The following is a 72,089-nucleotide window of genomic DNA, read 5'->3' as shown; positions in this document are numbered from 1 at the left end:
CATTAGTTCTGGTTTTAACTTCATGTTCCCTGTAAGGCTTTTATGGAAATGATTAGACTTCTGGGGACAAACTGTCAAAGGTCTTGATGAACAACACCCCCCTACTTGGGTCCATTTTGGAAAGAACTTATGTTTGTACCCCTTGATTTGTTTTGTCAATTCTTTCCATCTCATCAAAGGATTAGAGCAAAACCTGAGTGTTCAGTTGTATAAATAGGGATGGTCCTACAAATTGGGAAGTAAATTTTTACTTTCTTGTTGACCAACACAAGTCAGCTATCTTTCATCTGATACATCCAAATATGCACTATAAAATTTCCTAAACATTGAAGCAGTATGGGAATTTAAGGTGCATTTAAGTAACAGTGTATTATTACTGAATGTCAATGGAAGCTTCTCTAGTGTCTATACTAATGCAACTTAAGTTCATAATTAGTGATATGACAATCAATACCTCATGTTGACCTGATATACATTATTTTTTTCCTCTTAAGAGTTTAATAATAAAAAACAGCTTTCTACTTATCTTAGGCACACTTTCTGCTTTTAATTCCTGTATCCTGTCAATGTAAATGGAAAAGGGTGTTTGAGCTCTTCTCCACCTTTCTTCTGGAATTAAAGCTGACTTTATTCTGCATCCTGCTCCAAACTGCACAGGGTGTGACAGCTACTACAGCTGTGCCCATCTCCATTGAGGAACATGTGAACAGACTTGTCCTAACCCCTCAGTTGGAGCTGAGTGTTCCCAATGCCCAGCTATGCTTTTGTTAAATCTAAACTCATAAGCAAGGGTGCTGGAGTACCACAAGCATTAAAAAAATAAAACCTGTCATGTCTGGCTGAACATGCTGTTCTTCTGCAGAAGATAATTTACAGTTTGTTTTCTTTTTCTTGTCGAACTGCCATGCTCTACCTTTTGACCTCCTTTTTTTTTTTTTTTTTTAAATGGGAATGTAGGCAGTTCATACCATTCTCTATTTTCCTAACGATGCTCACTGATAATGAGAAAATGTGATCCAAATATAAAACAATTAAAGATTTTCATTCAATTTCAATTCTGGAACATTTTAATAGACCCTCTACCTCAATTGTTTTTGTTTTAATTTGTGAGACACAGGATTCTTGAATGACAAATCCTAATATTTTCCCAGCAATGAGGCTGCATTAAAATCTTAATTAGTCCCTTAAGCTTTACAGACATTATTTTATTTTTATGTCTGATGCCAGTTTAGCACAAAGTAGTTTTGCCATAATTTTCCTTTGGTATTCTATTTTTTATCTTTTGAGGTTATGCTTTGAGGTTTATGGAGAATGCGTACAGGGGAGAGTAACTGCTATATCAATCATGTTTAATCTGCCCCTTTATTCAGAGTTACTTGAAAATGAAAAGGGGAATCTAAACTAAAAACATAATTATTACTAAAATCTTTTAAAAAAATACAAACATTTAACTGTGGAATGCATGACAATGAACCAATTTATTACAAAATGCTGTTCACTTTGCTACTTTTGTTCAGTTTTTCAATCAGAAGTGGTATGTTATCATTAAGCAATATAGGCTAACATTTTATTTCTACTTTTCACTTTAAAACTGTTAAAATACAAAGTGGGAAGGAGCCCTTTGTCTTGTAAGTAAGTTGTTTTTGTCCTTTTCAAGACAATTCAGACTAGTGTTATCTTCCTGAGGCTGTCTCAGTGGGATATTTATATAAATCAGTTTGACTCTATTAATATACTGTATTGATCGACAATTCATCTAATTGTTGAGAGGATATTAATGGATTCCATTAGTCCACCTTCTAATTTCCACATGTTCTGAGGACAATAAATCTTTAGTTCCTCTATTTGTAAGGAAGAGCCAATTCCAATAGAACCAGCTGAAAAAATAGGACAAAGGATATACCTTGTAAAATTCATTAGTGCAAGTCAGATCCACTCAAATACTCCTGAAGTTTCTCTTTTAGAGATATCTATTCCTTTAAAAAAACTACTAATAATAGCATACTTATAAGTACACATTTATGAATGCAAATTTGCACAATATCTTTGCTGCGACTCTATGGATTACCATCTAAGGAAGAACAGGATGCTTCTTAACTCCTAATCCCAAATGACCTCCAGCACTCTTGCTCATGATTGTTACACTGATTTTTTTTTTTTCCCCACTGTACAGCAAGGGGGTCAGGTTATCCTTACATGTATACATTATAATTACATTTTTCCCCCAGCCTTTCTTCTGTTGCAACATGAGTATCTAGACAAAGTTCTCAGTGCTATTCAGCAGGATCTCCTTGTAAATCTATTCTAAATTGTGCCTGATAAGCCCAAGCTCCCGATCCCTCCCACTCCCTCCCCCTCCCATCAGGCAGCCACAAGTCTCTTCTCCAAGTCCATGATTTTCTTTTCTGAGGAGATGTTCATTTGTGCTGGATATTAGATTCCAGTTATAAGTGATATCATATGGTATTTGTCTTTGTCTTTCTGGCTCATTTCACTCAGTATGAGATTCTCTAGCTCCATCCATGTTGCTGCAAATTACACTGATTTTAAGCAGTGTTGACTAGGAGAGATACCTATGTAACCAAAACAATGAGGCCCACTTATCAGGATTATTATAGGCAAAAGAGAAAATGTTTCTTAAATGACTAGCACAGTGCTTAGAGCTCATAATAAGTACTGAATATACCATAGCTATAATTGTTACTGGGTTATTTTATCACCTCTAGTAATTTAGACAATTGTGGCATAAGTTACAAAGAGATCCTTCCCATCACTCTTCTTTCAGAATATTCTCTCAGCTGTTTATCTTGAAACAATAAACAATGGGAAACCAAATATAGTCTTATAGAACTCCAGAGCAAAACTGATGGAATTTGGGGCTAAATAATGCTTATTCTATCCACGCCAAATAAAACTACCTGGAAACTTGTAAGGTTATAGGGTTGGACTCAGAATATTCAAAGGACAGTAAGAGATGACCCAGTCAATGACCTCATGATCCAGAGAAGGAACCTGATTCCAGGAAAGAAAGAACTTGTTGAATGTTCTAAAGTTTAATGAGCCAAGGAGTAGAGCTGAGATTTTTTTCATGTTACCCATTCTGTACTCTTTCCAACATATCACAATGCTTCCAGGTTAGTAAACACAAATTTGAGAACCATACTTCTTTGTGTGGTTTTAGTGAATATTTACTGAGTACTTGCCACGTGCAAAATACTGTGCTTGGTGTTGTAGAAGATGTGAAGATAAATAAGAGCTTGTTGTTGAAAAAACTATACATATATATAAAGTCTTATTACATATAATCTTGCAATACATATAACACCTGAGGCTCCATATGGTCTAATCTTTATGTGGTATAACATAAAGAAACAGCAGTGTTTACTGGGTTGATGAAGAAAACTTAAATTTTAAAGATACCTTGAAGGGGTTTTAGATAGCACACATATACATTAGGAATTTTTCCACCTTTTCAGATTTCGCATTCATAAGAGGCACTAAACGTCTTTACCTCCCTCTCATCCCATGGTCCCTTACACCATTGTGCTCTCCCCTCCATTACTCTCTTCCCTACTGTAAATGATTTTACCTTAAAAAAGAAAGAGCGTAATCTTCATATTAACTGCTCTTTTATGGGGATAAAAACTAGTCCTCCTGTCTTCCTAAACCCTTGATAGAGTTCTGGTTAAAAACATTTTTTTAACCTTGTAGCAAACAAGCAATACTTTATAAAAAAAAAAAGATGTGGTACTTATATACAGGGGAATATTACTCAACCATTAAAAATAATGAAATAATGCTTATTTCAGAAACATGGATGAACTTAGAGATTATCATACTATGTGAAGTTAGAGAGTGAAAGACAAATTTCATATATCATTTACATGCAAAATCTAAAAAAAGATACAAATGTACTTATTTGCCAAATAGAAACAGAATCACAAACTTTGAAAACACACTTATAGTTATCAAAGGGGATAGGTGGGGTGGGGAGGGATGGACTGGGAGTCTTGGGTTGGTATATGCACACTTAAGTATATGGAATGACTGGCCAATGGCCATTTGGGACCTGCTATATAACACAGGGAATTCTACTCAATATTCTGTGATGATCTATATGGGAAAAGAATCTGAAAGAAAATGGATATGTACATAGGTATAACTGAATCACTTTTTTGTACAGCGGAATACCACAACATTGTAAATCAACAATAATTCAATAAAATTTTAAAAAAGGACGACTCTTTGACAAGAGAAGAGGATAGATCTTTGAAAAGGCTGGATAATTGACTATTCTGTGCATCATTATCAAGGATGCTATTACCAAAAAATATTCTGGTCATCGCCTTGATTCACAAGGTGATGAAGATGGTCACATGACTATAGCTGAGCTTCAGCTGCTCCTTATACCCTACTTTCTAAAGCTTTACGATTATGCAATCAGAGAAAGGAAGACCTGTAAATTACTAGCATTTCAAGTGTACCCTGGAGAGCTGAGATAACATGATATTCTCTTTCTTTTCTTTTTTTTTTTTTTGAAGTTTAGTTGGCATACAATATTATATTAGATTCAGGTGCACAAATAGTGATTTGACATTTATATACATTATGAATTGATCACCATAAGTCTAGTAACTACCTGTCACCATTTAAAGCTATTACAATATTAATGACTATATCCCCTGTGCTGTACATTACATCCCTGTGACTTATTTATTTTATAACTGGAAGTTTGTACCTCTTAATCCCCTTCACCTGTTTTGCCAACACCCAACTCTTACCTCCCTGGCAACCACCAGTTTACTCTCTATATCTATGAGTCTGTTTTGAACACAGTATGCTCTCAACAGTTTACACAGGAATTTCTCCTACTTGAAGGAAAAATATCCTTTTTTTGGGGAAAATTATTGATATACCTGTTTGGATTAGAAGCTACAATTTAAAGGAACAAAATGTGAAAGTTAACCTGTCCTGTAGGAGATAAAAGGAGGACTTGGTGATTTTATAGGGCAGGGAAGATGAAGAATGAAAGAGGGGTGCAGGGTCACTGAAAGAGTGCCATCAGAATCTCCTGATGACCCACAAATTCTTGAGTCACTTCATGTCTCCCTCAAGCCCATCCTACATTTCTTTATCCATAAAATAAATCATCCCATGCCTTAGGCACCTAAGACTTTAAGCAAGAAATAAAGGCTTCTCACCCCAAAGACCATTGACCCTATAATGTGAGCTAAGGTAAAATTAGTTATCTGATTAGCTGTCAGTTATAGCAAAGATAATGTGGATTTTAGCTTGTCTGACTGTTAACATACCAAACTAGCAAGTTGACAAAATTCCCATTCAATTCTATGTATCCCAGATATATTTGCTGCATCTTCTTTTCTTTAAGCTATCTTAAAAGTTATCTGGGAGTTCCTGTTGTGGCTCAGTGGTAATGAAACTGACTAGTATCCATGAGGACGTGGGTTCGATAACTGGCCTTGCTCAGGGGGTTAAGGATCCGGTGTTTCTGTGAGCTGTGGTGTAGGTTGTAGATGTAGCTCAGATCCCACATTTCCCTGGCTGTGGCACAGGCCAGCAGCTGCAGTTTCAATTATCCCCCTAGCCTGGGAACTTCCATATGCTGCAGGTGTGGCCCTAAAAAGCAAAAAAAAAAAAAAAAGTTATCTGAGTGTTAATATATCTTTTACAGTTTTTCCCCCATTTTTTATGGACACTATTTCTGTATTTTAGGTAGTATTTTCAAGTTCCTCTTTCTGGATGTTTCTCATCAGTGGTTTTATGATGCCTGCTATCATTTATCTTCCCCACCACAGTTTTGTCACGAGTCCCACAGTGCTTGCTAAAGCAGCAAAACAAAGGTACAGGGTTCTTCTTGTGTGAATGTCTACTGACATGTCAACATGCCCTATGTGCACTTCTATGGGAGACCCTTTATCATGTCCATCCTCTCTAGATCTTATATCACTCCATAAATACTTATTTAGTTGCATTACTGTATGCTCGTAAAACTTATGGAGAAATTGGAAGAAAACCATCAAGTAGATTCTAGCCACAGAGAACTAAAAAGTAAGCTAGTACTACTCTTCAGTTACTATGGTACTTATTTTAAGTAACCAATGATTGAACATACTTGATGTTCCAGAAGCTTTACATACATGAGCTCATTTAATCTTATCAAAAACTATAAAAGTAAACACTATTATCATTTATTTTATGAACATAATGCAGTTTGCTGGATGTTTGAAAGGGAGTAAGTACAAATGTGATTTTTGAATGTCATGTTTTTTCAAAATTAATGTTTTTGCTGCCTGCCACCAGACCCTGGTCATTCTCACAAGGTACTGATAGATTAATAGTGTCAATAGAAGTGAATCCTAAGAAAAAACGTTACATGATTTCCCCTAATTTCCAATACTGTTGGGACTTTCTTAATCATGTTACTTATTTTTATAATTTAAATATTATAAAAATAAGATACTCTGAAGAGTAATTTCAGGCAAAGGCAGAACTTTTAGATATATACATATTAATTGTTTTCAGAGTTGGAATACATTCATAGACTCAACTTCAGTGTGAAGCTGTGTTGTGATGTTTGCTAGAGCAGAACAGAGGCCTCAGAGCCTCCACTATTGTCATGTATATCCTAACCCCTCCCTTCACAAAGAAAATTGAGTTTATTCTACACAGGTATATAGACATGTAAAAAAGTCCTATCATATAATAGTTTGCAGATTTGTTGTACTCCAGGACTTAAATTCAAATGGCATTCCACTACCTGTATTCCATTTGAAAATTTAATAATGACATAGATGTTGGTTTAAATCTGAATAATATCTCTGCTGAAAAGTGCACTATACAAGGAGCTCCATATTGAGTACTCATTTTGACATTTTGTGCATCAGAAGTGGGATTCCCCAGTTGTATGTTGGTACTTTGGGATATTGCAGCCAGCAGTCTAATAGGCATCACATTTTACTAAGAGAACGAAGTCCATTTGTTCTATTTTTTGTTATCTGTTAATAAAAATGTGTAGCATAAATAGACAAATATCTTTTTAAATTCAGGGTAACATCAATTTCAAGAATTACATATCTTAATTGTAAAATTTCTTCCTTTTATTTATAATTTTCTTCTTTCCTTCCTTCCTCCTTTCCCCTCTTTTTTCTTGTTTCCTATGCCTCTAACCCTCACTCCTCTCTTTATTGTTATTGACAATAGGAACTCTATGTTCCATCCAAAAAGGTCCATAGTAGATGCAATTGAGATGATGTGAGTAGAGTAATTGTGAAAAGGACATTCCTTTACAGTTGTCTTCTGACAAAATGAAATATATTCGTGGTAAACATGCTTTGTTGGGTCAGTGCTTCTCTCCAAACTCTGCTTCACTGGCAAGTTATTACTTCAACTTCCATTACTTGGAGAGTAGTAAGAGTAATCTTTAATTATTCCACTGATTTATTATGGGATAAATATATTCCTTTAAAATTTTACACTGGTTTTTACTTCCATATAATGTTCAGTTTCTACCCCCTTGGAATATTTTCAAATATCTAAGTAGTAGGGATAAATTCATCTTCAGAGGGACAGTGTTAGCTGAAATGGGTATCAGCCTGTTACCAGTTTCTGCTCTTCTTAATGGCAATATTTTCATCATCTTAAAACTATTTTCATCCAGGTCTTTATATTCAAATTTCTAAAGGAAACTGCCCTACTATATTTCAAAAATATAATATGCCATCAATTATGAGGGACCATCATTTTACGACAATAAGAGAGAAAAATGCTACCAAATAAACTTAGGTAATAAAATTATTATTAAACACAATAATCATAAAATACATCTACATTTTAGAAACATTAAAATGTGAAAATCTTTTCGCCTTAGAATTGAGGAATGCCATATTTCATTTATCAGCCATTATTTCCCCTGAGTGAAAGCAAAATCTAAAGCATATCACTTTTACCTGACTTGGTGGGTCAAGCTCAATTTGAGGCACTTTAGGAAATGAGTGACTGAAGTGGTAGGGATTACAATGTAACAATTTATTTAATATGGATGAAGCTCTGCTGAGAATCAAGGAAGAAACAGGATGTAAGTTGTGTCAGAACTCTGAGGATATTTGGCACTTTATCCTAACTTTGGCTAAATGTATTTTGTGCTCTGGAAAAATGCAGTGATATGGATCTGGAATTCCTTATAGCTATGAAGCATTACTAGTAACAATAAAATGTAAGACAGGCTTGTTAGTAAAAAAAAAGAAACCCAAAGAAATAATTGTTTGTGAGATATCCATCTATTGTGTGGATAGGATAGATAACACATTTATAAAAGACTTCATTTATACCTCGGCATGACAATGTTAGCTTATGTATTCTATTCAGTTGTTGTAGCCTGTCTGGAAACATATTTGTAAGCATATCCAACCTCCTAGTGCATAAATTATTTTGTGGAAGAAAATTAAGAACTTTCAAAACAACATAAACTTTTTGAGGTCACCAAGGTACCATTAAGTAAATTATTGCCCCACAGCCCTAAATGGTGCCTAGTAGCCAGGAAGAGTTTAATGCACCTTTCAAAAATGCCTAATTTACTCTCAGGGAGTAACAAACTAGTGGACAGTTCCTGAATGATAAATTGCACATTGAAATGCATTTTCTCAAGTGAATTGGGCTCAGTGTTGTCGGACTAAAATTAATGTCTCACATTTATTTCAAACATGTGAAGGCAAAGGTCTACAAATAGTTGCAGAAGTCTAAAAAGAGACCATCCCATCTATTTAAATTCAGTAAAGGGCAAGACAAATTCAGTTACAAAAATCTGGGATTGTGGACAATAAAATTGGCTAAGGCAAATGAATGAAAAGTATCCTATGTGTAGTTAGGAAGGGTCACTGAACAAGAAAAACTCAGAATAAAATCTCATCTGAAAGACAGAAATACATTTCATAATCCTTGGGTGTTCCAAAAAAGGTCTTCCCAGTAAGAATTTAACCTGCCCAACCTTGCAGCATCTATGATACCTGCCAGGATTGCAACCCAAGGTGGTATGTCTCCAGGCCATGAATGATGCTGTATTTACTGAATAAAGCTACTGCAAAGAAACTATAAAGTATTTCTGCCTTTTGAAAACTTTCCTGAGTCAGCCTTTATGATCTCAGAGAGATTGCATAAATGTCTGGTATCCTACTTATTATTGCTTTTCCTTTGGGGAATGATGAACGAATCTGGAATCATTTCTGAATCCTAGGACCCTGAACTCATATGATCTTCAATTCCAAAGAGCCTCAAGCAATTAAAACTTAAAAACACACTCCCTTTGTATTATCGCATTTGTGCTTTCACTGATGTTTGAATATTTACTCCATTTAGTATCCTGTTTAATACTAATATGACTAAATGAAATCCTACTAGACTAAAACCAGTGAGGATAGATACCATGGTGGGTAGATTGTGTTGTCTTTGGCTGAAAATTCATGTCCACCACCCCTCCCCTAGTGTCCCACTCTTTAGAGGCTATGTATCCCATTCTGTTGAACTCAGAAGGTGGTGGGAGAAGCTGACATGTAGCACTTGAGCAAACAAGTGCTTGATTATTCAGCTGGTGCTTCACCCTTTCTCTTTTTTTATCAGAAGACCATCAGTATACTTCATGGAAGCTCCTCCAGTGGCTCCTCCATGGTCTCCTAAGTGAAGATGGTAGCAGAGCACAGCCATTGTGGACCACATGAGACCTAGAGCATAAATGATGAATGACCTTTGTTGTTGTAAATCAGTGAGACTTGGGCTCACTTTGTTATGATGATATAATCTATCTGGCCTCCACTGGCACATTGTAGCTTTTCCATAAATATCTGTTGAATGAGTTGATTCTGGATTTTTATAGGAAATCATCATTATTCTCACCAACTAAAACGTGGATTGGAAATAAGGGCCACAAAACATTATTTCTCTGTAGCACTGTCCCCAGCATCAGGCAGAGACCTTCTGAATTTCTACTTTGAGAATTTTGGGAAATTTCTCCTGAGCTTTATCTTACATTTTCGACTTCTCTCTGTCTTTGTTAGGGTCATGTCTCCTTTGCTACCAATGGTAAATAGACATGTGTCACCTGTTTTCACCTCAAGGCACTATTGTTGATTTGAGTCAATGACAGCACCAAAGGGGAACCTGTTGACTAATGTTGAGATCAGTGTCATCATCTACCAAGTAGGAACCCTTTTTCCTTGCAACTTTCTCCTAAATCTTATCACAAAATGATTCATTTGGCTTCCATTTTCATTTATTTTTGTAGATTCCGATCCTCAGAGTTTATTATGAGTTCCTAGGAGGTCAGCTAGAAGACCATCAGAATGACAAGTAGCATGCCTTGCTCAGAATCTTACTTCCCTCCAGTCCTGGCTCACTGTTTTTGGACTACATTTCAGTAATAATAGCTGCAATCTACTGAGTGATTCTACATCAGCCGCTATTCAAAGAGTAGTTGAGGAGTTCCTGCTGTGGCTCAGCAGGTTATGAACCCACTAGTATCCATGAGGATGAGGGTTCAATTCATAGCTTCACTTATTGGATTGGGGATCTGGCTTTGCTCTGAGCTATGGTATGGGTTGCAAATGTGGCTTGAATCTGGTGTTGCCGTGCCTGTGGCTGGCAGTTGTAGCTCAGATTCAATCCCTAGCATGGGAATTTCCATGTGCCACACATGCAGCCTTAAAAAGCAAAAAAAAAAAAAAAAAAAAAAAAGCAGTTGAATCTTTATATCAATCATAAGATGAGGAAACAGAAACAGAGATATTAAAGGACTTCATCATGGTCACACAACAAGGTTACACAAGCTGTCTTATTTAAAAAATCAGTCTATTATAATTTTCAACTATATTTCAACTCTTTTTACAGTTTTTTTTGTTTGTTTTTTGTTTTTTTTCACTTAGGTGGTTCCTTGTTCATTAGGGAGAACCCTGGTGGCTTCATTCCACTAATTTTCCATGTACACCCAGCGCTGGTTCATCTCCCTAAAGATATGACCCACTGTATACTGTCATGTTGACAAAAATTAAGATGATGATGAGGAGTTCCCGTCATGGCGCAGTGGTTAACGAATCCGACTAGGAACCATGAGGTTGTGGGTTCAGTCCCTGCCCTTGCTCAATGGGTTATCGATCCGGCATTGCCGTGAGCTGTGGTGTAGGTTGCAGATGCGGCTCGGATCCCGTGTTGCTGTGGCTCTAGCGTAGGCCAGCTCCGATTCGACCCCTAGCCTGGAAACCTCCATATGCCGTGGGAGCGGCCCAAAGAAATAGCAAAAAGCCAAAAAAAAAAAAGAAAATTATACTTTAAGATGATGATGAATGTTTCAGATATCAGGATGTCATTTTCTATAGTACAGTGTTTAATGTAACATCATTATATTTATTATATTACTCAAATTCTATGACATAGTTGGAAGCAATGAAACTACTTATTTCAAAATGCAAAATATTTAAAATGTTTCACCTAGGACAAACTCTCACTGTTTTTTAGAAAAATTAGTGATGGAATATAGAACTTTTTTTTTTTTAACACAAAATATTCTTGTTCAATGAAACAACAGCACAGCTCTATTGTCAGTGCAGTGTACCATGCTGGAATGTGCTGACAAATCTAAGTTCAAACCATAATACAACTTTGACAATATAAAAGTCCTCTGAGAAGGAAATGGCTAATTGTTTATGGTCCAAACATTAGAGATATGCCATGCTACAATTAACATGACCTCTTCTGCTTATAATGAAAAACAGGGAAAATATTTATAATATTATTCCATATGAATGATGAGAATTTAAAATTCCAAGTGTATACATAATAATGTTTATTTTATTTTTATATTTATAAAATAAAAATATTCACAACCACAAAAATTAACTGTATAGATGCAAATACACAAAGCTTGGAATAGAATAAACTCCAGTCATAATACTTGTGTTAAGGTTGTGACATTTTGAGACAGTTCATTGTTTTTTCAAAATCTTCTATTAAAGTGAAAAACTCATGAAAATGGAATTTAATGTTTTAAAAAATTAGTCTCAACAAATTTAGTCATTATGCATGAGGATGCACTTCATTTCTGAAATTACCTTTTGGTTACATTTATTAATAATCAAATTGTTGGCTACATCTCATTTCCTCTAACTGCGTTGTTCCCTGTCTTCCTCCCATGAAATGAAGTAAGGCAAGTGGAATGATTTAAAGCAATAAGATGAGTAGAGATCTTATCATGGCTCCTTTGGGCATATAGAAGGCAATCAAACTCCACAGAGTTATTTTTATTGGCAAATACTCAAATACCAGTGTTAGAGCTTCACTGGTCAAAAGGTGGCAACACTAGTTTTTATGCAATGTCTGTGAGTAAAAGGCCCTAAGCTGGGTAGGGAAATTATTAGCTTGGATCTGAATTTTACTAGGGCCTATTTAAAGATCTAGTAACAAAGGACCTAATTAGCTTTCCTTAATTCTACCAAAGATAGTTCATAAACACAAAGGCCAAGTTCAAAATAGGAGACTTTTGTATCTGGGGGAGCTGAAGAATAGGCAGCACATGTGCAGTCATTCTTCTTTCTTTATCCAAGGCAGACATAAATAATCTATCCAGGATGTTCAGATATTCCCACATTGGATTTCAAATACTTTCCAGAATACACTCTAGCAAATGCATATCAATTGATTGTCGTTATCATAGGAAATGAAACTATTAGACATTCCACACTTAATCCACTATATTTTTTTCAGATGAGGAAACTGAGACCCCTAGGGGGAGGTATGAAATGGATATGAAGTATCTTTTACTTTGAAAGCTTTCTGATAGGTGTAAGGTGTGTGGTCCTATGAAAAACCTTGTCAACATTCCTATTCAACAGATAAGGAAACTGAGTCTCAGAGAGGCTAAGTGAATGTGCCAGGTTACAGTCTTCACTAGCTACAGATGCACAACTGCAGTATAATTCTCTTGACCTCTGGTCTAGTTCATTAGTATATTTTGCAATACCACCAAGCTGTAAGGTAATGTTATTCTTTCTCTGGAGAAATTAATGGGTGATGTTAAAAGAATCCTTCTCGGGTCAATGGCAGCCACTCATCTTCCCATGAACCAGAAGAAAAAGACTCATAAATAATAAACCACTATGCCTAGCAGCCACCTGGCACCTAAATATTAATAGTGTGTATGTGAAATACTTTTACATAACCACATTAAAGGCATTAAATAAATGTCAGGGCTTGAAAAATTACCACTTTGGGTCACTGCTGGCCACTAAATTCTACAGTCTGGCAATTAGAACAGGATTTTTAGACATTCCACTGTCCTGGGCTTTTCTTTCCAGGAAAAATAGTACCTTCCTGGACAATAAAGAGAGCAGTTTGAGGCCTAAAATTTGCTAACTTCATTACTATTTATGAGGTATGAGCCATAGTGACTGTTAACAATTTCCACTTCCTTCCCCCAACTCAAATTTTGGAATTTCTCTGCACCCTGCACAACTCAGTCTGAAATGTTATCTGCATCATAGAGCAGAATCAGGATCCTCCGTTTGGATGGAGGAGTAGGGTTTTATCATCAATGATTCAAATATGTGTTCCCTTCTCCTGTTCCTTCTGGGAAAACTGACTTCCCAAGAGGGAATTTATGTAATTAGGAAATTTTTCAGCTTCCCTCTTGAATAAATCATACTGTGAATTAATTCTGTTGAATTTCTTTCCATTTGTTTTCTATTTAGTTCTTGTTTCATTCCCTCCAGGTCCCATACATCCCTTCTGTATAGTAAATTCTAATCTGTTTTCAAAATAAATACACATCTGACAAGAGAAATACTAGGAGAAAGGGCAGAATGAAAAAGAATCCAGCTAATCTTCACTGTATACTTAAGACTTATTTGAGAACTAAATCTTTCTCCACCTCTCTATCCCCACATCAATATATTACCGGACGTCTGTTAAAACAAAGGTAACATAATTTTTTTCCTTGTTAATAATATTAAGCAAGATGGAGAAAACACTGTCTATGCACTCCTGGGTCTTGACTGATTTCCAAAACTCTACATCTGTTTCCAGAACCTTCTGCCGCCCTGTCAATACAATTCCTGCTAGTCTGACTTTATAATCTCCTGCATCATTTTCTACCCTTTCTCTTCCAAGCAGAACCACAAGGGTGGGGAAGAAATTCTCTGGAACATGGCAAAGCTATTATAATGAGAACCTTATAGGTTCATGCTGGCAGCAAAGCAAAACTCACATGGGCCAGCAGGGTTAACTATACCACATGTGGTTTCCTGGTATGTACTTGGGGTTCACAGTAATTGGTGTCCATGGTGTAACCAAAAGCATATCATAATTGGCTACATTCTAATAGGGGGGATATTGTTTTAAAAACCATTGCATGTAATAGCCTAAATTCCTAGGCAACTCTTTTTGAGCTCTTTCACATTTTAGGACTATAAACATAATGCCAGCTCCTAATAAATATGAAAAAAAAATCAGGTTTATATTTGATTGTAATAGATTTTACTCCCTTTACATAATACTTGTCCTTTTAACTATATGTTAGAATAATGTAAATTTTCTGTGGAAGATTAAAATAAAAATCACGCCTAATCTGCTGGCTAAGATATAACTACTGTGAACATTTTGGTTATTTCCTTCTAGTATTTTTCTGCACCTAATCGAGAGAGTACTGCATATATAATTTGCTCTGGCCTTCTCAGTTATGTTATAATAGGTGTTTCCCCATTTACAAATTGAAGGCAAGGTAATGGATATCTCTGAGAAGTAAGGTGAGGGTAGTGTTTAAAAGGGATCATGAAGTAGGTATTAGGGGTAATGCAAATTATGTATTTCTTAATTGGATGGAGGCTAGAGGGTGTAATTCTCTGAAAACTCATTAAAAGACATTTCTAAGGTTTGTGCACTTTTCTGTTCTGGATTATATACTTCAATAATAGTTTATTTTAATACAAAATAATAATTTATTGAAAAATAATTCACAATGACTGTATAACCTTACACTATAAAACTTCATGATGATAGGTTAGGCAATACCTCCATTGTTAGGTATTCCATCTATCACTTACTAATATTTCAACCAATACTTCTTCTTCTTCTTTTTTTTTTTTTGTCTTTTTGCCTTTTCTAGGGCCGCCTCCCGTGGCATATGGAGGTTCCTAAGCTAGTGGTCAAATTGGAGCTGTCACTGCTGGCCTACATCACAGCCACAGCAGAGCCAGATCCGAGCCACATCTGCCACAGCTCATGGCAATGCCAGTTCCTTAACCCTCTGAGCAAGGCCAGGGATTGAATCTGTGTCCTCAAGTGTACTAGTCAGATTCGTTTCTGCTTAGCCACATAAGAAACTCTGCATACCTGGTTTCTGAACAAAGTTATTTCACTTTCAAATATTTGGAAAAAGCAAGCCAAGATGTGCGATTTGTGCTCCAACACTTCCTTTAATTTTCACCAACTGCAGCCACTGGAATACTTCAACTGTTCTTATGATTGTTTCCTCTGTATTCAACTTTGATTTCTAATGCTGACAGCCACAGAAGCTTGTTGCAAGAAATATTGTCACATATTTACTACTAAAAGTTACAATGAATGTAGGAACTGTGAGGAAGATGGAGTTGGGATTTAGAGCCTCATCTTACAAACATAGTAAAGGAAGAACTAAAACCTCAAAACCTGATACTCTGGGAGCGGCTTTCAGATTTTTGAGTACCATAAAATTGCTTCACATATCTGTTATTTTTAGATTCTTTCCCCACATATCACAGAATATCACAGAATATTGGATAGAGTTCCCTGTGCTATACAGCAGGTCCCCACTGGCCAGTCATTCCATATACTTCAGTGTGCACATGTCGTTCCCAAACCCCCAGTCTATTCCTCTCCCTCAAACCTGCCCCCTTTGGTAACCGTAAGTTTGTTTTCAAAATCTGTGAATCTGTTTCTATTCTGCAAATAAGTTCATTTGTACCCCCCCTTTTTTTTAAAGATTCCACATATAAGTAATATTATCTGATGTTTGTCTTTCACTGTCTGATTAAATTCACTTGGTATGAGAATCTCTAGTTGTATCCATGTTCCTGCAAATGGCATTATTTCATTTTTTATGGCAGAGAAATATTCAATTGTATATTATATACCACATCCATTCCTCTGCTGGTGAACATTTACGTTACTTACATGTCTTGGCTATTGTAAATACTGCTGCAATGAATATTTAGGGGCATGTATCTTTTTGAATTATGGTTTTCTCCAGATGGATGCCCAGGAGTGGGATTGCTGGATCATATGGTAGTTGTATTTTTAGTTTGTTGAGGAACTGCCATAGTGTTTTCCATAGTGGTTGCACCACTTTACATTCCCACCAATAGTGTAAGAGGATTCCCTTTTCTCCACACCCTGTCCAGCATTTATTGTGTATAGACTTTTTGATGATGGTCATTCTGGCTGGTGTAAGGGGTACCTCAGTGTATTGAATCATAATACTGAATCATTTTGTTGTACAGCAGAAATTATTATAAAACTATAAATCAACTATACTTCAATAAAACTTTGAAAAAATGAAAAAAAAAAGACACGTGAAAAAACTCTTTCAAAGTTGTAACTAATTTGCTAAAATCAAAGATATGGATTATTATAGAAACTGAACACTAACTATAGGTATAAAAATACCCAATAAGAGGAGTTCCCGTCATGGCGCAGTGGTTAACGAATCTGACTGGGAACCATGAGGTTGCGGGTTCGGTCCCTGCCCTTGCTCAGTGGGTTAACGATCCGGCGTTGCCGTGAGCTGTGGTGTAGGTTGCAGACGCGGCTCGGATCCTGCGTTGCTGTGGCTCTTGCGTAGGCCGGTGGCTACAGCTCCGATTGGACCCCTAGCCTGGGAACCTCCATATGCCGCGGGAGCTGCCCAAGAAATAGCAAAAAAAGACACACACACACACAAAAGTGTTTAAAAATACCCATTAATAGATTTTTTAGGCAATTGTGGTTAGATAACTACAGTTCAACAGGAGCAACTAAGACCTTTGTTAATATTTGTTCTTCAAATTGGGAAGATAAATACTTTATGCTATAGGAAGAATCCATTGGAACTCTTCAAATGTTATCAGTTCCAATAAGAATATCCCATCTGAAAAACTTCTCCCTGACTACGTAGGGATTGCAAAATTTATCTAAGTTCACTTTAAAGAATGACAGTCAATTTGTGGCATAATATTGCTTATGTTATACTCAACATGTTACTTTGTCCCTGACAAATGTTTAGTGCCCATTGTGGGAGCAAATGTGGATAGAGTAAATGTTTCCAGAAGTAATGCAAAATCTTTGGAAAGAATATATATTTGGTTATCTGATATGTATGGGTTAAAGATCAAACTCTATCAATTACAAGCTATGTAACTTTAGGCTAGAACGTCAGATTCCTTATCTGTGAAAATGAAGAAAAAAACATATTTAGAGTTTTGCTACAAAATTTAGAAGTAATGTGTATATATTGACTGGCACAGAATAGAATCATAAATAATAATAGTGTATAAATAATTATCTTTATTGCTGTTATAAAGAATATAAAAGTCTGGGAAACATGAATAGGTAGAAAACACAATAAGCAAAATTTCTCTTGTGAAAACTTCAACATCAATGTCAATGAAGTAATTCACCAGCTGTGACTGAACAGAGATAAAATTAGGAGAATACCTCTAATAAACATATTTGTAATAAAGGCTTCTCTTTCCTCTTGAAGCTTTTCTCAAGTAAAGTTGATTTCACAATAAGCCAATTCAAATGTATAGTGATGCTTTGATCTTGATAGGAGGCAACCTCTCTGAGTTCCTGGACAATGGGCAGGTAAATATCTAAGCAACAGCTGCCCCAAGAATCCAAATATTTCACATTTTATTTCATACATCTTCTCAAGAAGAATCTCCTGATTAAACACTTGTAGGCAAGGTGGGTTTTTCTTTTTTTGGTTTTGGTTTGGATTTTTTTTTTTTTAAACCCCAATCCAGCCAAATTATCTAGAGGCAAAAACAAACAAACAAACAAACAAACAAACAAAAAGCACTTTAGTATAGGGTTAGAAGTTAGAAGTGAAGTGGATTAGAAAGATAACCAAATTCTCTTCAGGAGGGCTTTAGTTTTATCCTTTTTTCTCTTTCATGGTTGGATAAAAACTACTGAAGAAAGGCCACCAAGCTTTCACTCTGTCCTTGCCCTTTAGTTTCTAGGACCAGAGTTTTTCCTGCATTGACTGTACTTCCCTCTCTTGGTTTCTCAGGCCATCTTTCTACCCAGAGCCTCAGGTAGGGTCACCTGCTTCTCTACCTGCCCTTCTGCCCAGTAGAGTAAGAACTCAAGCTTGGATCTTTGCAAGAGGAAGAAAAGTGATAGCCGATGCAGTTCTGATTTACCTTAGAGTATGGGACCTTTGAGAGGAGGGCAAGAAGTCGGACTGGAGTAATGGGAGAGAGGAGGTACCTAACCATGGCAGATTTACACACAGGGGTGGGTGCCTATTCAGATTCACAAACACACACCACAACCACAGGGAGCCTCAGATGACTTTATTTTCTATAAAGTTCTATGATTACTTATTGTGGCCAGTTCAAACTGCTGATGTCATATTTTCTTTGGCCACCACCATCAGTAAAATACAACTAACAATAGTTAGCTTGCTCTCCAAGTGCCTGCGCATGTGCTAAGCATTTTCTAGTCATTGATACAATTACTACTCTTACCCTCTAAGGGAGGTTCTATTAGAAAATCTCTCAGAAAGAGAAGCTTGAGGTATTTAAGGCACCTATGCCTAGTGCAGCGGTGGTGAGCAATGGAGACCAGATTCCAATCCAGAAAGCCTGACCCCTCCTGAGCTGCTGAACTTTTCCATTGTATTCCTTTTTTGCTATGTCCCAACTAGGCCCTGTATTAAAAGGAATGAGGCATGGTAACTGACGAGATGCGCGTGCCAAGCTGATGACAAGTATGAGCTGCATGTAAGTGCTTGTGGTCAGGAAGATTTCCTATGCACAGAAATTGGGACACAGGGAGATAAGCTGGCTTTGCTAGCTATTCTTATTTCATTTCATTTCATTTCCTTTTGTTTCGTTTCGTTTCATTTCATTTCATTTCATTTCATTTCATTTCATTTCATTTCATTTCATTTCATTATTTTATTTTGCCATGCCTCTGGTGTGTCGAAGTTCCCAGGCTAGGGATCAAACCTTCACCAGAGTAGTAACAATGCCAGATCCTTAACCTCTATGTCACCAGGGAACTTCATTTTGCTGTTTTTGCTTCTCTTCTCTCTACTCCATTCATTCTAGTTCATCCTGAACATGGCCACTAAATGATCATGTTAAATCTTGTTTAAATCATCTTTGAAAAAAATGCAACACAAGTTAGTAAACTCTTCCATTATTAACCTCTCCTATAAGATGCCTTTGTGCATTACTGGAAATTGAGTGAGATTTTGTTTTTTCTTTCAGAAAACAGGGATATGACAGTAAGAGTTATATATTAAGATTTTGTATCTTAATACCATTTATTTCTGCTTGTTAAAAATTAAGTCAGTGAGGGGTATATCAGTAATATGGGTTTTTGGTCCTACTGAATATTCCTTTTCATTTGAAATCTGTGATATTCACATAAAATTGTCTTTGAATCCTTACTTTATCAGGCTCCCTTATCCATTCATCCCTGGCCATGATAGAATGGAAACAAACATTTTAAGTTATGGTTAAGAGAAGAAAAGGGACATGGTATTTGAAAGGTTATGCTTACTTAGCGAATGTCTGAAATTCTGTAGATCTAACTTTTATTAGTCTCATGAAATGATTTCCCTTTTAATGTTGTTTAAACTTGCATTTTTCTTTGTTTTTCAAGATGTTTAAATTTTACCACCTCTGTTGTGAAAACTATTTTTTCCCTTTAGGTGCTATTATTCACTGATAAACCTTAAAAGTATAGCACAGAGAACTCTATCCAATATTCTATGATGTTCTATGTGGGAAAAGAATCTGAAAAAGAATGGATGTGTGTACATGTGTAACTGAACCACTTTGTAGTAAAGCAGAAATTATCACAACATTGTAAATCAACTTTTATAAAATAAAACTTTTAAAAGTGGAAATAAAATATATAATTCAAAAAAATATAAAAGAACAACTTAATGCTCTGCTCTAATCTTCCAAGGGATCATCTTCTTTTTTAAAAAAAAATTGATTTTCTGGAGTCTATATAAGGAATTTATTGTAATTGAATGTTTGTCAACTCAAAATCAAGGAAACTAGTGGCATATCCTCCCATGTACACTGAATGTAGAAACAATGTCTTGCTGTAATATAGTCATCAATTCAGCAAAGCTATGGAGGATACTGAGTATTTCCTTTATATATTATATTTGTATGATCAGAAGAGTACCACCAATATGTTAAATTTCCTTGTTTATTCAAGCTGGTTAGTTGAACTAATAGTATCAGTCAGATTCAACTTCTTGAGTATATGTTGGTGTAAATCTGTAAACTACAATGCGGTATCAACTGACTACTGGTAGCTGTCATGATTGTTTTGAATGTGTTCACGTTATTTCCCCTAAGAAAAGATTATATACATTGAATTTTTGCAAACTGAAAAATTAATATGAAAAATACCACATGCTTTGGCCTAAAGTTTTAAGACTTTATAGTAAAATTTATGTGTATTATACGTATTTTCTGAAGTAATCATAGGTAAATTTCTCAAGTTCTTGATGGCTGATGTAATAGTATTTGAGAGAGGATCTTTTATACATTCTTAGTTTATTATTATTATTATTATTTTTTAGACCCACACCTGAGGCATATGGAAGGACCCAGACTAGGGGTCAAATCAGAGCTGCAACTGCTGGCCCTCGCCACAGCCACAGCAATGCGGGATCTGAGCCACATCTCTCATCTATACCACAGCTCACAGCAACGCTGGATCCCCAACCCACTGAGTGAGGCATACCCTCATGGTTACTAGTCGGTCTCCTTTCTGCTGTGCCACAATGGGAACTCCCATTCTTAATATATTAAAGACAACATGTTTTGGGATCCAATTTGCATAGAGCAAGGTAAATTAAATTGCTTTATATTATCAATTAAGTGTACACTACAAGCATATTTATAAAAAATAAAAATAAACTTTTAAAAGCAAACATTACAACTCCTTTTCTTCAACTCTCTCCCTCTCCTCAAAACTTTATCAACTTAGCATCAAAGTTCAACATTGTCATTTAGGTAATCAGGCTTCCATCTACACTTTGAGCCCTTTCCCCACTACTCCTGCCTACACTGGGTTCTTTACTTTTCTCTTGGTATGGTCACTGCATTTCCTTATCTTTAGGTACCTGTTGATGTTTTCCCTTTTCTCTCATTCAGATGGATTCTTTCTATTCTTTGGAATTCTATTCAAATCCCATCCTTTCCCCTGAAAATTTTTTCTCCAAAAGTCAAACTCTTAGTAAAATATGATGATTACCAAAGGCTGGGGGCTGGAGAAAAAGAGGAGATGTTGACCAAAGGGTATAAACTTTCAGTTGTAAGATGAGACCTAACGTATAGCATGGTGACTATTGTTAACACCAACATCTTGTATATTTGAGATTTGCTAAAAGAGTAGATCCTAAGGGTTCTCGCCACAAACACACACAAAGAATGGTAACTATGGGACGAGGATGTGTTTGATTTTGGTAATTGGTCACAATGTGTACAACTATCCAAACATCATGTGATATACCTTAAATATATGCAATTTTTGTTAAAGTTAAAAAATTATAAAAAATTCTTTCCCCTTCTGTTTAATATAGATAAGATCAAATATATTCCCAGTGCAGCTGAGACATCTTTATATCATTCATGTTACAAATATATAGTCTCATGGATGGTAGCAAGGAGTAAGCCAAAAAATCAAATAGGAGAAAGCCTCGGGTTCCCATCGTGGCTCAGTGGAAACAAACCAAACTAGTATCCATGAGGATGCAGGTTTGAACCCTGGCCTCACTCAGTGGGTTAAGGATCCATAAGCTGTGGTGTAGGTCACAGATGTGGCTTGGATCCTGCATTGCTGTGGCTGTGGCATAGGCTGGCAGCTATAGCTCTGATTTGACTCCTAGCCTGGGAACTTCCATATGCCACAGGTATGGCCCTAAAAAGCAAGCAAACAAACAAACAAACAAAAAGCCCCACAAAAAACAAATAGGAGAAAACCAGGCCAACCTTGCCCCCCTCTGGCCCCTGAAGACAGCACTAACCAACCCTTCTCCTACTCCTTGCTGCACCAGGAAACTGCTGCAGCTTCTCAAGACAGGGACCTTCGAACAATCAGATGCAGAGCCTGGAAACATCAGTTCTGTTTCTGGCTGCATCCCTCCATAGCTGTGTGAACTGAAGCTTCTATTTGAAATAAGGTTATATGTATGAAAATATTTTTTGAACTTAGATAGCATAAATATGCTGTAAATACTGTCTCAAACTCTTATTTCAGTCTATCAAGATAGAGCCCATAGTATGCCCTCTGGGGGGAAAAATCCTGATTTGTAGCATCCTTGGTACGAATACTAGCACCTTGGTACAAACTACTAATGGACATCACTAAGCACAGCCCTGGTAAAAATGCACAGAAAAAACCCACTATCTGGTATTTTACCATTCAGATAGATAGATATCAATAACCTTAAGAGCAAAGATCATGGTATAAGGTAGTAAAACAATGAGGAAATGATGAAATGAGTACTTCTTACTTTTGTTTTAAATCTAAATTTGATTTAATATTTATTATTTAATAATGGCTGTCTTCAATGACTGGCTTCAACAGCAACAAAACTCCTGAGACTAACTGTTGGCTTTCTGTAGCAGGTATCAGTCAGGCCCAGTACCACTAGTAGCATCCATATTTTCTTCTCCAAATATATCAGTGCAGAGCTGTGTTTGATATAGTAGCAGACTCCAGTGTTTGCGTATAACTTAATTACTGTTTTTAAAAATGAACTGTGGTGTACTTAGAGAAGACTGATTGCTTGAGATATTTAAAATATATATTTATTCACAAACCATTTATTGACTGCACACCACTTGCCAGAGACTCCGTTATGCTAACATAGGAGGAAAGACATCTTTTGGAAAAACATCATATGAGTTAATACCAGTCATCAAATTTCCTGCAGCATGTGATCAAAGAAATTGATCAGTTCTGTGTGCTTTCCTTTTAGTTCTCTGTCCATGCCTGTACTTAATCAGAGGAATGGCTGAGAAACTTTCATCTATCTTCACTCCTGCACCTTGCTTGACTTCTTAAAAGGTAAAGTAGTTTTACTTTGACATTTCCATTCTGTTCACCTGCTTTGTGTTCATTTTTGGCTGCCCTTACCCATGCCTTTGCTTGGCATAGGGAACTTTAACACAAGCAGCTCCCCAAGCGGCACATTTTAGAGGTGATGCTAGGCTTGGGGTGTAAAGGTCTTAGCTGCTAAAACTGCCTGTGGCCAGAAGATAATACATTTAGACTCCCCTATAATTTCCACAACCCCCCTGGGAGGCAGGCCCTGGTCTTCTCCCTATCTTGGGAGCGAGAATTCTGAGGTTCTGAGACATTAGTTATTTTTGTTTATTTTTTGGTCTTTTTAGGGCTGCACCTGTGAAACCTGGAGGTTCTCAGGCTAGGGGTCCAATTGGAGCTATAGCCGGCAGCCTACACCACAGCTACAACAACACCAGATCCAACCTGCTTCTGCAACCTACACCACAGCTCACGGCAATGCCGGATCCTTAACCCACTGAGTGAGGCCAGGAATCGAACCTGCAACCTCATACTTCCTAGTCAGATTTGTTTCTGCTGTGCCATGATGGGACCTCTGAGACACTAATTATCTTGCCCAGAGTCATCTCATGAGTAAGGATTAGAGCCATATAGTTCTTTTTTTTTTTTTTTCCCACCACATCACTTTCTTACTTTTATTTTTCTTTTCTTTTTTGGCCACTCCCATGGCATATGGAAGTTTCGGGGCTAGGGATCAAATCCAAGCTGCAGCTGCAATCTACACCACAAGTGTGGCAATGCCAGATCCTTAACCCACGTACCTGGCTAGGGATTGAACCCACACTGACACACAGACAATGCCGGATCCTTAACCCTTGCACCACAGTGGGAACTCCTCACTTTCTTACATCTTCCTTAATATAATGTGACCCAGCAGGACTCTCTGGTCCTCCAAATCCTTTGCTGTAGCTCCTCCATGAAATACCCAGATAATAGTATCTCATGCCTATTTTCTGATTTTTTTTTCAGATGTTAAAACCACCAAGAAATAAAAGAAACTATTTATTTGATGAAGATGAGCACACAGTCCCCAAACCTTCTGGCATCTAAGGTTGATCATGGTAACCACCCTTTTAACTCAGTATCATCCAGTCAGAGAGCTGTGCATGAGTTGATCACATACCCTGGGATGCCCACCTGCCTTTAAAAGTGCTTTGCTGAAACTGTTCAGGGAGTTTGGGGTTTGGGGGGGGGGGCATAATCTACTTGTTCTCCTTGCATATTCTGGCAATAAAATTTTCTTTGCTCCAGACTTCAACATTTCAGTTTCGTTTAGTCTCACTGTTTGTGGACCACATGAACTGGTATTCAGTAACAATAATACGTACATGTTTTAGTTCAATTTCTTAAGTATGGCAGGATGGAGGATCTTTTTAAAACACAGGAGAAGAGGTATACATTTAAATAAAAGTTGCCTTAACAAGTTTTATTTGACTGTCTCTTCATTTACACATAACGAAGCTGAATACTGATGTCTTGAAATTTGAGGGCAGGTAACCACAGGATTTGAAATTCTCAAGAGGTGGGTTATAACCTGCAGTTGTGCATGGTATCTTGGAGCCAAATGTTGTCACCTCTTTTTCTTCATCTTCTTTTATTTTTTATTTTATGTAAACATTTATATTTATATTACTGAAATAAACCATAATTATTATTTACTTCTTGATGCAGGAATGCTATTGCCACACATGGAGCACAAAGTATAATACAAATATTTCCTCTGGGATTTCAGGCACAAGTTTAAAACTCTGATTACGGGCCCATCATTATAGACAGGCAGGCCAGGTGTTGCTAAGAGTTTTGACTCTCAAATGTCAGATTCACTTTTCAAGAGTCTGCTAAAAAGGAAACATGTGATGTAAAGAGAGGGGGAAGAAAATAAAATCTGTTTGGTAGTCCATCATTTGGAAATATATACCTGTGGAACCATATCTACCATGACACAAACTATTGAAATAAAACACAGGGGGGAATTCAATAAAGAAAGCGCTAAAGCCCAAACCCCACCATGCTGGCCCAGATGTGCATTCTGATGACACAAAGAGAATTTTCAACTTCTTGAGGGATATTTTCCCAAATAATCACTGAGAAGATAATGTGACAAGGAAATTTTTCAGGAAAAATAAGCTAACATACCAGTTTGTGGCATGATTCTCTAACCAAAGTTTTTATGCAGAGGATCTGAGAAACTCACACTAGTGAGAAGGCTCACCCTTCACTAGGTTTTCATGCAGTATGGTGACTCACGGTAAGTCAATGCCAAGGTAGGTCAAGAGAAATGCAGGGTGAGTGAGAATGTGATGATGGGGAGCAAAGCAGTGTCCCAGCCCACCCATGCCAAGAGCCTGCTGAAAGCTTTCTGCAATCTGGGCCAGGCATTCTATTCCAAGCCACAAAGAACCTGCAAAAGCCACAACCAGAGAAGACATCAGGCCTGCCTTCAAAGGAGGAAATTGGGTTGATTTTTATCTACTATGTATTCTAAGGAGCATGAGGCTTTTTATTATGGACCCAAGAAAAGGAAAAGAAAGGGTGATAAAGACACAGTGGTTTTAAGTTTCTAATAGGGTTTGATCAAATAAAGAAAAGACTCTTAAGAAAGGTGTTCTATCAAAAATGAAATCAATTTCCATTCTTGAGCCATTCTTCCCTTTCATGGGGCACAAATAGTCCAACAATTTCTTTTTTCCCCTAGAATAAGTGGAGCCTCTGGGAATTTTTTAGACATTTCTATGCATTGAAAAGAATGGACCCAACAATTTTCTGTGATTTTTCTTTCTAAGTAAGTGTATGGTTGTTTAGACAAGTCTAAATAATTAATAATAATAATAACAATAAAAACAGTAATATTAGTAATAATAATACATAAATTGCATACAGAGTGTTCTAGCATTTAATTCTTACCACAAACCAGCAAGACAGTAGAGAAAATATTGTTATAATTTACAGCAATGAAACTGAGGCTTATAAAGATCAATTTTCCATGCTCAAAATAGAGTCACAATAATAAGTGGTGACTGTGATTTGGGTCCCAGACCTTTGTTTATGGCTCCAGCCCTTCCCTCTGACACTACAATGCCTTTCTTAGACCAGTGACCAAACTTGGTGAAATGATGAAGGCGGGTTTGTTCTTGGCCTACAGGCACTACGGCAATATACTTTGGTGCTATCGGCAGAACTGGATTAACTGGATTGCCTATATTTTCAATCGCTATTAAAAAATGAAATGACATAGTGGAGTGGGCTGGAGGATTATTATAAAAGTCTTTTTTTCCCACAAAGTCTAAATCTCAAATGGCATATCTGGGAAATTATATAATTATTTTGTTCCCATGATAAATAATTTACATATTGAAGACTGTAAGGTACATAATTCTAATAAACAGTAAATTCAACCTGGAGAAAATTTATATGCAAAGGACTGGGAAATATTTAAAAGTCCAAAAGTGGTACAATGAGGGTAAAAAATGCCTACAGAGTTACTACTAAAAGTATATATCTGAGTAATTTTTATGCCATGAAAGTGCCAAAAATATAATGTTAATGAAAAAAACCTGTACATATGGTGTATCCCAATTTTGATTTAAAAAATGCTACATAGCTTTCTCTATATGTGTGTATATGCCTCTGCGTGTGTATGTACATATAAGTGGAAGGAAATAGTGTTGAATCTATAATATATTGTAATAGCATGAATTTGTCCTCTATGATGGAACAGGGTGGATATATGGATCATATTGGTAACTACTTTAGTATTGTGGTTATGTTTTGGAGTGAGCGTCTGGATTTGATTTCCAAATCCATCACCTGCGGGGGCCCACTGGCATCCTTTGTCTTTGTTGTTTATCATGGAAAATGGGAATAATAGTAGTATCTACCTCTTGAGTTGCTGCCAAAATTAAAGAGAATAATATAAATATACAACAAATAGCATAGTTACTGCACACAGTAATCCCTCAAATACGGCAGCAGGTTATTTGTAATTTCTTCTTTTATACTTTTCCGTGTTGTTCAAATTTTCTAAAAGGATCTGTTAGTTTACTAACCTGAAAATAAAAACAAAAGTACAAAAGCTTTATCTAAAAAGTGTTAAAAAATTAATTTAACTTAAGTTGGTAACCAGCAAACATTTTAATTCTAATAATTGGGTAAGATATTATATCTCAAATTGAGACATAGATCCTGGGTCAGCTTCCCGCTGATAGTAAGGGTCAAGAAATCAGATCCAATCAAATCTTGCTCTTCCAAAACCCCTATGTGTTTCCAAAGGCCCTAGCTTTCTCACCTAGCCCTCCTACAGGGGGTCCATGCTTCCAAGTGGTTGAGAGAGAAAACTGAATATCAAAAACAATTTGCAAAAGAGTAAAGCATACAAAGAGGAACAATGGGAATTCAGAAAAAAGGTCAGAGTGTCCTGGGGTAGTCAGAACAGGGAGGAGGTGGAAATTGTGGGAGGCCCTGAGGGATCAATATGAATAATATATGTTAAAGGGATATGCCTATAAAGGCATTTGACTAAAAAGTCAATAAAGCGGCTGCATTTCCTGCCCTCCACGTCTCCAAGGGTTATTTGTTTTTTTTTAATGAGTGGAAAAATTTTGTTTAAATGTTCCTACAGTTTTACCACTACATTTTCTTTCTTGTGTTGCCACACTTCCAGTGACTTTTATTATGGCCCTAAAATGTTTCCCAGGCATTATCACCATTTCTATCCCATGACAGAAATTTCCAGGAGCTGAGGAGTTGAATAAATGTACAAAGCGAGGACCAAGAAACATCTGAAAATGCAGCCTGAAGATCTCCCAGCCTCACAAAGATACATAGCATCTCACAGTAGACAAAGTCCTGTGCAGAAATACCAACAGGATTCTCTTCCCAAAGTAAATAATTTCCAGTCCTCTCACTGCCTAAAATCCCCCACTGGTGTGCATGGTTCAGAGCGACAGTAATCACACTTATAGCTCTTTACAACTAAGACACCGTTTTAATTACAAAAGGGCTTGTGATTTAGGAGAACCAAGGGAAATGTGGACACCATTGGATAGATGCCATAGGTGTAGATTTTCATAGACATGCATTGATGGTGAGGTCTTGATTTTTGCTCATGGATCTAAAGAGGTGTGAATGTGCTAGAGACATAGTTGAAGGAAAAGTGATTTGGACTCATCTCTAGAGCTCCTCTAAGCTCCCTTTGATGCTAAGATTTTGTGGTAATAACCACCATTTTCCAAGGATCTCGTATGTGCTAGATTTCCATTTATTTATTCAACAGTAATTATTAGGAACATATTCTTTGCTAGATATGGGGAATGTAATGATGAACAAAAACAGACACTTCCTGCCAACAAGTGGCTCATAGTCTAGTGGGGAGACAGTCAATCATATTAAATTATACCTGTGGTAATATGCCATGAGGGAGGAGAACTATAAGCAGTTGAAGAAGACATAGAAGGAATTTGGCCCACTCAGCAAGATTAAGGTGTCCACAAGGAAGGGATGGCTGGGCCAAGCGGTGAAGAGATGAGGTAACAGGGCGAGAATGGAGGGCTGCAGGCTGCCAAAAAGGCCCATTTGTCTGCAGCCATAGAAGAAGCAAAGAGGATGGTCGAAGCAGGTCTGCCTAGGGAGGCAGAGCCAGATCATGCAGACTCTTTCACAATAATCTGGGATCACAATTCTCATCCAGCTCTACGAGTTAGACCATGTCTTTATTTTGCAGCATTGGAAAATGAAGCTCAGTCAGAGTAAGAAAAAGGGCACAAGGTCACCCAGCTTGAAGGTGCCCAGTGGAAGGATTAGAACAAGGTCTATCCACTTCGAAAGCTTGGATTCTCAACCGATTCTCCCAGGGATTCACAATCTTCCATGAACACACTGGCCTGTAGATGTTCTCTGGATGACCCCTTAAGGACAACTTCACTCTCTGGTTCTATGTTCTAACTTAGTGCCCCACTCCAAACAAACACTTGTCCCCTCAGAGGGAACAACTGGTCTGTGCTCTTCTAGGAAGAAAGTATGACTGCTTCACCAAAATTTGAATCCTATATAATGGAATACTACTCAGCCATAAAAAAGAATGACATATGCCATTTGCAGCAACATGGATGGATCTAGAGACTCTCACACTGAGTGAAAAAAGTCAGAAAGAGAAAGAAAAATACCATATGATATCACTTATAACTGGAATCTAACATACAGCACAAATGAATGTTTCCACAGAAAAGAAAATCATAGACTTGGAGAACAGACTTGTGGCTGCCTGGGAGGAGAGGGAGGGAGTGGGAGGGGTCGGGAGCTTGGGGTTAATGGATGCAAACTATTGCTCTTGGAATGGATTTACAATGAGATCCTGCTGTGTAGCATTGAGAACTATGTCTAGATACTCACATTGCAACATGACAATGGGAGGAAAAATGATGTATACACATATGTGTAACTTGGTCTCCGTGCTGTAGAGCAGGAAAAAAAAAATTTTGAATCTTCTTTATCTATCTATCTATCTATCTTCTATTAATGGATGTACCACTGACATATGGAAGTTCTGAGGCTAGGGTTTGAACAGGACTTGCAGGTGCTGACCTATGCTGAAGCCACAGCAATACCAGATCTGAGCTGCATCTGTGACCAACACCAGGGATTGAACCTATATCCTCACAGACTATGTCAGGTTCTTAACCTGCTGAGCTACGATGGGAACTCTTGAATTCTCCATTTATTTATTTATTTATTTATTTATTTATTTAGTCTTTTCCTTAGGGCTGCACCCTAGGAACATGGAAGTTCCCAGCGTAGGATTGAATCAGAGCTGTGGCTGCCAGCCTACACCACAGTCATAGCAATGTGGGATCTGAGCTGCAGTCTGTGATCTACACCACAGCTCATGGTAATGCTGGATCCTTAAGCCACTGAGTAAGGCCAAGGATAGAACCTGCATCCTCATGGATACCAGTCAGGTTTGTTACCTCTGTGTCTCCATGAGAACTCCCTGATTCCTCCTTTCAGATAATGTTTTCTTTTGAGTTTTCTGGTCAAAGTCATTGATATTCCATGTTCCCTTGGATGACTATGATGCCATTTCTCTTTTCAGGAGAAAAAAAAACAGTTACATTGCTTCATTCATATAAGATTTCATTTTTTTGTTTATTAAGGAGGAATAGCAATATTGGTTGTTTGTTTCCTACACTTTTGTTAGAATATATTACACGCATTACCTCATGGCAACCCCAATGAGCCACCCAATGAGGTAGAATGTATTATTATTCTCTCTTTTTTAAAAATATTTTTATTTTTTCTATTATAGTTGATTTACAATGTCCCACAATTTCTGCTGTATAGCAAAGTACTATTCCCATTTTACCAAAGAGGGAATTGAGACTCCCTGAGTTTAAATGATCTGCCATAGGTCACACAGTTTATAAATGACAGAGAGGAAGTTTGAATCCAGGAGACCTGCCTGACTTCGAAGCCACATTTTTAACTTAATGTTTCAAAAATTCAACTTCTAAAAGAGAATTAGTGTTTGAAGAGAATTAGTGAAATCAGAAATCCCTAAAAATGTTGTATGCCAATATGTTCTATAATTCAACAATAATTATATTGTGAAATAAGGAAGAACTTGTCATCAGAAGATTCTGTGAGGCTTTGGACACCAATTTTGGATGCTTTAGGAAATAAGAGTAATTTCCTAAATTAAGATATCAAATTTCAGATGCAGGAATGTTCTTTTAACAGAACTGGATGCATTCTCATAGATGAAGATATACATATATTTTGAGCCTGTGTATGTGAGTGGGGAAGAAGAAGGGGAAAGGCACATTGGTTAGAAGAGTGAAGTAATTATTCAATCCAGGTAATTTTTCAAAAATTACTGCTCTGTTTTCAAAGTTTAAAGGGCACGCTGGGCTGGGGGCAGGGAGGCTGCACTGTTAAGGCCCATCCATAGGATGGGATGTTGTTGTCTCTGCAGTGCTGTATTTCTTCTTTTCTAAAGAAGAAGGATTTTTTCCTTCACGGTGCACTTAATGTTAAAATTCTAGATCTTCTCACATGCGCTTATCACATCAACCTTTTCAGGTCTCACTTGTTGAAATGAGTGGGATTTGAAAACTTCTGAGTGTGCTATTACATTTTCCATTTATGTTCAGGGAATATGGCTGTGTGAAAATGAGGCCAAGAATTGCGGGGGAGTGGGAGAGATTTGAGGGAGAGAAGATCTAAAGGAGTGAAACCAAATAGACTGATCATTTCAGATGGTGGAGGAGAGCCATTTCCATTAAGGATGAGGCTCAAAGTTCAGGAAAAAAAATGTAGCTTATTTTGTACATGTTCTATTTTCATTGCCCTAATCAAACTACTTGTTATATCAAATGCTAGAGTTTAAATAGAAGAAGCAAATGTTATTGCTTCTAAATGATAAACAAGTTAAAAGTGATCTATTTATTCTCACTAAAATAATAAAAATAGTTCCTTTTTTTTCAGTTTTAGAACTCATCAAATGACAAAGAAATATTATCAAAAAGATGTGATACCTCCATTAAGATTTCTCAACTTCCAGAATATAAATTTAACATTTGTGTCAAATTTGAGAAAAGGCAAACCTAAACATAGCCCTAATTATATTTTAACCTTAACCTGAACTCTATATAGTAAAGGGTGCTGGGCAAGAGAATGAGCAGATGTTTTTAGTGGAGGCAGGAATTGCTTACTGATAGAAAATTTGCATAACTGTCAACTGCTATTTCTATAATTCTTTTTTTTTCTTTTTGCTATACCATGGTATGTGTAAGTTCCCAGGAAAGGGATTGAATCTCAGCTGCAGCTGTGACCTACGACACAGTGGGATCCTTAACCCACTGCGCCCAGCCAGGGATGGAACCCATGCTGCCTCAGAGACAATGTGGAATCATTAACCTGCCATACCACAGCAGGAACTCCTATTTCTATAATTCTTAGTGCTTTTATTTCTATCACCACAAGTGAACATCTTTCAGCTTGCCCAAGAAATTTCGATGTTTTGCAAAAAAATTTAAATTGATGAGGATGCTTCTTAAATAAACAGCGATTGATAGAGATCAAATGATTTCCTCCAGTTTCCAGTAGAGGGAGCTGTTGGCATTTGATTTGGCCTTATAGCTCGACCTGGAAGTTCCCTTAATTAATTCAATGTTTGAAATCAAACCACCCTTTAAATGTAATGATATTAATATGCAAGGATAGACGTGTAAATGTGGAGATTTTCCATTCCCATTAAACTTTCTACACAACCACAGATTTCTGGTTCTTCTGTGGGTCTTTTTAGAGAGCTTATGTTATAGAAATGTTGGCTGCTATAAATTAAAGCTGCTCAGAATTGAGTTCATGCACCTAGGCAATGATTCAACATTTCAAAGACTGATTGCAAGTCAAGAAAGAAAGCAGCTTCCTACGAAAGAAACAAGAAAGAAAGAGAAAGCAAAAAGAGATTCTTAATCTAGAACAAAACTTGAAGTTTTCAAAGAGAAATTATGTATATTAGGTTTATAATAAATTTGAGTATCTTTCATTCAGGGAAAGAACTCTCCGTAGTTAAGATTCTGGGTCTATCTGATGTCGTCCTTGTGAAAAAATACAGCATATCGATTTTTCCACCTTAAACTCATTTCCATAGCTGTGGGTTAGAAATCTTACTCTGACAAATTTGATTTTTTTTTCCCCCTAAAATGAACATAAAATAAGCTAGTGAACATTTAAACCAAGGAGATGAAAGACATGAAATCTCACTAAACTTGACATGCTATATTACTTGGAAGAAAGAAGAATTCTATCTTGATATGCATTAACAAGTAACTGTTAAATACACTGCCCAATCATTGCCAGTAGAGTTCTGATTTCTCCACTAGAGTACTTGGAAAGCTTAACAGAGATATAGGGTTAACAGCGTAACAGCGTTCCGGAGTACATAAAGAAGTACCGTTTTTCTTGGGACACTATGAAACGCTACAAGTTGCAAACTAAATGCTAAACCAGTTATTTCTCTCATTTGCAAAATATCAAGGGGAGATTTTTGGGAAGAAAAAAGACTTTTTTTTTAAACTGTGAATATGGACAATGTTCTACGCTATTTCCAAGTGGTACCGTACTTTTTCAAATCGCTTCTGTGCTTCCATGTGTCTGGCTTGGTCTATGTTTTGTGTTGCTTTCTGGGCCTTCCAATCAACATTAATCTTGCTGCTCTTTCTGAGAGAAGTTGTTAGAGGGGAAAATGAACCACGCACACAGGTAGAGCTGGAAGAAAAGGGGCAAAAGTGCCCATATTGTCCTTCTTGAGTGGTTTGGACAGCTGGAACACAAAAGCCCAGTACTATTAAACATGTAATTTTAGGTGAAGTTTGGTTCCATGTGAAGCATTAATTTTAATAGAGACTTTATATATAAGCTCTCGTTTGAATAATAATGTAAAATTAAATTTAAATTGTAAATAACGTCCAGATACTAGTTGTTTCCTGGCTCAAATTCTTCAGCACATATGGTGCTAGCATAAGCTTGTGCCTGTCTGCCTACTCTGGGTAATTTTGCATGCAAATAGTTTTAGTGCCTATGTTGAGGTGCTAAAACGTGTTTAGTACACTTGAAAATATTTGCATTGCAAAAGGAGAGGAAATCTCCTGAGGAAAATCAAATTGATATTTTGTATTAAGAGACCACTCTGGGCACTGCGTGGCATTCTTCTAGGGAGAATTCTGTTTACAGTGCAACTAGCATTTTTTAATTGACCTTTAGAAAAGCAGCTCTGGCTATAGCTTGCCAGGTTTATAAACCGTTGGACCATCTTCTGGCAACATTCACCACATTAATCAGGCAGAGAGAGAGAGAAAGCTGTGGAAAGAATCGACTTGCCTTGGCTGGACCGTAGCTTTTGCCTCAATTTGGTGGATTGGTAGGATAAATATGTTAATTATAATGAAAAGTTTCAGTTGGAGTGTGCCTAACTAATTAGCTAACTAACTAACCAACTAACTCAGGAAAGGCTTTAACACAGTGAGGCAGCCGTGAATGCTGGGTGTGAGGCCGCACACACGCTCCCATTTGCCTCACTCCCATCTGCTGCATTTACAGGAACCAGTTCGTTAAGAGTCTGAATTGAATCCAAATAAAATGCATTTCTGATGCAAGCCCGATGACTGGTGCCATTCTACGCTGCATTATGTCAAATTAGAGTTCGGTTGGAAATGAGGTTCCAGAGATCTTACGTAAATGTCGAATGCAAAGAACATTGAGTGAATAAGGGTTCTGCACAAGTGCAACATCCCACGCTATAAATTGGTTCCTCCTTCTCCTGATTTGACCCTTATTCACCAAGACCAATTACAAAATTAGGACCCCCTAATAAAATAACAGAATTCAAGTGTGAGGGAAAAGTTTGTGAAACTTTTGTTGTAACTATCTTCTCATTGTTTACAGACAGCTTAATTTTGACATTGACCAATTCAGATGTAGTATGTCCTGACAAAATGAAAGTAAGTTCAGTGTCCATGAGAGAAACAGATGATGAGAGATCTACAAGAAGAATTCTAAATTGTAAGACTTTTGTCTGTACTTCCCTCTTCTGCAGAGAAATGGTACGGGAAGAAATCTTAATAACACTTGTTGTGGAGTTGTTCATTGCTTCTGGCCCAAGCTCTGTGCAAAGGATAGACTACTATAGATGCATATGTTGGCTGAAACTTTGGGGTTTGATTCACATTTTCTCCCCATATTTTATCCTTCCATCCCTAATATTCCATTTTATCATCCCTGCCACTTCCCATTGTGTGCAAGGTGCAGTATTTTGTGTCAATGAATAGCCACAGATAGGTAGCGAGCCAGAGCCAAAAGGAACTCCTTATGAATCCACACCAGCAAGGAGGGGTTGGCCAACTGATGGCAATCTACTTCCTTTAAAATAATCTTTTAAAAAAGCCTCTGCTGGCCTTGGGATCCAGGCACATCAATCAATCCATTAAGTAAGTAAATAAGGCAATAACTAAACAATAAATCATTTTGAATTTCACACATGCACAGACCTTTTGATACATAAATTACAAGAAAGCTTTGGATTCAGGGGCTGTTCAGCCTATCACCCAATAATTTTGCATATAAGATAAAGAGCTATTCTACACTGTGGGGTACTGCTCATTCTGGTCCCCAAATCATGGGGCTTCTTTGCATCCCTTTGGTGGTGGTGGTGTGTTTTATGATGCATGACATGGGAGTTGTGTGTGTGTGCGTGTGTGTATGTGGTGAGGGGCATGCTGTTAGGGGGAAGCCTACCACACATTTCTGCCATCACAGACTGTGGGCAAACAGCTGTCTCCACAGCTGAGGCCACTGAAACCGCCTGCACTGCTCCAGTAACTCGAGAGCACAAGGCTGGTCCCTGGATGGCACAGAGCACAGTGCCTGCAGCAAAGCGCTGGAGTTTTCCCGGGGCTGAGCAGGCGGAGACTTTGCCACCAGACACAATAAGCATCTGAAATGGGGGCTCATGAATAATTCATCCTTAGTGTCCCATGAAACAAAGAAATGATGTTTGCTGGTAGATAACTGTGTTGTGGCATTTGTAAATCTTTCTGAATTTGGAGTTGATCATGTTTCGTGTTGGTTGAGAAATAATGTTTTTTTTTCTTTCCTAAAACAAAAAGTTGGTAGTTCAATGTAATAATCCTATGGTGAATGTCTTCCACGAAATGCTGGATGGGTTATACTAATTTGGCTCATGATTTAGGAATTTTTAAATATCTCCTTCAGGGAAGAGGGATGTGAAACTGGTTTTACAGCAATAAAATACAGCAGGATACCAAGTTCTCAAGGAGACTGTGTTTTTTTCCTTGGTAGGCAACCAGCCCACTTTTGCTAATGCAAGTTTCATTACTATAGACTAGAAAACAGTGGTGCCTTCCAGCATTGGAGGACAGTGTCAGGAGGAACACTCCTTCACTTTTCACTAAAATATTAGTAAAAATGATACTTTGGTGAATTGAGCCCCAAATTGTTTCAGTGATAGTTAAATACCCACGAATTTAACACTAGTTAAATTGGCAATAAAATGACCCCCAACCAAGTTGAGCCACCATCCTGTTTCTGCACAATAATTCTGGACCTAATGCCAGTAATCTATAAAGCCGCTGGGTAGAGTGTGTGCATTTGCATAACGAATATTTCTAGTGTTGTATAAAGTAGCTAGCTGTTCAAACTTACCATAATTAGTATTTATAATTAGTATCCATGTATTCATTTCATTTATTCTTTAATATCTGTGTACTCATTTCCCAGAGAAAAGAAAAGAAATCAATTTAATAGTTCTTCATTATCTTTGAAACGACAACCTGGCAAAACAAATCATGGTGAAATACTCTGTCATCTCTCCAATAATTATCTCAAATCTGTCTTCTATTATTCACTCATACTTTCGCCATGATTTTTTTTTTTTTTTCAGTATGTCTTTGTTGTCTCTCTGGCTTTAAGGTTGCCCAGAAATTATTGTACAGCCATAAAGCTCACACAATCTGATATGATTGGCAGGGAAAGTCGGAAAGAAGGCAGGCTGATTTTGCTGAAAGAAACAAGCAAAAACAAAGTATGGATCTGCCAATTATATGCTGGTGTGAAAACACAATTCTTTCCTATTTTCAGGTGGGGTGTTGGCAGTTGGGGTGTTAAACTGGTAGCTCATGGGACCTCCAATCCAAAGGAGAGCCATCAGTGCAGCGTGGAGTGTGTTTTGGGGTTTTGTTGTGGCAATTTGTTTCCTTAAGCTCCAGTAATGTCCCAGAGAGTAAACTCAATATGTATAGGTAATGACTACTTTTCTTTACCTTGGCTGTGTAGGATTAAGATTGTAAATAGAATTGTGGTGGGGTAGAATTTGCTTCCTACCTCTCTAAAAGTTAAGTAGATTTCCAGTGGAGATAATAACTAAATAAAGGGTAGGAATGTCCTGGGGCCAGTGAGATAATCAGGAGAAATAGAGGTAACAGCTTTAAGATGAACAAAACACAAACACACCTAAAAGGCCTGAGGCAGAGACTATAGAAATTCCCTTCACTTCGCATTAGCCACTGAATTCCTGTTTTCCCCCTACCTCCATGCACTTGGCTGTAGTGACACAGCAGAAGCCGCTCAGTCTCCTCTTCCTGAGCTCCATCCTTCTTCAGGCTCAGCTACTGAACGAGCCTGGTAGCCCTGACTTTCCAGAACACCACCACCTGGACTGCCAACATTTAGTTTCCAATATGCCAACAAATCCTTGTAGGGAATGACAAGCAAATGCATGACCTTTATTTGGTGTATGATTCCATTTAAATATCCTGGAACTATAAGGCATTTAAAATAAAAGGCATTTAAAAATGTGCGCTACAATAACCCAGAGAGAAACCAAAGAGGAGAGACCCCCAGGAAACCAATCAACAAATTATACAACTAATCGTAAATTAAAGATTAGGAAAGTCCAGGATCATTGGATCAGAGATGATTGGAAAGCACCAGATTTCCAAGATTTCCATCCCGTCTCTGCCACATTTGTGTTATGATAAACAGTTAACCTCCCTAAATACATTTCCTCATTTGTAGCATGGGGATAAAAAATACAAAAGTTATAGAATATTTAAAAATATCAGAACTAGTGATCTAATGAATGGAAAGCATGTCAGTATTTGTAACCTTCTAAGCACATTAGAATTACCTGGAGAGCTTTGAAACGCTATGGGTGCCCTATTCCCACTTCCATCCAATTTTATCAGCACCTCCTTGGACTTACCTGGTGGCTCAACAATAATGAGGAGTATCCATGAGGAAGGGAGTTCAATCCCTGGCCTCACTCAGTGGATTGGGGATCTGGCATTCCCATGAACTGCTGTGTAGGTAGCAGACGTGGCTCAGATCCAGCCTTGCTGTGGCTGTGGCATAGGCCTGCAGCTGCAGCTCCCATTTGACCTCCAGCCTGGGAACCTCCATATGCAGTGGGTGTGGTCCTAAAAAGAGCCCCCTCCAAAGAAAAGCAGAGTCTCCAGGGTATGGGCCTTGGCATTTATAGTTTTTAAAAGTTCTCCAGGTGATGCCAGAGTGCAGCCAAGGATTGGAACTCCTGAAGGAAAAGCCCAAGACTGAATGAACCCTCAGCAAATATTATCCATTTCTTCTTATTCACATCTTATGAAGAGTAGCCCAGTTGGGACATAGACATATCACTGAAAGGAATTCACAGGGCCCCTTCATCCATCTCCATGCTTTGAAGGTAAAGAAGCTGAGACTGGGATGAACAGCGAAGCATCCACAGTCACAGAATTAAATGTGAGACTGGGATCCTGGTATTCATTCTAGAATTCTGAGTTGTCCTCGCTGGCAGAGCTTATAAGGAAATGAGGTGTCAGATGAGGCTAAGCTTTATCTTGCCTAAACATCTTTCGTTTCTCATCAGTGTTTTGTGGCAATGAGGATATAACTAAAGTCAGAAGCAAAGGATTATGCCCACAGCTATTGTTCTCTTTTAGCACTGTAATAACCTTGACCTAATAGCATTAATTCATAGAAACTTTTGAGCAGAGAAACCAAGCCCCAATAATGCTTCCACTGAGAAGGCACACGTGTGATTTGGCTTCTGATACTCGGTGTCAGAATTCTCTTCCATCTCACCCAGTAGTTCTTGCATGATTGATATGGAAAATCTGAGCAATTTACCACCACAAAGTTATGACCCATCATACAGGTGCATTTAATTTTTAATTACTCTTAAAAATGTTTTTAATAATTAGTACCAATAACCACTAATTGGCATATAAGCCATTCTTGCACCAGCAGGCAAACTCTAGGTTTACTTCTGCACACCCACACCCAATCAACTGAAAATTGCTTCAATGCTTATCTTATAATTACTGTGCTTAATGCTGTTTGCATTGTTTGGAAGCTTTTGTAATTAATTGATTCTTTTTTTTTTTTTTTAACCTCTGAACCTGTACATGTAACAGTAAAGATTAGTCCTTTGCTCAATAACATCTTATTTACATTGAATTGTTTAGACACACATAAGGGGGAAAATAATGGGTTTCGTTTTTACCTGCCAAATGTATTTCCTCTGTTTATATGATAGCTAACTAGATCTCATGTGGAATGGGGAACTGCTCTAGACAGCTGTCTTTCTGGTTCTCCTCAATGCTGTTGGACTAGGGCATAATTACAAATTAGGCATCCTCTCAGACTCTATATACTTTTATATCTTCCCTATGGCTGATTTTGCAACTATTCATGGGTTGAGGACAATCATTTGAAAATGTCTCCATTATAGGCCAACATGGTTATAGTTGTATAGTTTGCTCCTTGGAATCAAAAATTGATATGTATCTGTACCAGTCCTTGTGCCTTTGATCTGAAAGTGGCCATCACAGTGAACCACTAAATAAAATCATGAAATAGATTTGAGATGATTTGTACACTAAGCCAGTTTTAGAAATAAGTGATGACTCTGCCAATGTTTTTCATAGTAGCAAATGGCAAATAAAATTTTATGATGAGAGACAAAAGATAAAATTTTGACTTTATAATTTTCGGCCATTACAAATTGGTTATGAACTGTTATTGGATGAAGACATGAATGTGCATATTTCTTCTCTTCTTTATTCACTCACTCATCAAATAGTTATTGGGACAATAGCTATTTGATGAGTGAGTGAATAATAACAGTATACTAGACAATAGGGATAAAAAAAGGAACAAAAAACATTGTGGGAAAGTTTGGTCTTAGGAGTCAGAAAAAAACTGAAAATCTTGATTCCATAACTAAGTACATGGGAGATTTTCAGAAAATTATTTGACCTCCCAGAACCTCATTTTCATCATCTGAAAAGTGAGGGAGGATAGTAATACCTACCCTTAAAGGCTCATTCTGAAAATTAAATGAAATCCTATATGGGAAATATTTTGCCCTTTGCTGTTGTGCAGTATTTTTTTGTTTGTTTGTTTGGTCTTTTTAGGGCCAGGTCTGTGGCATCTGAAGGTTCCCACGCCAGGGGTCGAATTGGAGCTACATACAGCTGCGGCCTACCCCATAGCCTCAGCAATGCTGGATCCGAGCTGTAGCTCACAGCAATGCCAGATCCCTAACCCACTGAGTGAGGCCAGGGATCCAACCCACACTCATGGTTACTAGTTGGATTCGTTTCCGCTGTGCCGCAATGGGAATTCCGCATGCTGTAATTTTAATTAGACCAAAGAACTGATAGTCCTATGTGAGAATGAGGCATACTATCACTCACAGGATTCTTTGATTGCAGGCAACAGAAACAAATTCTGGCTGTCCAAGCAGGAAAGAAATTTTTTGGAAAGCTCTTGGGACACTTACAGGATCAACTAGAAGTCTGGAGAATCAGGCCTGAAGATTGTGAGAAAATTAGCGTAATCTAAGTGTTTCAGTGCCAGGAAAGTTTCAACTGTTATGGTGGGCACTGCCACTGAACAAAAGGATCCCAACTTCTTTTTCTTGTATCTTTGTTCTCAAAATTCAAAGACTTGGGAGAAGAAGAGGGGGAGGGGAAAGAGAGGGAGAAAGAGAAAGGAAGGGAGGGATAGACTGAATGGGGCTATGGGATTGGGGGGAAAGAGGCCTAATGAAGTTAATCACATGCCTCTTCCTTAGAAGGAGATGGTGGGGTGCCTTGATTTATAGATTCACCAAGATACATACAGAGGGTAAGAAGTAACCCTTCAGTGGAACTCTGGATGTTACCCCCAAAAGGGGTGATGAGTAGCCCCAAATCAATATGCAATGTGTAACGCAGTATCTGATTATAGTGTCAGAAGTAGGGCTGGCTTCATAGACACGTGATTTGTGCCATCACAAAGGTCCCTACACTTGATTTAATGCTCTGTGCCACCATTTAAAAATTCCTAGTAATTTATAAGCAAGTGCCCCATATCTTCATTTTGCACTGGGCTGTGCAAATTTTGTAGCAGGTTCTGATCATATGTTCTATGATAAGGATTTGCATATATACAGCTCCGTGGGAGTATGAGAGATGGAATATTATCAAGTAAATATTCATGGAAAGGCCAGGGAAGGGTTCAAGGGATAAGAATTACAGTCTCAGCAGTGCAGGAGAAACGGGGATGGAGAACATTCAGGTAATGAAAACCAAGAAGCAAAAGCCAACAAAAGATCTTATCATCGAGGATAGTAGACATAATTCTGGCATAATTGTAATGAAAGCCATCCTCTATAAGGGTAGGAAAACAAAGAGATTAAGATTATAAAACCAGAGAAACTATCTCCCTTGTATTGTCTGAATTGCAGTGCAAATCAGCAGAGGCGCCCTGCGTGAGCTATGGGAAGGTTCCCACCAGACCCGAATAAACCAGGGTGCTACTTGGCTGTTAGAAACATATGGCTTAACCATCATCTAGGTTTTCCATCCAACTAGGCTCCTCCCGAAGTCACTGGAAGCAAGCATTTTCTCCCTCTAGGCTCCTACCTTCTGGGCACCCAGTTCCTATGTTAATAGTAGGGTTTTGAGGGGGATGGTGGAGAGAAAAGAAGGGCAGTTTAGCTTTCCTTTCTACGCATTATTTTACAAACGATGCAACTTTGGTTTTTCAGTGTTTTCTGATGTTAAGGCTTTTCTCATTCTTTCATCAAAATTTTTTACAGAATTTCAGGCTTCTAGCCCAATGTATGTGTTTTCTGAAAAGATACGGATTTTCTGAACATGCCCAACCAGGGCTCCTTCAGCCTTTGCTGGAATACTTCCTCCAGCCCATTCCAGTTTTGTATAGATTTAATTGTCAAAAAGCTTATCCTTCTACTGAGCTGAACTCAATCCCTCTGTAACATTCAGCAAGAAATTTTTGGAGCTGATCAGGTTAAGCCTGGCTCTTCTTCTCTATGCAAACACCAAATATATTCTCTAATTATGGTGAAATTATTTTTTGCTATTGAGGCCCCTTCCAGAGGGAAAATATATATTAGATTTCTTTTAAAGAAGCTCCATTTAGCACCTTGAGAACCATAAACTATACAGCGGGGCTGAAGAGGAGCCTCCTATCGGCCAAATATGATTATGTTTGATTTCCAGGATAATGTAGGCCTAAAGGTTTCTCCTGCAAATTTGTTTTGCCTTCTGAACTTCATCCTCTCATGGGAAACAACCTTCTCCATTTCCTCTGTCATTCGTCATGGGCCAGACTCATGTCCAACTGAAACCACTGCATGAAGCACAAAGCCGGTCACAAACATACTTGTGCCAGGAAGGACAACCCAGGCATTTGCCATCTGTGTTTCAGTCTTCTCCAGTTCTGTTCTTGAGATGCGTGTCTAGGAACAGACCCACACATATGATTTCCCCCTTCCCTGGCCCTGGGAAGAATTGGCGCATTTTCAACACTAAGTTCTCAAGGGAGGCCTTATTTTGCAAGATTTTCCCTAAATTTTAGTAAGTTTTTTTTCTTCACTGTGCCAGAGTAACAAGACTTCAGATGGGTGTGTAGACATGAATCTACTGAGGAAACAACGACAAGATCATTTTCATGATGGCATTTGTGTTTTGTCTGCTAGGGAAATCAAGTCAATGCCTAGAGGTGCTTTTCATAAGCTGAAGCATTCAGTGACTGGAAGGGAATTAGCACTGTGCATTCTTGGATATTTCCAGTGAGTCATATGAACAAAGGACTTCTTCTGCAATCAGTAAGTTTCTCCCGAATATCATGTCTCTCTTTAGAGGTATAATAATATACCTCCTCTTATGAAATGAAACCATCACATGCTACCCCCTTACCCCTCAAATGTCAGGAATAATGTAAGAGTTCATTCAATGGTTCTTCCCCCGAGCTTCTTTTTCTCACTCCCTATCACTTGATTTCCTTTGTATGATTCCCCCCCCCTCCCCCCGCCACTTGATTATTTGCTCTTTGGCTGAGATAGAACCATATAATGTAATCATGAAGAACTTAATTGGATGTGAGATGCTATCAGCACCAGATACAGAAAATCAGAATGTAAGGTAGGCATATCTGCAAACATAGCAGCTAGATTATTATAGAGCAACTACTAGGATCCATGCCTTCCAGTGGGAATGACATATATATTTTATTAAATCCTGGCAATGCTGTAAGGCAGAATTTTTATTCATACTTTAAAGATAAGGAAACTGAGGTTCAAAACCTTTCAGTAACTCTCCCAAATTCAGATTGCTTTTAAATGTTGGAGCTAGGGTTCAAAGCCATTTGACCTAACTTGCAAAGTTCATGCTATAGATGAAGAAGTAAATAGAAAATCCTGGGCTTTGAGACACTTGGAAGAAAGTAACAGAGACTTGGCTGCGTGACTCCCAAATATACTATCTTATGATGTTACGAGAGGCAGCATACTGGTATACCTCACATTATTTCCAGTGTAATCTGGAATTGTTTTAGCTAAATTTCAAGATTTTAAGATATTTTAATAGTGATCAAAATTTTGGTAACAAGTGTCTCACTCTATGCCATTCCAATTAGATGAAATGGACTTTGAAATGTAGAGCTATAATTGATAGCAATGGAGAATCATAACTTGCTAATTCCATTTAATGCTCTTGACATTGTCATTTGTTTTCTTATGGCAAAGATTAAAAAGATATTGCATATGGAAATACATTTTAGACATAAATGTTATTTTTTAACTATTTTTTTTAGGGCCACACCTGTGGCATAGTAAATCCTGGGCCAGGTGTTGAATTGTAGCTGCAGCTGCCAGCTTATGCCATAGCCATGGCAATGTCAGATCTGAGTGTCATCTACCACCCACATGGCAGTTTGTGGCAATGTGGAATCCTTAACCCACTGAGCAAAGGCAGGGATCTAACCCGAATACTCATGGACACTGTATCGGGTTCTTAACCCCCTGAGTCATAACAGGAACTCATTTTTCCTTAATAAACTTTAAAAAATAGAAAGCAGTATGCATATTCAGAGATAATCCATCTTCAACTTCATTTACTATTTCAGAATTCATTCATAGTTTCAAATCACACTGAGCTTCCTATTTTCCTTTTTGTCCAGCAGAGATGTGTGCTAGATGGCTCTGCTTAACAAAATGAAATGGTCTTCTGAGGTTGGCGGTACAGAGGGAATCAGAGCCTAGGCAGGATGACTGGAGCATCAGCTAGGACAGTCCCCTCCATGAAGGAGTCGCTTGCGCCGTGGCCAACTGCGAAGGGATGAGACTTGGTTTTATTAACTGAACTAGAGATTCTAACCCACATGGAGACAGTGGTAGAATAATAGGGGTATACCTAACACAACTCGAAGGAGGCTCTAAGATCCACTCCAGCCAGAGTTCTCCTACTATCACTAACTTTAGATCTGAGCTTGGATCCTCCTAGGAGCTAGTGGGTTTTCTCACACAGCTTGCTAGTATGTAAGAAGTGTGGAGTAAGTTTCCTTAAAAACAATCTAAAGGAGAAATTACGGGCAAGAGGAGGAAGTGTTAACTTGTACTTTTCTCAGTGTCACTTGGAAATTCAAATCGGAACAAGATGTGAAGTCACAATCCAAATAGCAAAACATTCTTATTTTTAAAACTGGCGGGCTGCAAATAGATGTATTTTATAGTCTGATTTAATAGTCATAAATCCTAAGAGCTGTCTGGGAAGCTTTCCTGACTTTGCTTTTTAAATTTATTGTACAGCATGTATTGTTGGAGTTGGGTCCTGCTAGGGACCTGGCGCTCCAGTCACAGGAAGCTTTCATTCTAGCATGGGCTGTGCCACTTCCACATGGTGTGACCTGTACCTCTCTGTCCTGTTTTTCATCTGAGACATGGAAAAAAAATGTCCTCAGAGGGTTTGGTGAGGAATCCACAAGTTACTATATGGAAAGCACTTAGAAAGTAGCTTGGCTCAGAATAAGTATCCAGGAACTGTTATTATCATGATGCAGATAGGATATTAAATATTTTCAGCACTCATAAATAGAAACCATTGGTATAACATGTGAGTATTTTATTTTCCACACTGACTTCAGGTAAGAAGCACTCTTTTTTTTTTTTTTTGGCTGCCCTTTGGTTTATGGAGTTCCCTGGCCAGGTATCAGATCTGAGCTGCAGTTGTGACCCATGTTGCAGCTTCTGCAACACTGGATCCTTAATCCACTGTGCTGGGCTGGGGATCAAACCTGTGTTGCAGGGCTCCAGGGAGACTGCCAATCCTGTTGAGCCATAGTGGAAACTCCAGAAGCACTTCGGTTTGAATGGCGTTGTCAGTAGTGATCAGGGCATAGGAAAGACTCCCCTGAAATGGAAAACGCAACTTCACCTCACAAGAGATAACTCCATGTACCTCTAATTGATCTTGCTTTTTTTTTAATGTTAATTCAATTTTGTGGGAGGGATTAAAACACTCAAGGGAGCCAAGAGGCTGATGGTCCAGAGAGAAGAAACCATTTATCCCTGTAAACAATTTCGTGGTCTGTCTCCTACCAGGTTGGAGCTGCAGAATTCTAGGTAATGATTATTCTCTTGAGAGAGCTAGGAGCTGAGACTAAGGACTCTAAATGCAGCCTTAGACCACAGTGACCCCCCCAGTTGTTCATGGTGGCCCCGATAATTTATGCTGTGGCACCTTGGCTGGATATGGTGGCATTAAATACAGGAGGTAAAATTCTCTGGGGCATGATTTGTGGGGACAGATTTGATGCTTCTCAGCTTCCCTGTCCTGGACTTCATCTCCTCTGAATCACTTTTTTCTTTGTAGCATCATTAGACATCCTTGGTGAATGTGTGAACTGTTTTAAAAGGTTTGTGTTCTAACACATAATAGACTCATAAGTTACCTTCCCTAATTTTATAGCTAAAGGAAGTAGAAGATCAAGACAGGCTGAATGAAGATCACCAAGCCAGTCAATGTGGAGCTGAATCTGAGACCCAGGACTTCTAATGCCTGGTTCAAATGGTAAGCAAAGAAATTTCATAGCGGCGTACTAGATTTATTGAATAATAATGATGATGATGATGATGATGATGATGGTAACAAAGCCTTTTTCAGTACTTATGTGCCAGACAGTGTTTGAAGCGCTTTGCATTTATTAACCCATATGAAGAATCATCATCGCTATTTCACAGATAGATAAACCAAAGCAAGGTGAGATTGATCAACTTGCTCAAAGTTACAGCTCTTAAGTGGAAGAGTGAGAACTTGATTCCATAGACTCCAGCTGCCGAGTCCAGGCTTGCAAGCACACAGCTATACAGCTATATGACATCTTATTTAATTAGCTTTTTCTGCCCACATGTAGTTTAACTCTTTCATCTACTTTTCTTTAAAAAAAATTACCAAACCTTCAGGATACTTATTAGAAATCAAGAATTCATCAAAAAGCCACAGGGCCCATTTTGTACCTTTCATATTGGTTGAAAAACAGAGAAATCCTCTTTTAGAGTTGGCATGAATATATATATATAAATATACACACACACACACACACACAAAGAGAGAGAGAGAGGCAAAGAGAGATCTGCAATTAGGGCACTTATCTAGGATAACAGGAAGTGATATTTAGATCATTAATGTCTTCTGGCCAATTAATTAATGATACTGTCATGCATAGGGTATCCACTTCTAAAAAAATGAAATAAACCTAACATATTCAATTTCATTTACATTCCTACTTGGAGGACACAATTTTGTGGTGCCTCCTGTCTTCCCTACTAACAGTATTTTACTTTCCAAAGAAGGTGAGGTATAGGAGGGGTTAGCAATTAAGGTGTCTTTAAATGATATTTCAGGAACTTTCCTAAAAGTTATTTCCAATAAATATATCCTTGGGATCCACTGTATTTTTTTTTTTTTTTGCCATTTCCTAATACCAAAGTGCAGAAGTAAAAACAAATTTGAGTTATTTAAGCCTAGTGGTCAGATGGATCCCTTGAAATGAGAATTCCCTCCTCTTATTAACACTCGCATATACCACAGTGTGATTTACAAAAAAAAAAAAAAAAAAAGAAAAAGAGGGCTGGGCATATTCTGTCAGCAATAAAAACATCAAACTCAGTAAAAGATAAGGATTTTTTACATGAGGCATGGACATTCCAAATAATAATCAATGATGTCTAATATACAAATTAGGATGACAATATCTGTGCTTTATCCCTGAACACATAATATTTTATACGTGGAAATTTTGTTGCCCTTCACCAAATAATATCCAGAGGTTAATAGGTATGTATTATATTCATTATAACTTTGCTACTCACATGTTCACATACTAAACTCTCTCACTCAGCTCACCCTAAAATAAACGGGTCTATGTAAAGAACCCATTCAAAGGGTTACATCTTAAAATAAAGCACATACTCTAATTTTGCTGTAGAGTTTTCTTTTTTTAAAAATGAAATACCGAATGCGGCCAGAAAGAATTATCATCTTTGTTAGGGGTAGTAATGCTAAAAACTGTCTGCATTATTGCAGATAGCAAACTTTGGCTTAGCCTTCAAGTCTTTATTTGGAATTTACCCTATAGCAAAATAAAAAAGAACAATAGAGAACACACACATACATTCTCGCACTCAAAGAGAAAACCTCCGTTGAGGACCTAGCCATCTATCCCCTGAAGAGATGTAATCTTTGCGTAACAATGCTTAAATCAGCAGGACGTTTACAACACATATTAAGTGGTTTGTTATTTATTTCAAGACTTTAATTGGTACAATATATTAACAGCATTGTTGCAACAGTTCCACTTAGGGTTTTCTCTCCCCTAAAAAGAGAATGAGGGGGAGAGAGAAAGGGGGAGAGGAAAAGACACCATCACCCAGAATTATGGTATAACCCCATGTAAAGTTCTTCCTTTAGCCTCAATGAACTGTTAAAGTTGAAAAACAGAAAAAAAAAAGGAACTCGTTTTAGAAGCCATATTTTAGACTCGATTCCATTTTTATTAAACCCAGACCAGTGTTTTTTCTGCCATTCTAATATAACCTATTATGAGAATTTTTTTTTTCCCAGGGACAAAAACAACACCAACTTTCCCTCCCTAAGAGCTTCTTATTGTTCATTTTTGTTGCTATTTGGAGAAAAAGCTCATTAAAATATTATGAAGCACAGCGCGTAATGATGTGCCAAGCTTCGCCAATGAGGAACATCTGTAGCACAGTGTATGTATATTTATATTACAGTAAACTCGAGTGCAGACTGTCGCTATCACCCCTTCTTTTCTTGCCTCTGTTCAGCAATTCTTTGTCCTGACTACACAGCCCAGCAAACGTGTGAAGCGCACAGGCTACAGTGCACGCATTGTCAGCCTCTCGGGGCTCCGAGCGCCAAATGTTATTATTTGATCATTAGCCTGGAGCTCACGCCAGGGTAAACTGTGCTCTGCTAAATGCCTCCAAACCTTCGCTCTTTTTTATTCTCCCTGTTATTTTTAAAATATATCTTTTCCCTCCTTTCCTTCTCTGGCACAGAAGGATCTGCAAAGTGCATCCAACACACACCCAGTTCCCAAATCCATGCTTCTCTCCCTCCTTTACGTTATTCCACTTGCTGTTAAACCGAAGAACCTTGGGCATAATGAAAACATTGAGAGCTTGCCTATACCACAAATATTTGTGGAAAGCACATGGTGCCATTTTGCCAGACTACTCTTATTTGTTAAACTGAGTTAAGTGTAACGCAATTCCAAAAACTGCCTTTAGAATGAAAGAAAAGGCTTGTAAAGCCAGGGAGATAATTACCGCAATCTGGGTTACAGAAAATGCAAAACAAAGGAGCACAATCTCATTTTGTGGTGTGTGTGTGTGTGTGTGTGTGTGTGTGTTATGTGTGGGTCTTTTGTTTTGTTTTGTTTTTTTTCCTCTTTGCTGATGTATCCAAACATATAAATATTCCATGGCGTGTCTCGTGCGGGGATAAAAATCAACCGGGATCCTGCACATACAAAACAAAACACACATTCTGTAGTGGACAGTGGCTTGTTCGTTGTGGGAATATCTTTTCAGAAGGGAGGGCTGGCTTTCCATTTTTTTTTTCCTCCATCTAACAAACACCCACCCAAGTGCTGCAGTTTTCACCAGTTGCCAAGACTCTGACACCCACCTACCCTTCGTTTGAAGCTGTCAATCTATTTTTGCACAAGTAAATAAAAGTTGATTTGAAAAGAACTTAGGTTCTAAAACCTTTCATATGAATCCATAAGAACACTGAAGATCCTCCTCTCCCCCCTTCCCCCATGTTATTTTTATGGGGATTATTATGCTATCAACCTTCCCATTGTTGGGAATGTTGTCCTTTGGGATGGTTTTGTAGACTGGAACATTCTCAGCTTTCCTTTCTTTGTCTGCCAATTGTTTCTAGATCTAAACCACTTTCCAAGACAATTATTTCCATACGCGAATGTGTATGTAAATATTAATAATCATTGCATGTGTGTATATTTATGTGTGCATAAATAAACACTATACCCACACGGATTTCCCATTTTTAAAGAGCTAGTTCTTACTCCATAAAAAGATTCGTGTTCCCCAAAGCAGGTTGTTAACGTTCTTTATTAAAGAGAAAGAGCAAACCTTCCACGTTTCCTTGTTTTATGTTTAGAAGAAGTGAATCCTGCCGGTCTGAGCTCAGCTTTTTGGTATGTTTTACCCATCCAGATGAGGGGCTGTAGGTTTTGCAACTCACATCACCCAGTTTTCTCAAAAACCATCACCGCAGTTCCCTCTTTAAATTTCATCTGGACCGTCTCTAACAGCCCCAGCTGACCCCATCATTTCCTTCTCTTATTACTAACATGCCTCTCCCCACATGCACAACAGGATATTTTTCAGAGGAAAAGGCAAAAATATATTAGGGCTTTCTTTCCTTCCAGATGTAGACATTTTGTCGCCCGTACAGCCATAAGGAGACAGAGAAAACGAACCTGAGCTTAGAAGAGACAAAACACAGGACGTCACTAAGGTGCATGTAAGGATAAACCCATGAAGCCCTCGAAGCAGGATTTGGCAGCAGAAGTGTCCCATGGAGCCAAAAAGCCAGCCAGGGCATAGAAGCTTGTTATTATGGCTCGCTCTGTAAGACCTGCAGGGAGGGTGTGAAGGCTGCCTGGTGTGAAGCCTGTTTAGAATAGTGGGGGGAGTGTGCAATGAGTCTCATCAGGCTGTGGCTGTTCCCAACTTCTGAAAATCTAAAAAGCAAGGCACGATAACACTTTTATTTAAAAAAAATCCCCAAGTAAGATCATGGATCTCATTTTGGATTCTAGTCCATGAAAAAATAGGTAGTTCCCAATATGGAAACATGTAAGCTACCTATTAGAAATGGGATGAGATGCAATGCATTGGAAAGAAAGAAATACCAAATGCAGATGATTAGAAACCAGTGTCAGGCTGGTCATAGAGGGAGTGAAGATGAACCACGTTGACAGTTTTGATGAAGAAAGCCTAAAAAGCTAATTCATACTGTCTGAATTACTTGAAGCATTATCGGCTCCTTTCCTCTTCCTCATTTTTATTTTTCATTGGGATTGAATTGCTTTTTCCTTCACTCAATATGAGATTGAGTCATGTGAAATTTAGACTATTTGACAATTTAAAAATTTTTTTAAGATTTTTATTTTTTCTATTATGGTTGATTTATGACAATTTCTGACTTACAAAAATATGTAATTTTATACAGTTCAGCCTAATAATTCCTTCCCCGAAGATAATGTGTCTGTTTTCTTCCAAGTGACTCAGAGTCCTCTATTATTTTTGCATTGTTTTGTTTTTTCTCTGCTTTAAAATTTAGTCAATCTTCCTATTTTAATGCCTGTTGAAGTTTTAGAGAATAGTTGGTCAAATGAAAAGAGGTCATTTAAAACCAGTATTCAATGTGGGGTCAAAATGGCATTGTTTTTCTTTTAATTCTATTCTGAGGTTCCCTGTATAGTTCAGTTTTCCAGATCATTTGCCCACTGCAAATATTAGGGGCAGGATGTTATATTTGATGCCCTCAAGGCTTTTACTGCCCTTCAAGTCTTACAAAGAGAAACTTGATTTTAAAAACAATCCATGCAAAAGAAATAAGGTCAGAGAAAATATGTTCATCAGCTCCAATGCAGACTTGAAGTGATCCTTTCGTAAGCTCAGTTATCCCAAGGGTGGGGAAGGGAGTTTCCATAAAAAGTGTGGTCCACATGCTTCCTAATGTGTGGGAAAGGGATGGATGGCTCTTTCCTTCCCAGTTTAGGAAGGGTCATGCGTTTTGGAAAAAGATGCAGGCTGGAATATGCTGAAAGCAGAGTGGAAAGGAAATCTAAGATTCCTGAAAAACCTCTCTCATTGTTATTAAGGCTGGATTGAATAAAGGGTAAAGACCACATACATTAGAGTCTGGAGTAGCCAATGCTACTAGAATTTATTCTATCGAGAGATTTTTCAGCATCTTCTCCAGCTTTTAGGGGAAGGCATTGTCAGGGAAAAATTCATCAGTCAATCTAAGAAAGAAATGGAAAATTTTGTTTGAGCCAAATTTGAGGATTACCACCCAGGAAGAGCATCTCAGAAAGCTCTGAGAACTGTTCTGCCTGTTAGAAGTCAAGGCACAGTTATATGTAAGTTTTTTGAGACAGAGGGCTGGACATCAAATGACATGTTATTGACAGTTTACATCATCCAGCACTAAGTGTCTTCTTGATAATTCAAGATGACCCCTTACAGGATCAGGAAGGAATGCTATCTTTTAAGGAGCTATCTTGGTGATGCTCGGGAATGTTGCTCTTTAAGGTGAGCAGGTATTCCTGATGTTGGGAAAAGTTTGATGGGGGCATAATGAAGATACCATAATACAATGAGGAGAGAGAGGAGGCCAAAGTGCAGAGAAGAGTTTTGTTTAAATTTCTCTTGTCTTGCCATAAAAATATGACTTTTATTTCACAGCCTGAATGGTAGCATTAAAAAATCAGATGACTTTTAACCATTTTGTTCCAGCTGACTGATAGAGAAAATGCACCCCAATACACTTCATCAGTGTTTGAAATAACCCTGAAAGGGTGATTTAAAAAACTTAATATAACTCGGCACTAGTAATGCACAAATAAAAATCTTGATTCTCTTTTACTTCCCTGGTATATAAAAACATTACCTTATATTAGTCTACAATGTAAGTCTTGTTTGAAAAATTTCCATAGCATCATTCACTGGGAAGTAAAAATATTAATCTTCATATGACTCAAAATGATAATCATGTCTCTTTATACTGTTCTGCATAATTACTAAAAGTAGGAAAACTTTCAACATTTATTTTGAAACCAATAGGTGGTGCTATAAATTTCTATATTTTTCAATATGCTCTTTTATTTTCCCATTTGTCCTCAGTGGCATTAGAAGTTTCCCTAATGATCACAGTAAAATTTATCATTGCAAAAAAAAAAAAAAAAAGGCCTTAATTGACTTTCCCATTCACTTAACTGCTGTGATATGTCACTTTTCCATTGTCCAAATCAACTCTAACTTGAGTGTAAATTAAAATGCAGGGAATCTAAATAATTTTGGGCAGAAAAGTATATTTGTGGAAACAATCCCATATATAGTTCTCTGTGGTCTGTCTTCTTTTCCTAGTCCTTCCACTCATGGAAATGCCATGGAGGAACATAATTTGGACGTTTAATTTAATATTTCACTGTACAAAGTATCTTAGGGTGTTAGATTTGGGTAAAAAGCAGTAACCACATAGGGCTCCTGTTATCACAGTAACATGGATTCTCAAAATCATGGAGCACAAGAGGACCTTAAAGATCAGGCAGCTGTAGATGAGACAACTGATAGAATAGAAGCTGAAAATGCTAGAAACAGGCATTTGCTATTTGTCATTATTGGAACCAACATGTTTCTGTTATAAGACAAAAAAGTTCTGAAGTTTCAAAGACACTGAAAAATTAAAATTCAATTGCTGCTGCACCATCAGAGAAGAGAAATCTAAAAGGAATCTAAATTGGAAAAGAAAAAGTGAAACTGTCACTGTCTGCAGATGACATGATTCTGTACATAGAAAATCCTAAAGATGTTACTGGAAAACTATTAGAGCTCATCGATGAATTTGTTCCTTGAGAAAATGTGCCTGAGAAAGGAAGGTAAATGGATGTGGAGTAAGACTCCTATAATATAACTCAAGCATAGAAGAATCTTGGGAAGAGGATTAGACAGATTTCTTTTACTATATACTTGGCAATTTCTTGCTCTCATTAAATATTTAACAACATTTATGAGGAATGTGCCCCCACAGATGTACAACTTTGACTTGGCAATATCCCTAAAAATGATAACAAATACAAAAATTTGAGAATGGCAATCATTATTTTATCTGTTTTATCGGCCATGAGATCAAAATTCCTATTTGGTGTTCTAACATTCTTGTTGCATTGCTGATGTTACAGTTATATCCGTTATGTGTAAAAATAAATAAAACCATAAAAAAGCAGAACTACAAAAGAAGCCAAATTCTGCTGCAAATTTCAAGTGTCAATAGTATGCCCAAACTGATGAGCTTCATGGATGTAGACCTTGAAAATAAAAATATAAATCCTTTCCCATCCCTTGGAAAAGTTATGAAAGTCTTTCCCAGTTTCTCAGGTGTGTATACATGCCTGTTTGTTTAAGGCTGATACGCTGGAAAAGTGTAAGACTATGTAAAATTGCCAAAAAAAAAAAAAAAAAGACTAAGATAGCTGCAACTAGCTGTCATCTCAACTCTATCATTCCTCAAACATCTGGGTGATTTTTACCTCTCTTCTTCCAGATGTTTTGGTAGCTTGTAGAAATAGCCTTAATCGCCTGTTAATATTGAATGAGCAGCATAGTTACAACTGGAAGACGTGTTTGTAGAACATTGTCATTTGCATAAGATTATACCCTGTGTACCAAAGTTTCTTCCTTCCCATGAGGAGCCCTTTCTAGGCTGGCTACTTACTTCCTGCTTCCCTCAGGCTTGCCCTTCAGGGGTTAGGCTGATTCCTCATGGCTTAGCTCGTAGGGATTGGGCTGAACCAACAATTAAATAGTCATTTTTATATTCACACTCAATATTTCATAATGTTTAGGATATAAGCAAGAGGAAAACATGACTTTAGACTAGAAGCAAATGTGTCTTAGGAGGGACAAATAAAAACATGGTGTCTAGAAAAGGGAGTCGAGGGTGTTATGGCATACTGTGCTGGGCACTGCATTTTCAAATGAATTTTGACTAACCAACTGAAGGAGAGTAACAAGAATGATGAAGAGACCAGCTAAACCCTATGAGAAAGAGTTTAAGGAACTGCAAACTCTGAGGAGGAATGAGATGATTGGTGAGAATGCAGTAGGGGAGGGCAGGATAACTGTCTCCCCATAACTGACAAGCTGTCATATAGAAAAGATATTAACGTTATTTGATATGATTCCAGAACGCTTATCAAGAACTAATTGAAAGAAGTTGTCATTTAATCTCATTTTACTGTCAAGATATTAACATTAGATATAGATAGCTTGCTTTCACCATTATCAAGTGAAATATAAGAAAAAATGAATCTGACCAATAAACTGAAATATACTTAAATGATCAGGCTATGTTTTGGCTCAATAGCAAAAAGAAACTTCTTAAAATGGATCTTTCCCATAAATATTTCTTGAAAACCTATTATATACCCCAGGTACTTTTCTAGGCACTGGAAAGAAAGCAGTGGCCAAAACAGTGTTTTTGTTCTCACACCTCTTTCCTCCTAGGGCGATGGGGAGAGATTCCTGGAAATACAAAAGGAATGAACCAAATAATTAAAAATAGGTAGCCAAAAAATAAAGGAGAAAGCAAAGAAATAAAGAAGAAGAAGAAGAACAAAAACCCAAAGAAATAAAAGCAGGCACTATGTCCGGAGGTGCTAAGTGATGTAAAGATAGAGGGGATAGGGTAGTGAGGTGCTCTTTTAGAGAGAGACGAAAAATTAGTACCATCTACTCAAGGAAGGGACCAGGGGGCACAAGACAGTAAGAGCCTATCATAGAAAATATTCAAGGAGATGCTAGATACCCAATTTGGAAGGATATGAAGTTTTTGTAATTATGTGTGTTTGTGCTTATCTATCCCCCCAGTTTAGACATACATTCATTTTGAGCCTGGGGAATGAGCTGCTCATCTCTACTTGGCCAAAACCACCTACTACATGGTGGTGTTTCATCAAAGCCTGCAGAGAGAAAACTCTACAGGGAATGAGGCAATGGATACAATGTATAGCCCTCAAATCCTATCCTAGCTCAGTTGATATACAATTTATTTCCTTTGTGAGCACTCACCCTCTTCCATCTCTTTGCCAGTTCTATCTTTACCTATCTTCTCTAAGCCCTGGGCAAGTGAGTTTTAGTCTGGCTTTTTAAAATTACAGAGATGTAAGATACAATTGATAATAGGAAGTTGGGAAAGATAAGTTTGCACAGGAAATCACCTCATCCCTCTGGTCCCAGTACTTTTTTTTTTTTTTTTTTTTTTTAGGGGCACACCTGTGGCATACGGAAATTCCTAGGCTAGGGGTCGAATCGGAGCTGTAGCTGCCAGCTTACACCATGGCCACAGCAACTTGGGATCCATGCTGCGTCTGCCACATAAACCACAGCTCACAGCAACACTGGATCCTTAACCCACTGAGTGAGGCCAGGGATCAAACCCACATCCTCATGGACACTAGTTGGGTTAGTTTCCACTGAATCACAAAGGGAACTCCAGGGTCCCAATACTTTCAATGCAGGACTCCTCCCTGAGCGCATCTGATGGACAACAGGAATAGATATTCAACATTTTGAGGAGATACAACTTGCTTAGTTAAGGTTAGATTCAATTGCATGGAAAGAAAATCTAAATTAACTATGGCTTAAATGCTTACAAATTAACTATGATTGGTAAAAATCCCAGAGATTGGACATTCAGGGCTGGTAAAGCAGCTGCATAAAATCTTCAGCACATTAGCATCCTTTGAGGTTTCTATCACACCTAGGATGAGGTTCTCTCATATTAGATGATCCTAGGAGTTACTGGAAGGTCAGTCAACATATTATCCGTCTGAACTTGCAAATAAACACTAATATCTGAATTACTTTCATTCATTTTAAACTTTAGAGTCTTTGTTTAATAAATACATTTTGATGCTAAAGAAATCAGAAAACTGATGACCTCTTTTATAGACGAGGACACTGAGGCCCAGAGAAATTAAGTGCTTTGCTTGATGCCTCAGACTCAGGCACTAGCAGGGCCAAAATGAGAACCCAGATCACCTCATGATGTTCTGTGCCATTTCCACTGTTAGGATAGTCAGTAGCTTATTCAGCCCTTCGGATCAGTGAACAGAGAAATAGTAGAGCTGTTGAATCTATGAATCTTTCCAGCAGACATTACACACCTTCAGTCTTAAATAAACATTACTATCCATATGAATGATGAAAAAATGTTCAAAAATAAGGATGCTGTCTTTATTAACACTGCAGTGTTTTGGAAACAACTTTCCACTCTGAACAACATGAGAAAGTACAGAAGAAACTGTCTCTGGATAGGTAAAAATATTACTGATGTCCCTTTAAGAAAATGACATTCTGTTACTATACCAATATGTTTTAAAGCAGCCCGGTTTTGTCTTTCTTTTATTTTCTTGTTTCAAAGAATGTCCAATGTTTGGGGTAATTTTGTCCATGATCTAGAGAACCATAAAGATGTATGATGATGGATTTGTAAGATTAAATGGGAATTGCTTCATTTTTTATATTAAAACTACTAGAGAAAGTCAGTGCTTTGCCTTATGTCTAAGTAATGCAAGCCATTAGTGTGGAGCCTCCATGAAAATCGGGCAAAATTGTTTCAAACAGGGGTTGGATATGTTTGAAACTGAGCAATCTGCCAGAATCAGTTCCTATTTTGTGTATAGTTGAACTGATTGAATTACCATTTCTGCCTAGAACCACAGAAGCCCAGGAGAATTCTGGGGCCCAAACCATAAACAATAGTTCTTTGTCTAAGGGGAGCCCACAGTTGGGGTTTTACACACCACCATGTGCGATTTCAGTGTAGAGCAGAATGATTAAGAATTCAGCTCTGTTCCAGAACAGGTCATGCATCTGTCTGTTCCTACTCAGCTCAGCCACTCATGTATGAACAGAACATTCTACTACACATGAAAGCATGGAAAAACTGTTTCCATTTTCTCAATGATTTAGAAGTGAAAATTCCTTATCCCTGCGATTTGTTCCTTCTCAGTTTAGCAACCTACAAAGTGCACCAATGTCTCCCCTTTATGAAAGACTGGTGCGAAAGTAGGTGAAGCTGGCATGAAACACAGAATCACCACTCAGGGATCTGCTGCAGAATCCAGGCCAGGGAGGTGATAGCCAGATGACACTGCTGGAGTGATTCCTTCCAGGGGCTACACATCTGGGTTGTGCTGCTGCCAAGAATAAAGCATGTGCTTCCATTAGCTGTAGCTCAGAATTAAAATGTGGAGAAGCAGAGTATGTTTTGCAGCATGGCCAATAATGGAAAGATGTTCAGGGTGAAGTGCTGACTCGTGTGTGTGTGTGTGTGTGTGTGTGTGTATTGTGTGTGTGTGTGTGTGTGCACACTCACCAGCATAGTTTGCAATATCACTTTTTTTTTTTTTCTAAACATAGCATCTACTCCTGTAAACATAAGCTATTCATGGGCCCTGGAGGTTTAGGCACAATGCTTCAAGGGAAAAGCCCACTTTATGTGCATCAGGAGAATAATGAAACAGCAGTTTGTCAGAAGGTGTTTGTTTGGAATGTTGATAGATTCATGGCTGGCCGATTAAATAATATTAAAAGATTTCCTTTCTCCCTAAATCCATCAGGGCTTGGTGTTTGTAGGAGGTGAAGAAAAATGAAACATTTTAATAGATTTAGGTATTCTTTGGATACAGTAGGCATTTCATATTTATGCAGTTAATGAACACACACCATATAACTGCATTTAAACACACAATGATTCTGTCACTCAAAAATAATGTTTATTTTCCCATTAACTTTCATCTAGTGGGGGGACTACTAAAATCATATAATAGAGCCTAGAATTGATCAGGATAAGCAAGTAATGAAGCCCATGAATATGACTCATTTTGCTCATTACTAATGCTGGTTAGATAGTTTGCATTCAAATTGAAAGACCAAGTTCTGAATGACAGGGTAAAGCATAGTATTCAATGGTGCCCTCAGTTTGGGAGATTATGTACGAACAGGCTGGATGGCCTAAGCAGCCTAAACCTTATCTATTTATATTTATAATAGTTGTTTGGCTTGAATAAGGAAAATAATCTTTTCTTGTTTTTGTTTTTGTTTTATTTGTTTGTTTGTTTGTTTTAGGGCCATACCTGCAGCAAAAAGAAGTCCCCAGGCCAGGGGTCAAATTGGAGCGGCAGCTGCTGGCCTATACCATAGCCACAGCAACGCTAGATCTGAGCTGCATCTGCCACCTATACCAAAGCTCACAACGACGCCAGATCCTTAACCTACTGAGCAAGGACAGGGATCAAACCCACATCCTCATGGACATTAGTTGGGCTAGTTTCTGCTGAGCCATAATGGGAATTCCCGAGAATCTTTTCATCTGAACACTGCATATTGTCTTATGATTATGCTGTCATACTTCATAGCTATAGTGACTCATTGCATTACTTGAAACTTTGATAAGTTCTTGATAAGTCTTCAAGATTTATCTTGGCCCATTGGCTGGGCATGGAAACAGCCGGTCATATGAATATTCTTAAAGCCTTGGCTTTTATCTAAAATATGGCACAAGTGAAATTATCTGCAAAACAGAAATGGACTCACAGACATAAAAAAAAAGACTTGTGTTTGCCAAGGGGGAGGGAGGAGGAAGTGGGACTGGACTTTGGGGTTGGTAGATGCAAACTTACATTTAGAAGGGATAAATAACAAGGTCCTACTGTATAGCACAGAGAACTATATCGAATCTCTTGGGATAGAATATGATGGATGATAGTATGAGAAAAAGTGTATTATATATAGATATGACTGGGTCACTGTGTCGTAGAGCAGAAATTGATACAGCACTGTAAATCATACTTTTATAAGAATAAAATTTTTAAAAAAGAAAAATGTGATATAAGGAGTTCGCTTCATGGCTCAGTGGTTTATGAACCTGACTAGGATCTGTGAAGATGTGGATTTAACCCTTGGCCTGGCTCAATGGGGTAAGGATCCAGCATTGCCATGAGGTGTGGTGTAGGTTGCAGATGCGGCTCAGATCTAGTGTTGCTGTGGCTGTGGTATAGGCTGGCAGCTGTAGCTCTGATTTGACCCCTAGCCTAGGAACCTCCATATGCAGCAGGTACAGCCATAAAATAGCCAAAAAAAAAAAAAAAAAAAAGAAAAAAGAAAAAAAAAAGAAAAGAAAAAAGAAAAGAAAAGAAAAAGAAAAAAAAGAAAAATGAGATACAACACATGTTTTCTACTTCCTTATTTACTGTTTTCATAGAAGTCAGTAGTGCAGGTGCTTTGAAATGGTGCTAACAGAATCATGTTATTTAGTTGTCATAATCACTGAATCTGAGAGCTAGAAGGACACTTGGAGGTTTCCAATCAACCTATTTGTAAAGATTTAAATTTGGCCTCAAAGTCATTAATTGAGAGTTTCATCATTATTCTGTAAGAATCTTTGTTTACCTACATTTATATATATATATATATATATATATATATATATATATATATATATATATATATATATATATATTTGCCTTTTCTAGGGCCACTCCCATGGCACATGGAGGTTCCCAGGCTAGGGGTCTAAGCTGAGCGGTAGCCTCCGGTCTACACCAGAGCCACAGCAATGCGGGATCCGAGCCATGTCTGCAACCTACACCACAGCTCACGGCAACGCCAGATCCTTAACCCACTAAACAAGGCCAGGGACCAAATCCACAACCTCATGGTTCCTAGTCAGATTCATTAACCACTGCGCCATGATGGGAATTCCTCTGTTCCCCTTTTTTTGCCCCATCGACTCATTAAGACCAAACGTTATTAAATATAAATAAGGTTGGGTGTGTTCTTGTTACTCAGATCACTTTTTGGTTAAACCTCCAAACTTAACTTCCATCTGGTTTCTGCTTCCAAACACCCTTATGTCACCCAGTTCTCTCTAGCTACCAGAAATTTTAATATTTGCTCATGGTTCAGAAGTTTCCAATTTACAGATGCTACTGAATTCTTGCTTTTAGCCTTGATCTCTAAGAACAAGGGAAACTCAAAGATAGGGGTATTTCTAAGATCATTCTCAAGATTATGATTGACTCCATGAAGATTCTCTGACATCTGAATAAAAGCCACTTCTGAATTTTATCCCTTTTGTGTTCAGTAGACTGGCTGGTCCAGCATCCTTTATGTCGGATGGCCACCAGCCCACTGGAGGGTCCCTCCCACAGTGGGGCCACAGAACAAAGCAGCTCTGAAGCCCTCTCCAGCCCTCTGGCCCAGACCCCCAATGCTGTGGAATCAGATGAAGATAAGAGCTCTGTTAAGGACCACCAAAAACGTTTGGACTCCTGTCATATTACAGTGCATAATGACCTGGCATTACCACATGGCTTCTAAATGTGCAATGAAAATACATCCACCATTTATTCATTTAATGAGTAAATCACACACACAAACACACACACATGAGCATGCATGCACACACATTTTTATTTGTTATAAACAAGTTAGGTTCTTCAATGAAAAAATATCTGCGTAGAAGTATTTAATATGTAATTTGCTTCATACCTACTGCCAAAATGAGCGCAAAACCAATGACAATGAAATGGTAAAGCCCTAATATCCTGCTTTGAGAGTTTCTTTTTTTGCACAAGAAGCATTTTCTGGAGTTGCTTTGAATAGGCCCTCAGACACCACTTCAGCCTTAATGTTGCTGTGAGCAGGGGTTTCCAGTAAAGTAGACTAAATGTCCTGTGTTTAGCTTAATATTGAAAAAGATCATGTGTGTGTTTAACTAGAGAGTTGTGTTTGTGCTCAGAGTCCACTTGTTTATCTTCTTCATGACCCAAACAAGATTCTACATATGTTGGGCTACATCTCTGACCTTCGGCCACGTCTAGGGGCTGCCCAGTGAGATGGCCACATCACATCATTCTGGAAGCACCTCTGGGAATGCTCCCTGGCTGATCCAAACCTGCTTTTGGATTTTAAAAAATGTCCTCAATTTTAAAAATGGAGACAGCTGTTCTTGATAGGTGAGCAAAGGAAGTTTGTGTTTCATCATTCCCTGCTTAGAACAATATGAACAGCTCAGTTTCAGGGGCTCAGTAAGATCTTCTGATGGCCTGTCTGTGACCAAAACTTGGCATGGGTAACACCCACATTTGCAAATTCTACTGGGAAAAGTCTGGGATCCCATGAAATGAAGCAATATAGTTAAGGTTCTCAGGAGAATGTGGGGGCAAGAAATGTAAAAAGATAGGGATAGGTTGACATCTTTAGAGATCATGGAGAATTTTTGGCTATATTTTCTGAAATTTTGCCACATGATAAAACCTAAGAAGAATTTTATAAATTATTCTAAAAGGGACAGTGCATAATTTTATTTGCTCTTCCCACTTATTTAAAGGGGGTAATGATATTTATAAAACTTTGGGATGAGATATGCTTTCAAAAATTGGCAGAGATTTCAGATGAAACTTACTACGGCTATTTGTAAAGATTTAAATTTGGCCTCAAAGTCATTAATTGAGAGTTTCATCATTATTCTGTAAGAATCTTTGTTTACCTACATATATATATATATATATATATATATATGTATTTGCATATATATATATATATATATATTTGCCTTTTCTAGGGCCACTCCCATGGCACATGGAGGTTCCAAGGCTAGGGGTCTAAGCTGAGCGGTAGCCTCCGGTCTACACCAGAGCCATAGCAATGTGGGATTCAAGCCATGTCTGCAACCTACACCACAGCTCATGGCAATGCTGGATCCTTAACCCACTGAGCAAGGTCAGGGATCGAACCTGCAACCTCATGGTTCCTAGTTGGATTTGTTAACCACTGTGCCATGATGGGAACTCCTATATATCTATATCTTAAATCTTTCTCTCTATGTGTATCTTAACTATAAGCATCTTTACACTTAAAACATTTTAGTAATGAACTATAAATTCAAACCTTTAGTATACAAAATGATGCATAAATCCACCAGCATTTCAGAATGCAAAAGGCTCAGAAGATCTTTTTGGATTTAGGATAAGTTTTGAAGAAAATTCCCAAGTTTATCATAACCAATAGGAATAAAAACTGCCCTGGCTAGAGAGTGATTCAACTCTCTGGTAGATAAGCTAGTTGGTTAAATGCAGCTAGTAAATTAATTGTATATTCTTGAATAATCAGTTTTGTTAATCTTGTGCCATAAGAGACTCTCTCTTCATGGGATCACAAATGGCATTTCTTGTTAAAAAATACTCACTCCAGTGAAATCGAACCACCAAATAGGCTCAATATTAAAACTATGGCCACATTTGTTTAAAGTGGTGGGATGGGGTGGGAGGGAGGGGCACATCATGAGAGGCTCCATTTTCTGGAATAGCGTCCTGTGTCTCTACCACCTCCTAAGCGGCCACTGAAGAAAGCAAAGGCAAAGATAAAGACCCAGGATTGGCACCCAGTCTCTCTGTCTCTGTCTCTACCACCTCCTAAGCGGCCACTGAAGAAAGCAAAGCAAAGGCAAAGACCCAGGATTGGCACCCTGTCTCTTTGTCTCTCTGTCTTTCACATCTGATTTGGTCCCCAAGTTACCCATTGAAACCAGCACAGCTGGTTTCGATTGAGAACTAGAGCATTCAAAGCAATAGTGGCAGCCGACCATTGCCCATAGTCAACTACCTTTTCCTGTGGAATGGAGAGCTAATTACTTGTCTCGCAATTTCTTCCCCTCTTCAAAGGAAATCAGTTTGATTCCTCCAAAGTTATCAAGCATAAAAGAAGTCTACCCCCCCAAATCAGGATTGCCCTTTTTCATTTTCCTCATGATTTCTGAGATTTTCACTGTTGTTACTCTGGTGTTCATATCCTGTTTTTCTGTTTCCACTTAGATGTGCCAATTAAAGAAAGATATGGTTTATTTAAAAAATATGGTCCTAGTGCTGACTGTAAAGAGAGCTCTTAAACAGGCCTGAACTCTTCATCAGGATTAGCTGAACAGAGTAAGTAAATCCCATGTTGAATGGTGACCTTGTAAAATCTCCAAGAAGCAGGGCTGTATTGGGCTTTGTAGAAGCTTAAATGAAACAAACCTGCTTCTTCCCTTGGGTCTCACCAATCCTGGGCTATGCTATGAAATGGGCAAGATGCCCATTTCAAGGGGCCACAAGAACAGTCTAATAAAGTGGTTCCCAAAATGTGGTCCCTGGACCAGCAGTAACAATGGCCCTGTTAGAAGTGCATATTCTCAGGGCCCAGCAGGTCCTGGTGATATAAAACACCCTTCAAGCTAGCATTTGAGAACCATATTCTGTTGATGCTTGTTGGCTTAAACCAGATATAACTTTACTTAGCAAATGCAGAATCCTGGATTGTAGGAAAAGTTGGAAGATATATCAATGGCAAAAAACAAACCCCCTCTCCAAAAAACAAAAAACAAAAAACCCACAAACATATCTTGACTAAGAAAGGACAGCCTGATATTTAGTTACCTCCCTCTCTTTCTCTCTGTCTCTCTCTTATTCAGACATACCAATTTATATATACAAAACCCTTCATTTACTCAATAACTATTTGTTACTATATAACACACACCATCTCAGTTTGAAAATACTGTAGTAAACAAAATACATTAAGCCCATGATCTCATGCTGCTTACAGTCTAGTAGGGAAGAACTTTAAGCCTGTAAGCAAGTGAATACATGAGGTAGTAATAAGGGGATACTATTTTTAGATAAAGTGGTTGGGGATATAGAGATAACTCTTGAGCCTTATCTCATATCTTCTCAGACATCTTCTTCATTTCATCCTTTGCTGCAGCAGCCAAATGCACATCATCTAAGAGCACATCAACTTAGTTGTACTTTTTTTCTTGAGCATCTTAATAGTGCTTCTCTGCCCCTCCCCTGCCCCCCGCCGAGTTTATTCCCCTTGACCATCCTGAAATGCATGAGCTCTTCTTGGTCAAGGGAAGTAACATTCCCTTCAGTAACCTTTGAGCAATTGGAGAGGGGTGTGGTAGGTAAATATTTGCCTCTTCCTCATCTGGGAAGACAATTCTGGGCAGCAATCTGGGGGCATGTTCTGGGGGCAGTACAAAATCTATGTAGTTTGTGTGGAATGAGCAGTGGGGGGAGAGTGAAAGTGGTAGGATGTAGGGCCCAAGAGGAAGCAAGGTGCCAGATCATGTGGGGCCTCACAGGTCATCAAAAGGACGCTGGCTTTTGTTCTGAGTGCAAAACGGCGCCAATGGGGGATTTTGAGCAAAGGCAATGCATTGATCTGAAAGATGTTTTTAAAGAATCAGTTTGGCTCCTCTTTTCAGAATAGACCATAGGGGAGCAAGAGCAGAATCAGCAAGACCACACAGGAGGTTTTTTGCTATAACTGAGGCAACCTGGACTGTGATGGTAGCAGTGAAGGTGAAGAATTGACAGAAGTGGTTCTTGGATTGGATATAGGGTGAAAGAAGAATTAATGATGTTTTCAATTATTGGTCTAAATAATTGGTATCAATGGAGTTGCCAATAAAAGGTCCCAAGACAGAATTCCTGAGAAAAATGAAAGGAATCTAATTTACAGAAAAGGAAACCACAGAAAAGTTAATTTACATTCTGGTTCATCAGTAATAATCTAATAGCTATGGCCATTGGTGAGTCAGACATTATTCTTAGCCTATAAACTACCTGGACACCATCCAGAAGAGTAGGAATTAACCCTCCATATTTTCATAGGACATAGCAGACATCAGCACATTCTCAAATCAGTTTGCATCAACTAGTTTTCATTAATTATTATATTTAAGCCTTAAAACAACTTGAAAGTTAGATATATTTATTCTCACTTCATAGATGATGAAACTGACAAGTAGCATAGCTAGGTCAATTCTCTAAGTTCTCACTGCCTAAAAAGTGCACACCTCAGGTTCATGCCAAGGTCTTCCTGACTCAATTTGTCTCTACTCTGAACCATCAGTATTTCTTCCTCTCCTTCCCAGTTCTAGAATAATAGTTTGCCAAACTTTAACCCCTCCATTATTGCTAACTTACATAAGGTTGGCAGTTTCTTTTTTCTTCTCTTACTCTTTTTTTTTTTTTTTTTTTGAACACAGAAGAGTATTTCTTTCTCATGTAACAGAGAAATACAAGGATTCTGTAGAGGATACATAGTGTCAAAGTACTGGGTGAGACTTTTTTGTTGCTCTGGTAGTTTCTTTTTAATCATTTTCCTTCTACCTCTTCTGCAATAGGACTTTGATGAGACTGAATTCCAGGTAGCTTTCAGCCTCTGGCACAATATTATTCTACCTTAAATATCTCACCACAAGTATTTATACCAACTTGGTTTTCTTTTACCACTTCATCCATCTCTTGATTAGCTCTCTCTATACTCTTCTAAGATGTTTTTCTCTTTCCTGATCTCAGTGCGTCTTTCTCTTTAAGACTTGAATATTAAAGGTTAAATCTTTTCTGCGATGAATTCAAATGGCTCTGTAGGGGAATAATATGTACCAGGTGACATGATGTATTTATTACCGTTTTGACTCTACATTCCCCTTCTTTTTTAACCCTTGCAATATGGGTCAGTTTCCCTCAGCTGGTGCTTCAAGGTCACCCCTTGTATTTGCGTTCTTCTCAAAAGGCTGGGGTTGAGTCAAGCAAGAACACTAACCAAAGGAGTTCTCTGAACAGGCTAGATATTAAGAGTTACCTATTCATAGAGAATCATGAATGCAAAGACAGAAGTCAGGTTATAGTCAAAGAGAAGGCCACAGCCAGGAAAGCAAGACCAAATTCAGGTCTAATGAATGTGGTGAGGTTGTAAACAGGAGATTGTGTAATGAGGTCATAAGCCAGAAGGATCAGAAACACATGGGGTGCAGTGTAAGGAGTAGGTTAGGACAAGGAGTTCAGAACTAAGATTGTGACTGATTGGAGGGTATTGGAAACCTAATTGTATGTGATGCCAGCTGCTTGGTACAAGGATATATTTAATGGATTAAAAATTTCTAATGGAAACTAGAACTTGTTCCTAAGTAGGGGTACTGTAGCTTACACATTCATCATTTAATTAGCGAAGGTTGGGTCTGACAGTTATTTCTGTGTAAATATATTCACCCTGTTGATTCAATCATTCTTTCACAGTCATCTGAATTTTCAGACATGCCTCAAGCCTATGTTTTTGTATCCAGTACTCTATATGGGAGGAGAAAAGGTAACAGGAAAGTGAACTGGCATAGATCTTGTTCTCAAGGAGTTTGTAGGTTTTTTTGGAAATAGATTTAAAACAAATGCTGAATATAAATGACATGATTTGATAATGTTCCTATGGAAGGAGATATGAGGTTCAATTGAGGCAGAGACCCTCATGCTCACAGAGAAGGCTGTGCTTGAACTGATTGTGAAGCATTAGAGTTTCCTGGGCATACAGAGGGGAGGGGACCAGAGGCACAGGAGCATGTGTTCCAAGCAGGATGATCTGTAAGTGCTGGTGAATGATCAAATCTGGTGTGCCCAGGAAACTTTAAAGAAGTTAGTGTCATTATCGAGTCAAGGACATGTCGTGGTGGTTTCTGGGTTGGGGGATTAGCCCAAGATGAGGCTGGAAGAGCTGAGAGGGGTGAGATGCTGGAGAGCCCTGCAGTCCACACCATGGGGTTAAGATTTTATTAGGTAGGTGATGCTGAGTCATTGGGTGATAGGGGAACCACATGAATTAAATGTTAGAGAACATCTCCCAGGGGCACTTCTAGAAATATGGGCTGTCCTTGGAGTATTTACACCAGAAATTAGTAGGTAAAGATACACTTGAAGAGGCATGGCAAGCAACAATAGAAGACTCCCTTTCCTCAGAAATTTAGAACATTATAAGCCATAAAATTTGGAAGTACTTTGGCAATAGTGCTTTTTTCCCTAGGACTTCTTTAAACCAAAGGTCTTTGAAATATTTTTTTTCTTCTTCCCTCTTTTTTCTTTAAAGAAATTATTTCAGATAATTTAAATCAATTCACTTATTTTCTGCACAGTCCTAGTATTTCAAATGGAAAGAGGTGTCTTAAAGGCAACCCATGTATTTTTTTTTTCAGGACTAATAATTGACCAGTCAGAAAAAACACTTGACTGAAGAAGACATTCTGTAAAGAACGTTTTTTCTGGACATGGGTCATGGAGTCTCTTGCCCCAAGTACCAAGGGTATACTGTAATTTCTGGCTTTATTAGTTAAGTGTTTTTCTTAAGGAGAAAATGTTAGGTGTGTTTACCCCCATTTTCCTTAGGGGAGTGTAAATATCACTCCCAATTCTTCCTATCCTGGCTTTAATTGAAGAAGAAAGTAAAGCAACATTTACTGGGGAGGCGGTTGAGTGACTATGTTTCTATAAATAATCTGTGCTTAAGGGTATGATCCTTTGAATGCCCTAAATGAAAGTACTGCCTGTAGCCCTGACACCTTGGATCAAAGATCCTTTAAGCCAGAGAGAGGATCTTAAATCTCCTTTTGTGTCCTCACACTGCAATGTTTTCATGCTAGGATCCTCAAGAATCTTAGCCACTCCTGAGAATGATGGAAAATTGTGTGGAGAACTGGCACTGATTCTGTGATCCCAGTTCTTTCCTATTTTTTTTTTTTTGTCTTTTCTAGGGCTGCATCCACACCATAAGGAGGTTCCCAGGCTAGGGATCTAATCGGAGCTGTAGCCACCAGCCTACACCAGAGCCAGAGCCACAGCAACTCGGGATCTGAGCCATGTTTTCGGCCTACACCACAGGGCATGGCAACACTGGATCCTTAGCCCACTGAGCAAGGTCAGGGATCTAACCCACAAGCTCATGGTTCCTAGTCGGGTTCGTTAACCACTGTGCCATGATGGGAACTCCTGATTCTGTGATCCCAGTGCTTTCTAAACTTGCTTGATTGTAACAATCATCTCTGGCTTTTAGTCAAGCCCCATCCTTGACTGCTAGATGAACTAGGATCTCCAGGGAGAGGGGCCTGAAAATCTGTACAGTTAGAAAGTGCACCAAGTGACCCTTAAATTCAGGCAAGCTTGCAGAATACAGACTTAAAGTAGCCGTGCTCTAAATGAGCTATAAATGTTTAGGGGTAAATGGGAGAAGATATACCAAGAGTCAAATAGAGAAAGAACATTTTTAGTTGAAAAAGTGATATAAACTCTATTGTGACTCAAAATGTGGCCCAAAGACCATCAGCATCTCAATCAGGAGCTTATGAGAAAAGCAAATGCCCATCTCTGACATACTGCCACAGAGTCTTCATTTTAAACAACTCTTTGGTGGTTTTGCATGTGAAAGTTTGAGGAATGTTGATGTAGAGCAGGAGTCAGAAATTACGGCCAGTGGGTTGAATCTGGCTTGTTTTTGTAAATCTGAACAAAGACACATCCATTTAGTTATATAGTATCTATGGCTGCTTTTGTGCTGCAACAGAAGAGATGAGTAATTGCAGCAGAGACCACATGATCTACAAATTCTAGAATATTTGCTCCCCGATCATTTACAGAAATATTGACCTCTGATCTGGAGTACATGGCATGCTTCAGAATTTACCAGTAATAGTACCTAATATATAATAATAATTGCAATCATGATTTATTTCTAACTCTTTAAAAAAAACTTAAAAAGTCCTATTTCCTATCCTATTCATTTTAAGTGTGAAATGTGAATATTTGTTGGTATAGTACTTATTTTATAATCTGTGACTATGTCACATCTATATCAATCACCTCAATCAATTCCCCACTGCGAATGAAATCTAATTCAAACATAGCACTTAAAGCTCTCCAGTAAGTACCTAGTCCCAGCTTCTACCCTCCTTTCCTATTGACCTCTCTGGTACAACATGTCTCTTGTCAAAACATATTTCTGGCTGTTTCTAGCATCTAAACATTATCACCACTTTGCTGTTCAAAATCTAGACAAATTCTTTTTTATAGAGAAACTTTCTCCACTTCACTCCCATATTTATTCTACTAATGTTTAACTTTCTTACATAGTACCCAATGTATACTTAACTTTATCTCTTCCAGTAAAGTAGAAATAGTTTATTTCTACCCATTTTGTCGTTTTAAATGGACCACATATATACAGATGATGCACTGTGGATATTTATGCATTGGATACAATTTTTGTCTTTAAAAGTGACTGGATCTCAACCAGCCTCTTGCGAATGGGGTGTGAATACTAAGGAGGAAAAGTTATAGAAGCCAGGTCAAATAGATAGGGGTAGTCTCTAGTATAATTGCTGCAGGTGTTTATGGTGCTAGCCCAATTCTTGCTGACAATTCCAGGTAACCCTGAAGCAAGGTGCAACAAGGGATGATGAATAAATATCCCAGCTTAATATCCCAGCTTCCTTAACCTTTATTGCGACAACTCTCAGCTGTTTTCTACTCAGTCTCTTGGGATCCTAGAGGGCTGGAGCTTAGCGGCACAGAAATGTAATTCACTCGCTAGAGAACTATTATCTTAGAACTTGTGGGCTGATATAGTAGAGTGCCATCAACTGATTAGGGTGGGTGGGGGCTCATAATATGTACATATAATCAATATACAATAAATAACATAATAAAATGAATATGTATTGCCCATAGTTCTAGAGGGTGGGAAATTTAAGATCAAGGTGCTAGATGGTTAATATCTGGTAATGACCTGCTTCCTGGTTCATAGATGGTCTTTTTTTTAGGGTCACACCTGTGGCATATGGAGGTTCCCAGGCTAGGGGGCTAATCAGAGCTATAGCTGCCGGCCTACACCACAGCCACAGCAATGCCAGATCTGAGCCATGTCTGCAACCTTCAGCCAAAGCTCATGGCAACGCTGAATCCTTAACCCACTGAGTGAGGCCAGGGATTAAATCCACAACCTCATTCCTAGTTGGATTCATTTCTGCTGCACCACGATGGGAACTCCCATAGATGATTTTTTATCACTGCCTTCACACATGGCAGAAGGGGTGGAGGAATCTCTCCGGAGCATCTTTTATAAAGGCCTTAATCTTATTTATGTGGACAGAACCCTCATGACCTAATCAGTTCCCAAAGGCCCCACCTCCAAATACCATCACATTTGGGGTGAAGTTTCAACATAGGCATTTTGGGGAGACACAAACATTCCCTCAAAGGCAACCATTATGGTTTTCTTCCCTTTCATGTCTTATTTCCTCATCTCCTCACAATACTTCTTGGGATCAGTTTCTTCTAAAATCGCTGCATCTTAATCCTTGTCTCAGAACCTGATTTCAGGAGAACCCAAACTGGGTTAGATAATCTCTTTAGTGCCCCAACATTCCTGATTCTCATGTTATTGTTTAATCTCTTCCCCTTGAGTGTAAACGTGACTTAGGAGCTTGCTTCTAATACGTAGACTGTGACAGAAGTGAAGATATGTCGGTCTGAACTTAGGCCATTAAAAGGCTGCAGGTGGTCTTGGAAGCTCTCATTCTCTTTTGGATTCCTCGCACAAAGGAAACCAAGTGCTATCTTGCAAGGCAGCTCTGTGGAGAAGTTCAGGTGAGTGAGCTGCATTCAAGCAGACCCTTCCCCAGCTGAGGCAGGAGATGACAGCCCCTTGATTGCAGCCTCATGACAGAACCCCAGCAGGACTAGGTGGCTAAACTGCTCATGGATTTCTGACCTATGGTAACTATGAAATAAAAAAAAAAATCTGTTGTTTTCAGCTGTTAAGTTTTAGGAAAATTGCTATACAGCAAGAGATACATAGTACACAAACTCAGACAAAAGAACCTATCAGTGTTATTGGGGATTTACATGAGAGACTTTCCCTAACTCTTTTCACCAGATCAAGCCCTCATGCTTTATGCAATCAGGGCATTCTGGACACCTTCCTTAGCCTCACTACTCTTGTGTTCTCTTGTTTAAAATTTGCCTTCCTGACTAGTCTGGGAGCTCCATGAGAACTACGTCTATCCTTTTTACCCTCCATTTCCAGTGCCTCCAAGAATTATTTTTGTTATTATTATTATTGCTTTTAGGGCCACACCCATGGCCTATGGAGGTTCCCAAGCTAGGGGCATAATCGGAGCTGTAGCGCTAGCCTACACCACAGCCACAGCAATGCCAGATCCAAGCCGAATCCATGACCTACACCACAGCTCACAGCAATGCCAGATCCTTAACCCACTGATGGAGACCAGGGATCTAACCCGGGTCCTCATGGATCCTAGTCAGATTAGTTTCAGCTGTGCCATGACGGAAACTCCAGGAGAATTAGTGATTAAATAGGTAAAGCCACTAGTCTGGATGGTTTCATATGCCATTAGTAGAAAGCCAACTATATGTGCAGCAATAAAGTCTAGTGAGGGATTTTCACATCCAGCTAGACCTGGAGCTCGAATGATGTTCTAAGAATTTTGTATGACTCATTTTCTCATTTTGTCTTTGCCTTTTTCTCTTTTTCTGTCACCTCCCCTCACTCTTCTCTCCCTCCTTCCGTCTATCCCGTGCATCTGTTCTCCTCTGTCAGCCTCATTTACAAGCCAACTCTTCCCAGAAAACTGGCTGTCAAA

Source organism: Phacochoerus africanus, chromosome 2 (genome assembly GCF_016906955.1).
Source record: "Phacochoerus africanus isolate WHEZ1 chromosome 2, ROS_Pafr_v1, whole genome shotgun sequence".
NCBI classification, from domain to species: Eukaryota; Metazoa; Chordata; class Mammalia; order Artiodactyla; family Suidae; genus Phacochoerus; species Phacochoerus africanus.
The sequence above is the reverse complement of the archived record's forward strand: the minus strand, read 5'-3'. Positions refer to the sequence as shown.